This window comes from Heptranchias perlo, chromosome 17 (assembly GCF_035084215.1).
Source record: "Heptranchias perlo isolate sHepPer1 chromosome 17, sHepPer1.hap1, whole genome shotgun sequence".
NCBI classification, from domain to species: domain Eukaryota; kingdom Metazoa; phylum Chordata; class Chondrichthyes; order Hexanchiformes; family Hexanchidae; genus Heptranchias; species Heptranchias perlo.
The window spans coordinates 14853768-14916573 of record NC_090341.1 but is presented as its reverse complement, the minus strand read 5'-3'; the positions used below and the strand labels follow the sequence as shown (position 1 = coordinate 14916573).

The 62806-nt window shown below is 42.7% G+C and overlaps 1 protein-coding gene across 1 annotated transcript; it reads left to right on the top strand.

Moving 5' to 3' along the window:
- The first annotated feature begins 16577 nt into the window (after positions 1 to 16577).
- Positions 16578 to 58852, top strand: LOC137334357 (uncharacterized). Its single transcript, XM_067999065.1, has 13 exons — positions 16578 to 16581; positions 17975 to 18079; positions 19320 to 19432; positions 24887 to 25070; positions 26163 to 26221; positions 29094 to 29213; positions 36716 to 36830; positions 38397 to 38522; positions 41658 to 41847; positions 45641 to 45789; positions 46795 to 47038; positions 54160 to 54595; positions 56236 to 58852. Exons 1-13 carry the CDS (start codon positions 16578 to 16580, stop codon positions 58261 to 58263), a joined length of 3873 nt encoding a protein of 1290 aa, XP_067855166.1. The 3' UTR covers positions 58264 to 58852.
- The last annotated feature ends 3954 nt before the right edge of the window (positions 58853 to 62806 follow it).

Sequence of the window (62806 nt, the reverse complement as noted above, 5' to 3'; positions counted from 1 at the left end):
GTGTGATGGAATACTCTCCACTTGCTTGTATGAGTGCAGCTCCAACAACACTCAAGAAGCTCGACACCATCCAAGATGAAGCAGCCCGCTTGATTGGCACCCCATCCACCACACTAAACATTCACTCCCTTCACCACCGGCGCACTGTGGCTGCAGTGTGTACCATCCACAGGATGCACTGCAGCAACTCGCCAATGCTTCTTCGACAGCACCTCCCAAACCCGCGACCTCTACCACCTAGAAGGACAAGAGCAGCAGGCACATGGGAACAACACCACCTGCACGTTCCCCTCCAAGTCACACACCATCCCGACTTGGAAATATATCGCCGTTCCTTCATTGTCGCTGGGTCAAAATCCTGGAACTCCCTTCCTAACAGCACTCTGGGAGAACTGTCACCACACGGACTGCAGCGGTTCAAGAAGGCAGCTCACCACCACCTTCTCAAGGGCAATTACGGATGGGCAATAAATGCTGGCCTTGCCAGCGACGCCCACATCCCATGAACGAATAAAAAAAAAAGACAAACTTCTCCTGGATTCAACACACAAGATGGAACTGACTGAGGATCAACTGACTGTTGGGATCAGGGATTGAAGGGCATTTGTTCTAGTCAACATTTGTACTGATCACCTTCTGAATAAACATTCTGGGCCATTTCTGAATACAGGTAACATTTCTTCTTTCTATTCATGATAATGAGCCGGATTTCGCTCCGAGCGGCAAACAAACGGCGCCTGCTGTTTGGTAAACTTGCACTTGCCCGTAGACTTTTCATGGACTTTTGCACGGCAAGTTTCTTTCATGGGGCTCTCAATCCAGAGCACCACTCTCTCCTAGGCATCTGGGACCCGTGGAACGGGGCAAGCAACTGTCTATCCCCTTAACAATCAGATTGAAGCATGTTAAGAAGCCATGCAGAGTCAGAACCAGGAAGCGTAAGTTAGAATAGTAAATCCAATGTAAAATCAGGTACAGAAGGTGAAATAGAGGGTAAGAAATATTGAAATAAAAGACAGGAAGGAAAAAGTAAAAAAAAAATTAAATTTAGAACTTTAAAAAAAATTTACTTGGAAAGTAAATTTCCAGTGCCAGCGAGGTTGTTTGGCAGTCATTAATTCTTACCACACCATTTAAGAGTTTGCTTAGACTTAAAAAAAAACTTGACGTATCTCTTTTTGGCAAGATTACTTCATTTCTATCAGGGCAGTAGAGGAACTTCACCCAGTTGCATTCATTTTAATGGTGAGTCTGACAGCACGATGCAGTTCTCGCGAAGCTTACGGAGGAGCAGGGCATCTGGTAGAAGAACTTCCAGATTTCCGCGTTTAACTGTGCATGTGCGGTCGCCGGAAGTTACTGTACCAGATGTACTGAAATAACGGTGAGCCCTGTTAGCCTCGTCATTATTTTAAGAGCAAAATCTGGCCCATTGTCTTTGGTATTTCCTCTTTTTGTCCCTTCTGGGAGGGGAAAGACCAGTTCAGTCACAGACTAATATACCAGGACCACCACCAATTGACCAGCAGGGAGTTCACCTTTAGTTAGGTGGGTTAGTCAGTGCTGATACTGGTTTCCCTGACCTCATTTATGACACTCCACCAGTATGAAATGCACCTTCTATCTACACAACAAAGAACTGATGACACTGTAGCAGACAGACTGGATTGACAAACTGACAACAAAGGCACTGAAGAAACTCGTCCTGGTTGTATCAGTTGTGTGTTTCACGTCCTGTTTTTGTTTAAATTTTCCAGCAATATTACAGTTTTTTTAAAATTACACGCAAAAGAAAACAAAGAGGAATATTCAATATCACAAAACATTTTGCTCACTTTTATTCATTTTTGAATTTTTAAAACTGGTTTTATTCTTTAAATACTTTTTTCTAATTCTAATTAAATTATATAAATATTTTTATATTTTTAGATTGTATACCAGAGAGAAGATGAAAGGAAATGCTGCAACCAGGTTGGATGCTATCACCGTATGCAGCTGAAAAAGACACACAGAACCAACCGAAGCTCGTGAGAATCAAAAAAGTGAGATTTTTTGGAAATTGTGCATGTTGGCAAATTTGTCAGTTCTCAGGATGAAATCATTAAAATCTGATTATAGATAAATTCAGAGATTTTTAAATTATCTGTTCTTTAAAAAAAAAATCAGAACTGAAAACAATGAACCTTATGAGTCAGGCAGGTTGGAGTGACAGGGCCCTGGGAGGGAAGTGTAACTTTCTTGAAACTCAACTCATATAACCTATTGACCTTGCAGATCACACAGGGATTGTAGGTCACTCAGTTTATTTTGTATTTCGAAGGATGTTCCCTGATTGGCAGTAATTTCACTGCACACTTTGCTCTTTAGATTACATCAGGTTGCTGCTCCTAGATCAATGGCTGTGTATGATGTCTGTTTGACAATGAGAAGTCTCAGAAATTGATAGCCAAGTTCCGCACCCATGAGGACGGCCTCAACCGGGATCTTGGGTTCATGTCACGCTACACGTAACCCCACCTGCGAAAAAAAGTTATCTGTTTTTAACACAACGGGTCATTCTCTGTCTTTCTCTTCCTTTCGGATGTTTCTCTCCCTCTCTCTGTTTTGTGTTCTGGCCGTTTGTGTATTCGGTGGTCCTGTAGGTAACATCTCTCTGTCTGAACACTTTGATTGCCTTGACAACGGGCAGTTGGAAAGATTATTTGTAATCACCAGGTATTGTTCTCTGACTATAAATGCGGTAACCTTCCATGGAATCCCACACTCACCTGACGAAGGAGAAAGCCTCAGAAAGCTTGTGATTTTCAAATAAAACAGTTGGACTATAACCTGGTGTTGTAAGATTCCTTACACAAGTCTCAGAGTAAAAGAGGAGAGTAGTGGCGTAAACAGGCATGTTTCCATCATTTCATTGGAGTTGTGGTTGCCATTGTCATCAGTGTCATCACAGATAACTCAAAAGCCCATAAATGTAACCTTTACAAAACATGGGCCATACTTACAATCCAGCTCTCTTACAGTCAGGGAGGGTTAACACTTCAAGCCTACAGCACCACCTCATATCAGCAACACTCACTGTTTAATAAAGACAGACAGAACAAAGCTGTCGGATGTTAATCACAATTCTCTGATGACTGTAAAGGACTGCATGTGCGATTCTCCTGTTAACACATGCCGCTTGTGGTCACAGTGTGTGAAATAGCTTGGGCTGAAAACCTTGGTCAAACAGCAGATGTGTAACTGAGAGTTTTAAATGCAGGTTCAAGCACACCATGATAATGAAGCAGTCCGAGCCCGCATGCAGCAAGACCTGGACAACATCCAGGCTTGGGCTCATAAGTGGCAAGTAATATTCGCGCCAGATAAGTGCCAGGCAATGACCATCTCCAACAAGAGAGAGTCTAACCACCTCCCCTTGACATTCAACGGCATTACCATCGCCGAATCCCCCACCATCAACATCCTGGGGGTCACCATTGACCAGAAACTGAACTGGACCAGCCATATAAATACTGTGGCTACGAGAGCAGGTCAGAGGCTGGGTATTCTGCGGCGAGTGACTCACCTGACTCCCCAAAGCCTTTCCACCATCTACAAGGCACAAGTCAGGAGTGTGATGGAATACTCTCCACTTGCCTGGATGAGTGCAGCTCCAACAACACTCAAGAAGCTCGACACCATCCAAGATAAAGCAGCCCGCTTGATTGGCACCCCATCCACCACCCTAAACATTCTCTCCCTTCACCACCGGCGCACTGTGGCTGCAGTGTGTACCATCCACAGGATGCACTGCAGCAACTCGCCAAGGCTTCTTCGACAGCACCTCCCAAACCCGCGACCTCTACCACCTAGAAGGACAAGAGCAGCAGGCACATGGGAACAACACCACCTGCACGTTCCCCTCCAAGTCACACACCATCCCGACTTGGAAATATATCGCCGTTCCTTCATTGTCGCTGGGTCAAAATCCTGGAACTCCCTTCCTAACAGCACTGTGGGAGAACCGTCACCACACGGACTGCAGCGGTTCAAGAAGGCGGCTCACCACCACCTTCTCGAGGGCAATTAGGGATGGGCAATAAATGCTGGCCTCGCCAGCGACGCCCACATCCCGTGAACGAATAATTAAAAAAAAATGAGGTCAGCACAAAGACTCCTTTCAGAATATATGATAGATGTTGACAAATTACAAAACAAAAAGGAAGTGCATCCCATCTTGCTCGACCCATAGACTGAAATCTGATTGGCTGATGGGCTGTAACGTGTGAAAATAGTTCTCACTATTAATTGGTAAACTCCCAATTGGGGCAAATAAAGAACAGAACATGGCCCCTCAATACCACAACCCTCTTGGCATCTTCACAAACTGTGGGTCAAAAGTTTAGTCCTGTCACTGTCGCTTCACTTTTTTCCATTTTTAAGTTTTATTTTTTACTTCTTTCAGTAAAAGTTCCTTTTATGTTTAAGTTGGAGTCCCAAAAGAGTAGGGTTCAAATGGAAATCTGAGACTGGGGACCCCTGCTCTCCCCCATTTACCTGCACCCCACCGCCCCTCCCCACCACCCACAAGCCATTATTCCACCTCCAGAGCAATTTGGGAGTGAAGCAGACACTTGATGGCACCTCTCAGGACCCACAAAAATGCAGCTTTCTGTTGCTGTGGAGGCCACAGTAGTGTCCTGTTTTATATCAAAGCGGTACACCATAGAGCTACAAGTCTGTCCTTGACAGTGCTCCTCAGGCCATCCTGCCCCATATGCCACACCCTGTCCTGGGCCATAACAAAAGGCCTGCAGCTGTCCTGATTCCAGCCCTCTGCCAGTTTGACTCCCGAGCGGACAGGAAGTGCCCCAGTCCCAGCTCAGTGCATCCCTGTAGTCAGGAACTCACGGCACCAGTCATTAACCTGCATCCAACCATCCCACAATACCTCATTTTAAAACTTTTCTTTAAAATTCAAAGACCAAGATGAAGGGCCAAGGCTCCAAGTGTAGGGGACCACAGAGGTTGAAAAGGGTAGGAGATAAGGTGAAGTAAATTTAAAAAGTAATGATTAGGTAATGTCAAGGTTAAAGATTGTAGGCTGAACAGAAGACTAAAAGAAGTGAGGTGTTCCACAGCTTTTAGGTCTTGGAAAGATAGAGTCTTTAAAAAAAATTGTTCTCAGTTGTGGACAATTTTTTTTTTATTCGTTCATGGGATGTGGGCGTCGCTGGCAAGGCCAGCATTTATTGCCCATCCCCAATTGCCCTTGAGAAGGTGGTGGTGAGCCGCCGACTTGAACTGCTGCAGTCCGTGTGGTGAAGGTTCTCCTACAGTGCTGTTAGGAAGGGAGTTCCAGGATTTTGATCCAGTGACGATGAAGGAACGGTGATATATTTCCGACTCGGGATGGTGTGTGACTTGGAGGGGAATGTGCAGGTGGCGGTGTTCCCATGTGCCTGCTGCTCTTGGCCTTCTAGGTGATAGTGGTCGCGGGTTTGGGAGGTGCTGTCGAAGAAGCCTTGGCGAGTTGCTGCAATGCATCCTGTGGATGGTACACACTGCAGCCACAGTACGCCGGTGGTGAAGGGAGTGAATGTTTAGGGTGGTGGATGGGGTGCCAATCAAGTGGGCTCCTTTGTCCTGGATGATGTCGAGCTTCTTGAGTGTTGTTGGAGCTGCACTCATCCAGGCAAGTGGAGAGTATTCCATCACACTCCTGACTTGTGCCTTGTAGATGGTGGAAAGGCTTTGGGGAGTCAGGAGGTGAGTCACTTGCCGTGGAATACCCAGCCTCTGACCTGCTCTTGTAGCCACAGTATTTTATATGGCTGGTCCAGTTAAGTTTCTGGTCAATGGTGACCCCCAGGATGTTGATGGTGGGGGATTCGGTGATGGTAATGCCGTTGAATGTCAAGGGGAAGTGGTTAGACTCTCTCTTGTTGGAGATGGTCGTTGCCTGGCACATGTTTGGCGCGAATGTTACTTGCCACTTATCAGCCCAAGCCTGGATGTTGCTGCATGCAGGCACGGACTGCTTCATTATCTGAGGGGTTGCGAATGGAACTGAACACTGTGCAATCATCAGTGAACATCCCCATTTTTGACCTTATGATGGAGGGAAGGTCATTGATGAAGCAGCTGAAGGTGGTTGGGCCTAGGACACTGCCCTGAGGAACTCCTGCAGCAATGTCCTGGGGCTGAGATGATCGGCCTCCAACAACCACTGCCATCTTCCTTTGTGCTAGTTATGACTCCAGCCACTGGAGAGTTTTCCCTCTGATTCCCATTGACTTCAATTTTACTAGGGCTCCTTGGTGCCACACTCGGTCAAATGCTGCCTTGATGTCAAGGGCAGTCACTCTCACCTCACCTCTGGAATTCAGCTCTTTGGTCCATGTTTGGACCAAGGCTGTAATGTGGTCTGGAGCCGAGTGGTTCTGGCGGAACCCAAACTGAGCATCAGTGAGCAGGTTGGCAGGCCATGTTTATTGGCCCTAGTTGCCCTGAGAACATGACGATGGGCCTTCTCCTTGAACCACTGCAGTCCTGGTGGTGATGGTGCTCCCGCAATGGTGTTCGCTAGGGAATTCTAAGATACTGACCCAGCAAAAATGATGGAATAGTAAAATAGGCCCAGTTAGGATGGTGTGGGATGGGGAGGGGAACTCTGAGTTGATGGAGTTCCCACAACATTGTTGCTCTTGTCCTTCTCAGTGATAGCGGTCACAGGGCCATCGAATTAACTGATGAATTGCTGCAGTGTTTCTTGTAGATCATACATACTGCAGCCAAGTGCGCCACTGACTGAGGGGTGGGGATTGAATTCCAGTGGTGGCTAGAGTAGGAGATGGTGCAATGAGTCTTGGTTTCATTGTAGGATGTAAGAGGGGCTTGTATGATGGTAGTTTAGTAGTAATTGGAAAAAACCCAAATCGTGCATTGTGTTATATATCCAGAACAGTAAAATACAAATGTATAGAGATTGTGGAGGGATTTTATAATGCGCTGGAGCACTGCGTTCCAATTCTGATCACCAGGTCAAAATAATAATGGGGAAGATTTTAGTTGCTCCTGATGCAAAGCTTTGTCTGACAAGAATGCGCGTCGGGAATTCAGGCCCAGTGGTCAGTATGTCCCGCACAATATTTTAAAAGATGACAAATCATGCAGGGTGTGCTGACCTCAGCACCAGGATTCCCAATACGGGCTCCCATTGCACACAGGAGCATGAAACCATGAAATGTACACCCGTACACAAATACCGGAGAGGGTATAGAGGAGAACAACATGACTGATTGCATCACTAACAGGGGCAAGCTGTAAGGAAAGATTTATAGAAGAACAAGTTCTACAATGTAAGGAGAAGTTGAATAACTGGGGAACTCATTGAGGTATGTAAAATATTAAATGCTACAGATGGGGGAGGGGTGGAATCCAGGACATTATTTCAAAGTGAATCAGGAAAGCACAGTCAGATGACAGATGAATGAAAAGTAAATTTAAAACAGATACTGAAAGGACTTCTTCATTCTTTACCAATTAACTGGCCATTTACCTCATGACTGTTTTAGGGATGGCGCAGGTGTAGAAAGATCATGTGTTTGCCTACATAACAGTAGTTACTACACTGCAAAGTAAGTCACTGTATGATATACATGATAAGGTAATATATAAATGCAAGTTTTTATTTTACTGCTTGTTCAAAGAGTGATAAGCGTTTGTAATAATGTAGTGAGGTGAGATTTGATTGGACTTACTGCCTTTTCTCATCCTTGGCTTTTCAAGAAAAGAGGAGACTTTGAGGTAATCTAGTTGAAGTTTTCAAGATTATGAAGGAACAGACAAATTGCTCACTATGGTGAAGGTGACTCAAGTTAAATAATGAGGAAGTCAGGTGGAATTGTGTCAATTGAAGGGCAGTAATAGTGGAATATGTTACCAGGGAAGGACATTGAAGCAGACATTGCAAATGGGCTCAAGAGACAATTAGATGTGTTTCTGGAGAGATACAGGATTGCGGGATATGGTGAGAAGTGAGTAGGTTATATGTTGTTAAAAGTTACACTTGTGGATGAATTTATCAACAATCTAACAGTAAACGCCAACAGTAATTGAGTGTTAGGATTTATTTACTTATAGTGCAAATCCCCTCCCCCTCAACAATAGAATATTCCCAAATCATAACGCAGGTTCTCTTCCGAGGCTTGGGGTCCAATGTGATTCCTATTGAAAACTGTTGTGACGCCTCCCCAAACAACAATAGACTCTGTCATTGTCCTAAGGAGTGAACTTGATCATCGTGAGTAATCACCTTTTTGTATATTCCATCTCTGTATACGTTGAAACATCCACTTGTAGCTGATACCTTCTGTATTAGGTAGGTCCAGGTGTCATTTCAAAGTACAACTGAGCACAGCTGCCTGACCAAAAACTGCAAATAACCAAACAATTAAATAAAAAGAGGAACAGAGTTAGCTCAGTGGACCAGTGTTATTACCCCCCTCCCCCATCTCTCAATAAAGCACTCGCTTTAAAGATCAAGGTCTAGAAATTCGGGTGGGCCCGCGTTCTTTTAATGTGGGATCGGGAGGAGCGCTCCTGGCTCCACATTCAGGTAAGTATATTTTTAAAACTTAACCTTGTTGATTGAGGCCTAACAAGCAGTCCCTTTAAGGACCGCCTATTAGACTGCATGTATGCTTGGTTATAATTGAAAATACCATTTAGGAACAGGAGTAGGTCATTTAGCCCCTCGAGCCTGTTTCACCATTCATTGAGATCATGGCTAATCTGTGACCTAACTCCATATACCTGTCTGAGCCCCATATCCCTTAATATCTTTTGGTTAACAAAAATCTATCAATCTTAGATTTAAAATCAACAATTAAGTTAACATCAACTGCCATTTGTGGAAGAGTTCCAAATGTCTATCACCCTTTGTGTGTAGAAATGTTTCCTAACTTCACTCCTGAAAGTCCTGGCTCTAATTTTTAGGCTATGTCCCCTCGTCTTAGACTCCCCAACCAGTAGAAATAGGGTAGATAGAGAGAAACTATCAGTTCCCCTTAATATCTTGAAAACTTCAATCAAATCACCCCTCAATCTTTTAAATTCCAGGGACTACAACCCCAGTTTGTGTAATCTCTCTTCGTAATTTAACCCTTGGAGTCCAGGTATCAGTCTAGTAAATCTATGCTGCAATCCCTCCAAGGTGCAGTGCTCAGAATTGAACACAGAACTCCAGGTGCAGTCTAACCAGGACTTTGTATAGCTGTAGCATAACTTCTACCGCTTTTATTCTAGTCCTCTAGATATAAAGGCCAGCATTCCATTAGCCTTTTTGATTATTTTCTGTACCTGTCCATGACATTTTAACGATCTATGTACATGGACTCCTAAGTATGTTTGGACCTTCACTGTTTCGAGCTTTTCACCATTTAGAAAGTACTCTGACCTATCCTTTTTTAGGTCCAAAATGGATGACCTCACACTTGCCTACATTGAAATCCATTTGCCACAGTTTTGCCCATTCACTTAATCTATTAAAATATCTCTGTTATTTTATACTTCCATCTACACTGCTTACAATGCTGCCTATCTTTGTGTCATCGGCAAACTTGGATATGTGGCTCTCTATCCTGTCATCTAAGTCGTTCACAAATACAGTGAATAGTTGAGGCCCCAACACAGATCCCTGTGGGACACCACTAGTTACATCCTGCCCATTATCCCTACTCTCTGGGAGGAGAGTCTAAGCTTGATGTGCACCATCCTGCATGCTCTTCCTTCTCCTCACATCTCCAATGTGATGCAATCAAGTCATACTGTTTACCACTCTAACTCATCATTTTCAGGCCCTCGAAACTATGACATTTCTTTCCTTCCTCCTACACACTTCAGGTTTTTAAAGCTCAGGCTTTACATCTCTCTCAGTCAGCCATGGGACTGTGACCTGCAAAACATGAACACCAAAAAGCACCTTTTCCCCAGCTCCATCAAGACATTACATCATTAAAGAAAATGAAATTGCTTTCAGTGATATTTATAATGAATGTTCAAATGAAATTCCTCTGCACTATTCAAATACATTTGTTAACCCATTCAATAAGTTACAAACTCTTTATAGAGAGTTAAGAGTTGTTGAGTGGAAACAAAAGCCATGATTTTAGCATGGCAAGAGGAACTCAGCGGGTGGGTAAATAGTTGCATGGGAAACCTGGAAATAATCTGAGCGCGTTGGATTGAGTGATCGCAACTCAATTGAAGGCACTTAATTTTACTTCCGGGTTTTGCGTCTCCAAGCTGTGCAGTGGGCGTACTGTGCACCCACGTGACGTGATGCGAACTCCACTATTTAAAGGGCCAATGCAAAAATGGATTTTGAAGGAGGAAGGAGGAAACGTTGAGATGGAAGAGCATAGAGCAAAGGCAGCATCCAGGTTCATCAACACAACCCTTGAGGTTCTACTGGCTGGTGTGCAAAGCAGGAAGGAGGTGCTGTACCCAGCTGATAGGAGGAAGAAAGCTGCTTCTGCCACCAGAAAGCGTGACTGGAGGAGGCAGAAGAGGTGAGCAGCAGGAGCATGGTGTCCAGGTCTTGGATGCAGTGTAAGAAGTGTTTTCATTCCTTCTGAGGGTGCTCCGTCACAGCACATACAGCCATGCACCAGCGCAGATAATCGCACTTCAGTGGGCCATGTTAGACACTTAGTTGTGTTGTCACCTGGTGATTCACCACTCACAAGTGTGTACGAGCAGACACTGGTGGCAGGGACAGCTGTGGAGAGTCCGCATCGGGGGACGCGCTCCTCTCCAAGCTCTGCTCAGCTGGACACATGCTGAACCCCGGGGGCCATTGTTGAGAATAATAGAGGTACAGCTGCACCTCTGTGAGGTACTGGGAAAACGTGCCATGCACACACTCTACAATAGCGGAGAAGATGGAGGAGTCCAACTCCATTGCTAATGGATTGTTGGTGCAGGTAAGTGTGAGAGTGGCAGCCTCCATTGAACTTCAGGCACAGATCTCAACTGAGTCCATGCAAGCCATGACAACGGCTGTGCATACTCTGGATGCCAACATGTCTGACGCCTTAAACAGACTTATCCGTGGCCTTATAACGTGTCACTTCTGTCCAGCAGAGTGGTGGGAGTGATGTTGCGCTGGCCCAGGAGAGGGATGATGGCAAAAGGGGACATGGAAGTGAGGACTCCACTCAAAGTCTCCCACATCTCACCCGTTGTCCCCTCCTCAACCAGTACCCTCAATGCTGCCTCCTCTCCCGATGGCCTAGTCTGCCCCTGCACAGGTGCAGGTGGAGCAATCTTTGACGGGGCCCTCACGGGCTCCAGAGGTCGTAGGCCAAAAGCATCTCAGAAATCAGGGCAGGTATCTGAGCAACCTGCCACTACCTCTGCTGAAGCCACAGGGGATGTACCATGTAGAAGCGGTAGAAAGAGCAAAGCTATGCAATTGTAGTTCACCAAGAGTGTGTGACGAGATGTCGTGTTGTTCATTTATGTATTTTGTTTGTAATAGCACATTGAATTTAATCATTATCACCACTGCCACGTTTTGGCCATTATTGTGTCCCGTGTGTGAATTCGCCCTTTTGTTTGCTCCATCATGAATGCCCAGCTGCAATACCTCACCTTTATTGAGATGTGTCAATCACCGGTTTAAAGGGCTAAATGAGCTGCGGCTGCAACTCCTTTCTGTTTCAATGGCGTGTTTCAGAAGCCATTGGAGACACGTTCAAGAGAAGTTAAATCTGTTTCTGTTTCAGAATACACAAAGTTAAGTGCCTCAAGAGTTTTAAGTACCCTTTAACTATCGGCCTGCTGGCTTTAAGTGGGGACGAGACTTCTGGGTTTCTCTTGCATGCGCGCATCCTAACGCTCCTGGGTTAAACCTGGAAGTAGGCGCATTGGAGCCGGGATGTGGTCCCGCTCCAAAAAGGAACTATTTTTACTGCCCACCAACCCCCCCCAACCCATCCGCTCTTGGGGTTTAAAATTACTCCCAAAGTCTTTGACATTCAAATAATGCACAGAGGAATTTCATATGAACTTGATTGAATTTTTTGAGGAGCTAACAAGGAGGGTCGATGAGGATAGTGCGTTTGATGTAGTCTACATGGATTTTAGCAAGGCTTTTGACAAGTCCCACATGGCAGACTGGTCAAAAAAGTAAATGCTCATGGGATCCAAAGGAAAGTGGCAAATTGGATCCAAAATTGGCTCGGTGGCAGGAAGCAAAGGGTAATGGTCGATGGGTGTTTTTGTGACTGGAAGGCTGTTTCCAGTGGGGTTCCACAGGGCTCAGTACTAGGCCCCTTGCTTTTTGTGGTATATATTAATAATATAGGCTTAAATGTAGGGGGCGTGATTAAGAAGATTGCAGAAGGTACAAAAATTGTCCATGTGGTTGATTGTGAGGAGGAAAGCTGTAGACTGCAGGAAGATATCAATGGACTGGTCAGGTGGGCAGAAAAGTGGCAAATGGAATTCAATCCGGAGAAGTGTGAGGTAATTCTTTTGGGGAGGTCAAACAAGGTAAGGGACCACACAATAACTGGGAGGATACTGAGAGATGTAGAAGAAGAGAGGGACCTTGGAATGCATGTCCACAGATCCCTGATGGTAGCAGGACAGGTAGATAAGGTGGTTAAGAAAGCATATGGGATACTTTCCTTTATTAGCCAAGGCATAGAATATAAGAGCAGGGAGGTTATGCTAGAACTGTATAAAACTCTAGTTAGGCCCCAGCTTGAGTACTGTGTACAGTTCTGCTCACCACATTACAGGAAAGATATGATTGCACTAGAGAGGGTACAGAGAAAATTTAAAAGGATGTTGCCAGGACTGGAGAATTTTAGTTATGAGGAAAGATTGGATAGGCTGGGGTTGTTTTCTTTGGAACAGAGGAGGCTGAGGGGTGATTTAATTGAGGTGTATAAAATTGAGGGGCCTAGATAGAGTGGACAGGAAGGACCTATTTCCCTTAGCAGAGAGGTCAATAACCAGGGGGCATAGATTTAAAGTAATTAGTTGAAGGATTAGAGGGGAGCTGAGGAAAAATGCTTTCACCCAGAGCGTGGTGGGGGTCTGGAACTCACTACCTGAAAGGGTGGTAGAGGCAGAAACCCTCATCACATTTAAAAAGTACTTGGATATGCACTTGAAATGCCATAACCTACAAGGCTACGGACCAAGTGCTGGAGAGTGGGATTAAGCTGCGTAGCTCCATTTCGACCGGCACAGACATGATAGGCCGAATGGCCTCCTTCTGTGCCAGAAATTTTCTATGAATGTAGTAATTATAAATGTTGGTGAGAACAATTTCACCTTAATGACACAAAATGCTGCAAATGCATAGAAGATCAATCAGTAGAATGAGGAAGAAAGGTTAATGTTTGGGTGTGAGTCTGACTAGGCCTGGTTCCATCACTATTGGAGCCCATGTCAGTTCCTCCACCCCTCCCAAATTAATAATCAATCTCAGTATAAAAATGTAGTCAATTGTTTTTTGTTTCTTATAATATCATTTACACTATCAGTGTTTAAAAATCAATGGGAGTGTGAGTACTGCGACCAGTTCCGATCACTGAGCAACAAGGGAGACAGGCAAGCGCTGGAGGCAGTGAACGAAAGAGCCAGGAGCCTGATTCCTAGTATAAAAGATTTGTTAGAAGGAAATATTGGAGAACCTTGGGCTTTTCAGCCTGTAAAAGAGGCACCTGAGAGGTGATCTTATAGAATTATATGATAGGTAAGAGTATTAATAACTTAAATCCAGAATATTACATTAAATTGCAAGAGGAGGCCAAAGCATCTATCTGAGGAGCAGTACAGGAGAAAGCTGCACTTCTCCAGGCAGTCTGTCACAGACCTCTGCAACCTCCTGCAATAGGGCCTGCTGCCTGCTGGACCAGGGAGGCGTGCTTTGCCAGTGGCTCTCAAAGTCACCACAGCCCTCTTTTTCACCACTGAATCCTTTCAGGCTGCTACAGAGGACATCAGTCGTATATGACAGTCTGCGGTACACAGCTGTATTAAGCAGCTCACTGACACCCTGTTCTCCAGGCTGAAGCAGTACATGTCCTTGCCCATTGACCTCAATAGTCAACAGGTCAGAACTCAAGGATTTGCTGCAGTGGCTACCTTCCCTCGCGTGCAGGGCGTCATTAACTGTACACAGGGCAATGGAAGACCAGCCAGCAACATATGTAAATAGAAATGGATTCCACTTCATCAATGTCCAGCTCGTGGCCGATCACAGGAAGACCCATGCAGGTCTGTGCAAGGTACCCAGAGAGCTGCCACAATGCACGATGAGACAGTCTACCATCCCCCAATATTTGACCTTGTGAGGAACGTGAAAGAATGGCTGCTGGGGGAAAAGGGATGCCCCCAACAGACGTGGCTAATGACAGCCCTGTGCAACCGTACCGCATCCCAGCAACACAGACATAACCAAGGCCAGAGGACCATTAGGATCATTATAGAACATACCATAGGGATGCTGAAGCAGAGGTTCAGGTGTCTCGACTGATCGGGGGGTTCCCTACAATATGCCACAAATAGAGTCTCCCACATCACTGTGGTATGCTGCATAACCTTACATTACAGAGAGACCTGCATTTGGAGGCGTTATAGCAGCAGTAGGAGTCCTTATCGGAGGATCAAGAACAGGGGGAAGGAGAGGAACTGCTTGTGTGATGCCAGCAGTTTTCTTCTCATGGCTGGGCACATGAAGTCCTCATCTCTGTCGTCCTCAGCAGAGCTGGGAGAGCGCCTTGCCCTCTGGTGAGCTCTCTCCTGGGCTGTTACTGCCATCAGTACCTGCTGCTGCCTACTGGTGCTGCGCCAACATGTGCAGATCTGTCAAACACACTATCTACCCCACGCAGAGTGCCAATGACTGAGTTGATACCTGGGAGGATTGGAATGCGTGACGGTGCATCCTCAGGAGGATTATCTTTCATTTAGGTGTCGTCTTGTGCAGGAGCCTCCTGCTGCCGAGAAGGACCTAGAAGAAAGAGAAAAGGGACAAGAAGTAGAATGGCAGATAGAAGCTGGACATTTGCAGGCTACAGTCTTGCAGTTCCTTGCAAGTTTTTCTGTTTCACTGTGAACTGTTTTTTTGTTTGTTCTCACAGCACTTTACCACAATTGTGAAGTATTTTAGTATCATTCAATTTATTTACAGTAAACTCTGCAGGATGTCAGCAAACCACAGGTAAAGTTTAAACTTAATTTGCTGCCAAACATGGATATTAGGAGCTACTTAGTTACCTCCCCCAACTCAGCCACCTGAAACTAGTCTGAGCCAGAGTGTGTTCGTATTCTGTCTGACAAGTCACAACATTCTTTTCCTCTCACAAAATGAGTCTTGTTAAGCACTAATAAAAAGGGACATTCTTGCTATTGCATCAAGTAAGTCAAGATCTCTAACAACTAACAATGTGAATTTAAAGGAAGCAAATATTAATTCAGCTAACAATCTCATCTACAAGAAAGATCCCTCCGACCTGGCCAGCAGCCCAGTCTCTGCATAGGCCATCTACACTAACTAGAAGGGAGTGACAGTCTATTACACCAGCTAAATAAATCCTTTGACTATCAACACTGTCTTGAGGGAAAAAAGAGAAATAACTTATAGAACTCTCTATTCTTCAGATAGTGCCATGGGATCTTTACGACTACTAGACCCTCTGGAACAGGCAGATGGAACCTAGATTAACCTCTAATCCAAAAGACGGTACCTCTGAAAATGCAACACTTCCTCAGTACTGCACGGAAAGATCACCCTAGGTTATGTGCTCAGTTCCTGGAATGAAGCTTGTACCCCAGATCTTCTGACTTAGAAATGAGAGCGCTACCAACGGACACAAGCTGACACGTGGTTGTCTTTTCAGCTTGTCCAGATAATCAGTTTATTGTCTAAATTATCAAGAAACTTCAATTATCCTGGGTACACAGTCTCAAGGAGCTCAGCCAAATTAGGGCTCAAACCAAACAAGCTAGATTCTCCGATTGGATCTAACTAAAGGGAACAGTGAAGTGGCCACCTCGGACTTCCCTTAAATAAGTATGTTGATGGGGAAAGGTGGGTTGAAGAAAAATGAAAACCTTAGGTCGAGCCAAGGCATGGATTATAAAGATAGTCTGGAACTGGAGTTTAGCACTGTTAGAATAATTATGTTAGTGGGGAGGGATATATGCATAAGTGTTAAATAGGTTTGCATATATGATCATTCAATTGACCAAATATGTGTTTGGCTGACTATCCAAGTCTTTATATATGTGGAGCAGGAATTTATAGTATTTAGTCTATATTTTAAGATAACAATTACACTCAAGAAGCCTTTAGTTACCTTCAGTTTTTGGACAGAACCATTATTGCTGCAGCAATATTCCAAACCACACAATTTTTATACTATCTAACTGCTAGACACTAGGGGCAGTTCATAACTGTGACTAACAGTTATAACAGAACAAAAATATCTGCAGGATCAAGAACAAGATGGTTGGTGGCAGTTTCCCCAAGGAGAATGGCACGATGCAAAGCATTGTGGAACTATTGCAATATGGGTATAGCCACTCTCCAAATTTATTAAAACATTACTTTTTTCTTTGGCAGTGCTGTGCAGATTTCAAATTAGATTTTTTCTTAAGTTGTAAAATCAATAAACATATCATTATTTTGTCAAGAAATGTTATTTCAGGTGATGATTTGATGAACACAAGATTTCTATAGCTGACTGATGCAGAGTGGGACCGTGTCCTTACCGGTGTTGCAGGTTTTAAGCCAAGGAAAATGGTGCTTGTGTTATAGGTCTACACCATGCTTGAATAGAGCCTCTGTCTGGACCCATTTCATACTACCTACAATTATAATGACAGACCAACTAGATGCACTCCATTACTTCCTGAATGTAATTAGAGAACAATGACAAAGCCAAAGGACGCAGTTCAGTCCTAGCTACTGCTCAGCATTTGGTGCAGTCAGAGCAAAGATACATATAGAGCAGTCACCTCAACACCACCCCCCTCCGCCTCCATCCCCCTCCGCCTCCCCCCCCGCCATCCACCCAGCCCATTGCTAACTGTTCTTGAACCAGCCTACATGGAAATCAACATGGTTACCCCCATCATATACCAATTGCATCAGCATGCACACCATATCTGATAGGAAATGGGGTTTTGGGTGAGTTAGAACACTCCTTTCGAACAAGTGAGCCAGAGTAATATGCAGCTCTCGAACCGCATGGATAAAAGTCTCCTACCTAGGATAAATTTTAGAGGAACCATAAGAAGTAGCACAGATCAAAGAGTCAGAGGAATGATGATTTTCTTCACTCTGCCTGATTTAGATTTTACAACACCAAGTTATAGTCCAGCAATTTTATTTTAAATTCACAAGCTTTCGGAGGCTTCCCCCTTCGTCAGTGTGAGAATGATAGTTACATGGTTCAAATGGCAGATACAGAAGAAGAATAAGGTGTACTCTGTGAAAGCAACAGAGGTATGCATTATGAGAGTTACAGGCATACAAAATTAGAGTAAGTGTGAGCATATCTGAACCACACAAGATCAATGTGAATTACAATTATAGTGTAAGCAACATAAGTGTATATTGTGAAAGTTGATTGTATACAATGTAGAAGTTACAGGTGCAAGTGCGAGTGGCCGGAGTATACAGAGTGTACAATGTGAGTGTCGAGATTAATTGCGAGTTATAAGTACAGTGTGAGTAGCAGGTATGCAATGTGAATGACAGGCATGGTGTGACGAAGGGGGAAGCCTCCGAAAGCTTGTGAATTTAAAATAAAATTGCTGGACTATAACTTGGTGTTGTAAAATTGTTTACAATTGTCAACCCCAGTCCATCACCGGCATCTCCACATCATGATTTAGATTTCACAGACCTGAGAATCCACAGTGTACCCATGATTTAATTAGATTTTCTCTTTTGTTGACTTAGTTTCTGAGAAACAGGATGAATCAGTTCAGAGCATGGAGGGAATCAGATTGAAAGAGAATTGCAAATCCCAGAATACTGAAGCCAAAGGGACAAACAAGTCATGTGGTGAGAAAAAGATAGAGCTTCAGTATTGCTGTACCCATGTCACCTGCACTATGCATCTGTAGCTCATACTGTGCATCTAATTCCTAGTTTGTACATCTGTGATTCACACTGCACCTGTAATTCACACTGTACATGTCATCAACACTGTACCTATAACTCACAAAGGGTTTATGACATTCACATTTCTTTCTTTAACTCTCACACCATGCCTGTCATTCACATTGCATACCTGCTACTCACACTGTACTTATAACTCGCAATTAATCTCGACACTCACATTGTACACTCTGTATACTCCGGCCACTCGCACTTGCACCTGTAACTTCTACATTGTATACAATCAACTTTCACAATATACACTTATGTTGCTTACACTATAATTGTAATTCACATTGATCTTGTGTGGTTCAGATATGCTCACACTTACTCTAATTTTGTATGCCTGTAACTCTCATAATGCATACCTCTGTTGCTTTCACAGAGTACACCTTATTCTTCTTCTGTATCTGCCATTTGAACCATGTAACTATCATTCTCACACTGTACACCTGTATCATCTTCATACTACACATCATCTCACTGTAATTATGTCCTTCTCACACTATACACCTGTATTAGTCCCACACTGTACACTCTTGTATTAGTCTCATACAGTGTTCCTGCATCATTCTCACATTATATGTCTGTTACATTCACACTGTACCTGTGTCATTCACACTGGATCAGTTTTGCCTATTAGATCTGTATTCCTTAACTGAGGGATCTGCCACTGTTATCTAGTAACATTATTTGTGCAGTATATCTTCGCACTCCATACTCGCCTAGAAGCACTAGTGCAGTGACTCTTTCAATTGCAGGTGGTGGTTTATGTCTGGGCTAGCAATATTTTGATTTGAAATAGATTTGTAAGATCTTTTAAATCCAAAGACATGCGATACTTTATAATCTTGCAGTAATTACTGTGTTTCTTAAATGGCAAATAACCTTCACAATTCAATCAGACTTTAGGCATTCTTTGTTATATACCTCAGAGCTGTATTTTATCATTCTTTGAAACTTCGGGTAATATAGCTCTGAGTTGTCACAAGTTTACTGAGATTTTACAGTATATGTGAAAATTATTTGTGATCACTCACGCTCTAATAGATCATACAACTGGTTTTGATTCTTCAATTTGCCAGTGCATTTAGACCCAATACAAGTTGATGTGAGACTTAAGAATTTTATTTTAATTCCACAGGGTCTTTGGTTATGACAAGAGAGGTAAAATTCCATAGGCCTCATGTGATTGTGTCAGAGATAAAGCATGATCGGCTGAGAAACTGCAAACACCTCGTGGAGAAAGCTATCAAGGTAAAAAAATTTGGCAAAGTTTTAAAACTGCTATTTTGTTCAGAGCTGAATATTCATCAGGTCAAAAGGGAAGATTGTGGTCAGAGCCCCTTCAGTCTGCATTTCTTCAAGGGCACATTTATACTAGAACTTCAGTGTTGCTGCAAAGTGGGTTCTATTTTGCTGCGATTCTAAAATTGTAGAGTAAATCCAGAATTATGTTCCAACCTGACTTTGGACAGAAGTGGAGTTGGACCCCTTGGAAAGGGTTGTCTCACATCGCTTGGTTTGACACTGCATGGAGTGTAACTTACAGATAGTAAGGGATACAAAAAGAGAGTATGAAAAGAAACTCGCAAGGGATATCAAAACCAATACGAAGAACTTTTATAGTTATATTAGGAAAAAGAGGGTGGTCAGGAGCAGTGTTGGCCCCTTAAAAACTGAAAGTGGGGATATTGTCATTGACAAAGGGGAAATGGCGGACATGTTGAACAATTACTTTGCGTCAGTATTTACAGCAGAAAAAGAGGATAGCATGCCGGAAATCCCAAGAAAACTAATATTGAATCGGGGACAGGGACTCGATAAAATGAACATAAGTAAAGCAACAGTAATGAAGAAAATAATAGCACTAATGAGTGACAAATCCCCAGGACCAGATGGTTTCCATCCCAGGGTTTTAAAGGAAGTAGGTGAGCACATTGCGGATGCCCTAACTATAATCTTTCAAAGTTCTCTAGATTCAGGAACTGTCCCTCTGGATTGGAAAATTGCACGTCACTCCGCTTTTTAAGAAAGGAGAGAGAGGGAAACCAGGGAATTATAGACCAGTTAGCCTAACATCTGTTGTGGGGAAAAGCTGGAGTCTATAATTAAGGATAGGGGGACTGAACACCTCGAGAATTTTCAGTTAATCATGGATTTGTGAAAGGTAGGTCGTGCCTGACAAACCTGACTGAATTTTTTGAAGAGGTGACTAAAGTAGTGGACAGGGGAATGTCAATGGATGTTATTTATATGGACTTCCAGAAAGTATTTGATAAGGTCCCACATAAGAGACCGTTGGCTAAGATAGAAGCCCATGGAATCGAGGGAAAAGTACGGACTTGGTTAGGAAGTTGGCTGAGCGAAAGGCGACCGAGAGTAGGGATAATGGGAGGGTACTCACATTGGCAGGATGTCACTAGTGGAGTCCCGGAGGGATCTGTCTTGGGGCCTCAATTATTCACAATATTTATTAACGACTTAGATGAAGGCATAGAAAATCTCATATCTAAGTTTGCCGATGACATAAAGATTGGTGTGGAGATGCCGGTGATGGACTGGGGTTGACAATTGTAAACAATTTTACAACACCAAGTTATAGTCCAACAATTTTATTTGAAATTCACAAGCTTTCGGAGGCTTCCTCCTTCCTCAGGTGAATGTTGTAGAAATGAAATCCTCGAACCCTTCGCATTTATAAATCACAGAACAATACCTGGTGATTACAGATAGTCTTTCCAACTGCCCGTTGCCACGGCAATCACAGTGTGCAGACAGAGAGGTGTTACCTAAAAGGCCACCGAATATACAAACCACCAAAAAAAAACAGAGAGAGAGAGGCAGGAACATAGAAAAGACAGCAAATGACCCGTTATATTAAAAACAGATAACATTTGTTCGCTGGTGGGGTTACGTGTAGCATGACATGAACCCAAGATCCCGGTTGAGGCCGTCTTCATGGGTGCGGAACTTGGCTATCAATTTCTGCTCGACGATTTTGCGTTGTCGTGTGTCTCGAAGGCCGCCTTGGAGTATGCTTACCCGAAGGTCGGTGGCTGAATGTCCTTGACTGCTGAAGTGTTCCCCGACTGGGAGGGAACCCTCCTGTCTGGCGATTGTTGCGCGGTGTCCGTTCATCCGTTGTCGCAGCGTCTGCATGGTCTCGCCAATGTACCATGCTCCGGGGCATCCTTTCCTGCAACGTATGAGGTAGACAACGTTGGCCGAGTCACAGGAGTATGAACCATGCACCTGGTGGGTGGTGTCCTCTCGTGTGATGGTGGTATCTGTGTCGATGATCTGGCATGTCTTGCAGAGGTTACTATGGCAGGGTTGTGTGGTGTCGTGGACGCTGTTCTCCTGAAAGCTGGGTAATTTGCTGCGAACGATGGTCTGTTTGAGGTTGGGTGGCTGTTTAAAGGCGAGTACTGGAGGTGTGGGGATGGCCATAGCGAGGTGTTCGTCGTCATTGATGACATGTTGAAGGCTGCGGAGAACATGGCGTAGTTTCTCCGCTCCGGGGAAGTACTGGACGACGAAGGGTACTCTGTTGGTTGCGTCCCGTGTTAGTCTTCTGAGGAGGTCTATGCGATTTTTCGCTGTGGCCCATCGGAACTGTCGATCGATGAGTCGAGCGTCATATTCCGTTCTTACTAGAGCATCTTTCAGCGTCTGTAGGTGTCCATCGTGTTCCTCCTCGTCTGAGCAGACCCTGTGTATTCGCAGGGCCTGTCCATAGTGGATGGCCTCTTTGACGTGGTTAGGGTGGAAGCTGGAAAAGTGGAGCATTGTGAGGTTGTCCGTGGGCTTGCGGTAGAGTGAGGTGCTGAGGTTGCCCGTCTTTGATGGAGATTTGTGTGTCCAAAAAAGAAACTGATTCTGAGGAGTAGTCCATGGTGAGCTTGATGGTGGGATGGAACTTGTTGATGTTGTCGTGTAGTCTCTTTAGTGATTCCTCGCCGTGGGTCTATAGAAAGAAAATGTCGTCGATGTATCTGGTGTATAGTGTTGTAAGCAGTGTAGATTGGTGGCATTGTAAGCAGTGTAGATGAAAACATAAAATTACAAAGCGATATTGATAAATTAGGTGAATGGGCAAAACTGTGGCAAATGGAATTCAATGTAGACAAATGTGAGGTCATCCACTTTGGATCAAAAAAGGATAGAACAGGGTACTTTCTAAATGGTAAAAAGTTAAAAACAGTGGATGTCCAAAGGGACTTAGGGGTTCAGGTACATAGATCATTGAAGTGTCATGAACAGGTGCAGAAAATAATCAAGAAGGCTAATGGAATGCTGGCCTTCATATCTAGAGGACTAGAGTACAAGGGGGGCAGAAGTTATGCTGCAGCTATACAAAACCCTGGTTAGACCGCACCTGGAGTACTGTGAGCAGTTCTGGGCACCGCACCTTCGGAAGGACATATTGGCCTTGGAGGGAGTGCAGCGTAGGTTTACTAGAATGATACCCGGACTTCAAGGGTTAAGTTACGAGGCGAGATTACACAAATTGGGGTTGTATTCTCTAGAGTTTAGAAGGTTAAGGGGTGATCTGATCGAAGTTTATAAGATATTAAGGGGAACGGATAGGGTGGATAGAGAGAAACTATTTCCGCTGGTTAAGGATTTTAGGAGTAGGGGGCACAGTCTAAAAATTAGAGCCAGACCTTTCAGGAGCGAGATCAGAAAACATTTCTACACACAAAGGGTGGTAGAAGTTTGGAACTCTCTTCCGCAAACGGCAATTGATACTAGCTCAATTGCTAAATTTAAATCTGAGATAGATAGCTTTTTGGCAACCAAAGGTATTAAGGGATATGGGCCAAAGGCAGGTATATGGAGTTAGATCACAGATCAGCCATGATCTTATCAAATGGTGGAGCAGGCACGAGGGGCTGAATGGCCTACTCCTGTTCCTATATAACCAGACTTAAAATGAGCTAGAGGTCCGTTGCACCTCCTGGACATTTTTTAAACACACCTGCAGTTAATTTAAATGATTAAATAGCATGGATAGTGCTGCTTATGCTCTCTAAACATTTAAATTTTAACTGCTGGGAAAGGATCTCTGCACATAGGAGTAACCATGACAATTCCAGTCAGCTGGTGTAAACAGGGTACTAAACTGGCTGGAGCCCATCCTGCAGATATCAGTATCAGCACAATAGCTGCAGCATAAGAGCAGTCTCCATATACTGTTCTGGTCCTCTATCATCATTAAGAAAATGCTGCTCAGATTTATTCCCAGGGCTGAATTAAGTCATATTTGCATATCATAACATTTTAAGATTTCAAATTTGTTGAAAATTAGACCTGTGTAGTTAATGTTATTCCAATTAACTTATTTAAAATGAACTTTGTAAAATATCTAGTTAGGTTTGAAGTTTATGGAGTTGACTAAGGACATGGATGATTGAATTCTGTACAGAATACTATGGTTCCACTACTGTTGGATTGTGGAAATAGCATCTGTGAAATGCAGCCATTCAGAGTTAAATAATATAGATTTAAAGCTTGATTAATTTTCTAGTGTTTTCCTTGATTGCCTTTGGGAGTCACATCACAATGTAAATATAGACGAGGAAGGGCATTCAGTTCATCTTAGCTCATCCATGTGGTGGGGGGCAGCCCTCCCAACATGCCATCTAACTGGATCTTGAACAAGTGTAAGGGTTTTGCTTGTATTATCCTACCTGGAAGACCTTTCCAAATGTTGATCATTCTTTGCATGAAATTCTTTCTGACTGTGCCCTAAAATGAGCTTTTACCAGTGGTTATTTTTCCCTCAGGAAACTGAAACAATTAAGCAGTGTCCACAACTGTGTAAAGTGAATGTGGTTCATTGGACAGAGCAGGCTTGATGTGGTAAAATGGTCTTGATCCATAGTTTCCTTTTACTGAAAATTAGAAACTTTCCAATTGAAAGCTATAGGAGGGTAACAGGTCAGAGACCCCAGACTGGTGGGATGAAAAATGTATCTCTTTTTGCTGTAAAGGATTCTATATCAAATGTGTGTGGCAGTTTCAACCTAGTAAGTAAAAATTCCACAGTGCCACTCCTTGGTGTGCACCAACCACGATTTTCCATTTATTAACTCTAGACGTAAAATCACAGACAGGATGTGTCCAAAATTTCAATTTGCACTCTCGGTGCACACCAAGGAGCAGCCAGTGGAAATTTTGCCCCTATTTCCTAGAGGGCATGAACTCACAGTATAAAGCTGCCCCTAAATTTGGCACTTACTGGCACTGAAGTGGCAATCATACTCAGAGGCCATAAAGATTGTTAGTGGGGGAAGTGGAAATATTCACACTGGTTCAGTAGGGTGGGGGCAGGGGGGGGCATGCTTCTTGCTGTACTATAACTGATGTGATGTTGAAACTGTGAGACAAAAATAGAAAATATATTCCTCTCTCCAGCACTGGCACCCTTCTTCTTGATGAAGACAAATTTATCAAAGAAATTGAAGACAATCTAGTCAAAGAAATTAATGCTGTAATAAAATGCAACCATAGAACAAGATGAGAAACAAAAGTAGGAAAGGAGCTGCACTGTGCATAGGAGAAAAATGGCATCTGTCAGGACAAGCTATGCTTTGTATGAGGCATGTTGTGTGCTAACATTGCAGTTTTCCATTGTACAAAGTGAATACGTTAAATATAATTTCATTAAATAATAAATAATTGAACAACATTCTCATTGCTTAGCTAAAAAAGATCTTTACCATCTACGGTCCATATCCAGTGATCCGAGCAAGTCTGCGCAACAGAGGCTGGGTGGAGAAGAGGATGCCTAAACTCCCGAAAAGCCCTCAGAAAAAGGATAGGTTAATCAATACAGAATATGACCTAGATGATGGTATTGGTGATTCTGATGGTTGTGATTCTGATGGTAAGTAGGATTTTATCATAAAGCTGGAGGAATTTCCTCAGGGAGGGGACAGCACTCCACACAGATGTAACTTTCAGTGTAGTTCCTCCGATTTTGTATAAGTTTCACCATGGGTTTTCATACAGCATCCTGTACATAAAAACACAGTAACCACAAGAAGATCCACACACCATCCCATACAGTGGAACATTTAATGCACCATCTTGTACAAACAATGCACTGACCACATGGGTGTTTCACACCCAATCAATTACATACAGCTGAATGACCATGTGATGTTTCATAGACAATCTTGTACATACAATGCAGTAAGCACATAGCCTTACATACACCATCCTGTACACTGAATGCAGTTAGCTCATGACATTCTATATATCAAGTGTTGCTGTGGACTGATTTTTAAATACTTTTTCCCCCCTGTCTTCCTGCCAATTTGCTCCCCTCTTTTCCTCTTGAAGGTGTTATCTCTTTGCTGGGCTGTGGTTCCATGGGTGTTATCTAGTACCTCATTGAAGTGGCCATTATTTGTTTGCAAACCTTGACAGTGAGTGTTGGCAAGCTATTCAATTGTGGGGAACATCAGAGCTCAATCCTGCCCTCACTCAACTTTTGCATACACACACAATTCCAGCAGAAGTTGTAATCAGGAGCAGGAAACCTGACTAATCTTCCCCTCTTCAACCCAGGGACACTGAGGCAAACCCAGCTGAGATCAGATAACTCAGCACAGACCAGGAATCAAATCTGGAACCTTCCTGGACTGTGTGGTGCAGCTGCACACTGGACAAGCTCATTGAGCCATTACTGGAGCCTGTGACTTTTTTTATGCTAAGAAATTCTTGGAGTTGAGGAAAATCATCCTACTTTATGTGGTATGAAATGTGTTTCACATGAACAATCTTCAACTTCTTTGAAATAAGCAACGGATATTTAGTAACACCGTGTGTGTAAAATGTTCAAGTTCAGTTCAATAAATATTACCCATATTACTGTAAAGCCACAGTACTTGACTTGTTCCAAATCCTAGCCCGATGTAATTAGAGCTTAAATGGGATTGACATTTAGTTGTAATTGTTTTATTTTACATTGTAGATAAACAGAGCGATGAGAAAGACATCTCTGACGACCCAGATAACGTCTATAGTATCATGGTTAGTGTTGTATAGGTATTGATCTATGAAACTTTACTATCATCTTCAGTTTCAACAACAACAGGCTTTATGATGATGAAAAAGAGCATATGGATAAAGCATAGCAACATAATGGTCAATCTCTGGGTGAGTGGGTCACTTAATGTAACAGAGAGATCCATGTGGATAAAACCAATAGATGGACTCCGCATGACTGTATAGTGGTCTGCCTTGTTTGGAATGGGGCTACCAGAAGCATGTGTATCAGTGGAGCTATCCTTCTTAGTGAGGCTGGAGCTGCAAGATAGAACCTCAGTTAAATGGATAGGTGCAACAATGCATCAATCTATTTTTGGTTTGGGGGACAGCTGAATTTTTTTTTTCTTTTTTATTCGTTCACGGGATGTGGGCGTCGCTGGCAAGGCCGGCATTTATTGCCCATCCCTAATTGCCCTCGAGAAGGTGGTGGTGAGCCGCCTTCTTCAACCGCTGCAGTCCGTGTGGTGACGGTTCTCCCACAGTGCTGTTAGGAAGGGAGTTCCAGGATTTTGACCCAGCGACAATGAAGGAACGGCGATATATTTCCAAGTCGGGATGGTGTGTGACTTGGAGGGGAACGTGCAGGTGGTGTTGTTCCCATGCGCCTGCTGCCCTTGTCCTTCTAGGTGGTAGAGGTCGCGGGTTTGGGAGGTGCTGTCGAAGAAGCCTTGGCGAGTTGCTGCAGTGCATCCTGTGGATGGTGCACACTGCAGCCACAGTGCGCCGGTGGTGAAGGGAGTGAATGTTTAGGGTGGTGGATGGGGTGCCAATCAAGCGGACTGCTTTATCTTGGATGGTGTTGAGCTTCTTGAGTGTTGTTGGAGCTGCACTCATCCAGGCAAGTGGAGAGTATTCCATCACACTCCTGACTTGTGCCTTGTAGATGGTGGCAAGGCTTTGGGGAGTCAGGAGGTGAGTCACTCGCCGCAGAATACCCAGCCTCTGACCTGCTCTTGTAGCCACAGTATTTATGTGGCTGGTCCAGTTAAGTTTCTGGTCAATGGTGACCCCCAGGATGTTGATGGTGGGGGATTCGGCGATGGTAATGCCGTTGAATGTCAAGGGGAGGTGGTTAGACTCTCTCTTGTTGGAGATGGTCATTGCCTGGCACTTATCTGGCGCGAATGTTACTTGCCACTTATGAGCCCAAGCCTGGATGTTGTCAAGGTCTTGCTGCATGCAGACTCGGACTGCTTCATTATCTGAGGGGTTGCGAATGGAACTGAACACTGTGCAGTCATCAGCGAACATCCCCATTTCTGACCTTATGATGGAGGGAAGGTCATTGATGAAGCAGCTGAAGATGGTTGGGCCTAGGACACTGCCCTGAGGAACTCCTGCAGCAATGCCCTGGGGCTGAGATGATTGGCCTCCAACAACCACTACCATCTTCCTTTGTGCTAGGTATGACTCCAGCCACTGGAGAGTTTTCCCCCTGATTCCCATTGACTTCAATTTTACTAGGGCTCCTTGGTGCCACACTCGGTCAAATGCTGCCTTGATGTCAAGGGCAGTCACTCTCACCTCACCTCTGGAATTCAGCTCTTTTGTCCATGTTTGGACCAAGGCTGTAATGAGGTCTGGAGCCGAGTGGTCCTGGCGGAACCCAAACTGAGCATCGGTGAGCAGGTTATTGGTGAGTAAGTGCCGCTTGATAGCACTGTCGACGACACCTTCCATCACTTTGCTGATGATTGAGAGTAGACTGATGGGGCGGTAATTGGCCGGATTGGATTTGTCCTGCTTTTTGTGGACAGGACATACCTGGGCAATTTTCCACATTGTCGGGTGGATGCCAGTGTTGTAGCTGTACTGAAGCCTTTGTGACAGCACAGCCATCCATCTCAGTGATGTTGGGGGTAGTATTGGAGTGAGACAGTAGATGGAGCTTGGGACATCAAAATTCTGCATCTGGAGGTAAAGGGGGAAAACTGTCGGGGCAATTGCTTATTAACCAGTTAGATGGGCATTGATGGTGACCATACACAATTGCCCAGATTATCCCACTATCCTGGGAAAAATGCAGTAACCCAAGGCAGCAATGATGAAATAAAGGAATGAGATGGGGACAAATAAATTACATTTTGGGCACTTACGAACATACGAATTAAGAGCAGGAGTAGGCCATTCAGCCCCTCGAACCTGCTCTGCTAACTTCATTATAAGAAGGATATAAAAACATGGAAAAGGTGTAATGTAGATTCACTATGATGTTACCATGGTTGTAATCCTGATGGTAGACAAGATTTTGTCACTAAGTTGAGAGGTTGCAGTTATGAAGAGAGACTCAAGAAGTTAAGGTTTTTTCCCAATGAAACTGAGAAGATTAAGAGGTGACCTGATAGAGGCCTTCAAGATTATCAAAAGTTATGATAAGGTAAACAGTGATAATTACTTCCACAGGTTGACAAGATAATAAGGAAAGGACTCAAATATAAGATAATCACAAAAAGAATTAAAAAGAGAGGGTAGAAAAAAGTTCCTTACACAGACTATGGAAATCTCTGCCACAAAGTGCTGTTGAAACAAGGTCCATGAATTCTTTTAAAATTAGATTGTTGCTTGCAAAAAAAGAACAGCAAAGTGTGTAGGGTGCAAGCATAGGTGGCTTGTGAAGAAATCACAGACTTGATGGGCTGAATGGCCTGTTTCTGTACTGCAACATTCTATGCTTCTGCTTTTAATCAGAAAGAGACAATGGAAGGGAGAAATGCATTGTATTACCAACAGGTGATTTATATTGATACAATATTTATAAATATTGGTGTACCATGAAGCAATATATTAATACCTTATTTACACATGTATTCGTATTGTGTCTAAATATGTAAATACATTTAGTTTTATATTACAGTCCCGACTATTGAAGAATGAAACTCCAAGTCTTGTCTGGACAAATGGGATTGATGCTCAGAACCTGAATAAAGATCAGATTTTTAACCATTATGTTGGGGCTGGCTCCTTCACCACCAAGGTAGGCTCTGCATTATAGGACTGGTTCCTTCTTCACAAGGTGGGCTCTCCATTATATGGCTACTGGCTGCTTTATACCAAGGTAGGAGTTACATTATACAGCTGACTCCTTCATCACTAATGTAGGATCTCAATTATATAGCTGACTCTTTCACCAATGGCTCTCCATTATATGAAAGCTAGTCCCATCTCTTCCAAGGTAAGGCTCCCCATTATATCAGAGCTCACTACTTTATCAATAAAGTATGCTTCTATTATATTGGGGTTTGCTGCTTAACCACAAAGGTAGGTTTCCAATTGTATTGCAGCTTATTGCTTCACTACTAAGGTAAGACCTGCTCAGAAAGTTACATCTATGAGTCAGCATTCATGCCACATTCATTTGAGATTTTACAACTCAATAAGGTGAAAGTGGAACATTTGTGCAGGAGTTAGTGTTCATCATTTATATCATATTAGTACCAGACAGTAATGTATATTCTTTGCAGATTGATGAATCACCTAACAGCATTTAATTTTAACCCAGTGTGTACTGTGACCAGCAAAAAATATTGAATGAAAAATCCAACACTGACAAAAATGCTTCATTTTAGTCACAATTGTATTTCTTGAGTTTCAGAAATGTTTGATTAGGTCCCTCACAGGAGACATGGCTGATTGAAAACCTCTTGAGATCCAACATGAAGTTGTAACGTGCATTATTAATTGGAGAATTAACAGGAAGCAGGGAGGATCTATCAATAGTTGTTGTTCTAAACGTGCTACACTGGTCGTAGGAGTCCCCTCGGAATTGGACTGAGAAGCATTGCTGTTCACGACATTCATTCATTAATCCTAATGAGGGTGTTCTAAGTAGAAGTTAGTTGAATGATAAAAAGTATGTGGAAAAGTAGGATGTTTGTAGAAGGAGACTAACCAAAGAATTGCATAGTCAGTTATAAAATGGTATTTAATACTGAGAACTGTAAAGTAAGGTGTTGGAGTGTTAAAAATACCATGGGGAGAAAATTCTGTTTCTACACCCACCAGCCCACAATTCTCCCTTCATTAAAGTGAATAGGCAGAAAAACTGCAGGCCGGTGAGTACAGACGCTGAATTTCTATCCCTTAGTATGAGTAGACAGTAAGATGTATATAATATTAAGTCCAACAGGAATAACGGTTGGGTGTGCTCACTGACCAAACATCAAAATGTCATCACATAATAGAACATCAGTTGCCAGGGCAAATAAATGGGATGTTATGGTGTATATGTGGATCCAGAGTATAAGCTTTATGGTATGTTGATGAGACCACAGACTTATTGTGTCCAGTTTTAATTATTAGGAACATAGGAACAGGAGTAGGCCATTCAGCCCCTCGTGCCTGCTCCGCCATTTGATAAGATCATGGCTGATCTGTGATCTAACTCCACATACCTGCCTTTGGCCCATATCCCTTAATACCTTTGGTTGCCAAAAAGCTATCTATCTCAGATTTAAATTTAGCAATTGAGCTAGTATCAATTGCCGTTTGCGGAAGAGAGTTCCAAACTTCTACAACCCTTTGTGTGTAGAAATGTTTTCTAATCTCGCTCCTGAAAGGTCTGGCTCTCATTTTTAGACTGTGCCCCCTACTCCTAAAATCCTCAACCAGCAGAAATAGTTTCTCTCTATCCACCCTATCTGTTCCCCTTAATATCTTAAACCTCGATCAGATCACCCCTTAACCTTCGAAACTCTAAAGAATACAACCCCAATTTGTGTAATCTGTCCTCGTAACTTAACCCTTGAAGTCCGGGTATCATTCTAGTAAATCTACGCTGCACTCCCTCCAAGGCCAATATGTCCTTCCGAAGTTCCGGTGCCCAGAGCTGCTCACAGTACTCCAGGTGCGGTTTAACCAGGGTTTTGTATAGCTGCAGCATAACTTCTGCCCCCCTTGTACTCTAGTCCTCTAGACATGAAGGCCAGCATTCCATTTGCCTTATTGATTATTTTCTGCACCTGTTCATGACACTTCAATGATCTATGTACCTGAACCCCAAGGTCCCTTTGGACATCCACTGTTTTTAACTTTTTACCATTTAGAAAGTACCCTGTTCTATCATTTTTTAATCCAAAGTGGATGACCTCACATTTGTCTACATTGAATTCCATTTGCCACAGTTTTGCCCATTCACCTAATCTTTCAATATCACTTTGTAATTTTATGTTTTCATCTACACTGCTTACATAAGAACATAAGAACATAAGAAATTGGAGCAGGAGTAGGCCAATCGGCCCCTCGAGCCTGCTCCGCCATTCAATAAGATCATGGCTGATCTGATCCCAACCACAAATCTAAAGAACACAAGAAGTTGGAGCAGGACCCGGCCACATAGCCCCTGGGCCCTCTCCGCCACCCACAGGGCATTGACCGATCCGAACTCAGCTTCATGTCCAATTTCCTGCCCGCTCCCCATAACCCCTAATTCCCTTTACTTCTAGGAAACTGTCTATTTCTGTTTTAAATTTATCTAATGATGTAGCTTCCACAGCTTCCTGGGGCAGCAAATTCCACAGACCGACCACCCTCTGAGTGAAGAAGTTTCTCCTCATCTCAGTTTTGAAAGAGCAGCCCCTTATTCTAAGATTATGCCCCCTAGTTCTAGTTTCACCCATCTTTGGGAACATCCTTACTGCATCCACCCGATCAAGACCCTTCACAATCTTATATGTTTCAATAAGATCGCCTCTCATTCTTCTGAACTCCAATGAGTAGAGTCCCAATCTACTCAACCTCTCCTCATATGTCCGCCCCCTCATCCCCGGGATTAACCGAGTGAACCTTCTTTGTACTGCCTCGAGAGCAAGTATGTCTTTTCTTAAGTATGGAGACCAAAACTGTATGCAGTATTCCAGGTGCGGTCTCACCAATACCTTATATAACTGCAGCAATACCTCCCTGTTTTTATATTCTATCCCCCTAGCAATAAAAGCCAACATTCCGTTGGCTTTCTTGATCACCTGCTGCACCTGCATACCAACTTTTTGATTTTCTTGCACTAGGACCCCCAGATCCTTTTGTACTGCAGTACTTCCCAGTCCCTTTGTACTGCAGTACTTTCCAGTCTCTCGCCATTAAGAAAATAACTTGCTCTCTTTGTGTCATCTTTGTGTCATCGGCAAACTTAGATATGAGACTTTCTATGCCTTCATCTGAGTCGTTAATAAATATTGTGAATAATTGTGGCCCCAAGACAGATCCCTGTGGGACTCCACTAGTCACATCCTGCCAATGTGAGTACCTTCCCATTATCCCTACTCTCTGTCGCCTTTCGCTCAGCCAACTTCCTAACCAAGTCCGTACTTTTCCCTCGATTCCATGGGCTTCTATCTGAGCTAACAGTCTCTTATGTGGGACCTTATCAAATGCCTTCTGGAAGTCCATATAAATAACATCCATTGACATTCCTCTGTCCACTACTTTAGTCACCTCTTCAAAATATTCAATCAGGTTTGTCAGGCACGACCTACCTTTCACAAATCCATGCTGGCTTTCTCTGATTAACTGAAAATTCTCGAGGTATTCAGTCACCCTATCCTTAATTATAGACTCCAGCATTTTCCCCACAACAGATGTTAGGCTAACTGGTCTATAATTCCCCGGTTTCCCTCTCTCTCCTTTCTTAAAAAGTGGAGTGACATGTGCAATTTCCCAATCTAGAGGGACAGTTCCTGAATCTAGAGAACTTTGAAAGATTATAGTTAGGGCATCCGCAATGTGCTCACCTACTTCCTTTGAAACCCTGGGATGGAAACCATCTGGTCCTGGGGATTTGTCACTCTTTAGTGCTATTATTTTCTTCATTACTGTTGCTTTACTTATGGTAATTTTATCGAGTCGCTGTCCTCGATTCAATATTAGTTTTCTTGGGATTTCCGGCATGCTATCCTCTTTTTCTACTGTAAATACTGACGCAAAGTAATTGTTCAACATGTCCGCCATTTCCCCATTGTCAATGACAATATCCCCACTTTCAGTTTTTAAGGGGCCAACACTGCTCCTGACCACCCTCTTTTTCCTAATATAACTATAAAAGTTCTTCGTATTGGTTTTGATATCCCTTGCAAGTTTCTTTTCATACTCTCTTTTTGTAGCCCTTACTATCTGTTTTGTGACCCTTTGTTGATCTTTTATCTTTCCCATTCGTCAGGATCTGTGCCATTTTTTGCCTTTTTGTATGCCCTTTCCTTATATCTTATACTGTCCCTTACCTCTTTAGTTGTCCATGGCTGTTTTTTTTGGCAAGTAGAGTTCTTGCCCCTCAGGGGTATAAACCAATTCTGTATCACGTTAAATGTTTCTTTAAACATTTCCCACTGATCATCAGTCGTTTTACCCAGTTTACTGTGGACAGTCTCTGTCTCATCCCATTGAAGTCGGCCTTGCCCAAGTCTAGAATCTTAGCATGTGATTCACTTTTTTCCCTTTCAAACACTACATTGAACTCGATCATGTTATGATCACTATTGGATAGATGTTCACGCACAGTTAAGCCATTAACTAAATCTGGTTCATTACTCATTACTAAATCTAGTATGGCTCGCCCCCTTGTTGCCTCTAGGACATACTGCTGCGGAAAACTATCCCGGACACACTCAAGAAATTCACTACCTTTCTGACAGTTGTTAGTCTGCTTTTCCCAATCTATGTGAAGGTTAAAGTCCCCCATTAAGACCACTATGCCTTTCTTACACGCTTGTCTAATCTCTGCATTTATACAATCTAGCACTTCAGAGCTGCTGCCAGGGCTCCTATATACAACTCCCACTATAGTCTTAGATCCTTTCCTATTTCTCAATTCAACCCATAAGGTCTCTGTTGGCTGCTTGCCTCTCGTTATATCCCCCTTTATCATTGAAGTGATTTCATCTCTAGTCATTAAGGCTACTCCTCCCCCTCTTCCATTTTCCCTATCTCTCCTGTAGACCTTATAACCTGGTATATTTAGTTCCCAATCCTGACTATCCTGCAGCCAAGTCTCAGTAATAGCTATCATGTCATACCCTCCAATTTGAATTTGAACCTGTCGTTCATTTAATTTATTCCTTATACTCCGTGCATTTGTATATAGAACTCTTAGTCGGGCCATACACCCTAGCCTGACCTTCAGCTTTGATGCTGGGTTAATCGCCTTACACCTTCTAGTTTTTATTTTATCTGTCGTGCCTAAAGTACACTTTCTTTCCGCTGCTCTACGCTTTTCCCTTTCACTTGTTCTTGAACAACTGTTTGTATTATTTGTATTGTAAATTTCCCCGGGTCTTCCCCTCTCTTGCTGCTCTCAACTTTATTCCCTTCTGACTTCCCGCTCAGGTTCCCATCCCCCTGCCACTCTAGTTTAAACCTTCCCCAACAGCACTAGCAAACACGCCCACGAGGTCATTGGTCCCGGTCCTGCTCAGGTGTAACCTGTCCCGCTTGTACAGGTCCCACCTTCCCCAGAACCAGTCCCAATGTCCCAGGAATCTAAATCCCTCCCTCCTATACCATCCCTGCAGCCACGCATTCATCCTGTCTATTCTCCTGTTGCTATACTCACTAGCACGTGGCACTGGTAGTAATCCTGAGATCACTACCTTTGAAGTCCTGCTTTTTAATTTATCTCCTAACTCCTTAAATTCACCTTGCAGGACCTCATCCCTTTTTTTTTTACCTATGTCGTTGGTACCAATATGGATCACGACTACTGGCTGTTCAACCTCCCCCTCCAGAATGCCCTGCAGCCGCTCCGTGACATCCTTAATACAATTATTGTATTGCAAAAAGACATGGAAGTGTTGGAAAGAGTTGAGAGTAGGGCAAAAAGGATGATACCAGGTATATTTCTTAATGCTAAAGGGATCAAGGGATATGGGGAAAAAGCGGGAACAGGGTACTGAGTTAGACGATCAGCCGTGATCGTTTTGAATGGCGGAGCAGGCCGAAGGGCCGAATGGCCTACTCTTGCTCCTATTTTCTATGATTCTATGATTCTGTGAGGTCTTAGATGATCGAAGTGAAGCTAAATGAGCTAAATCTACACTTATTGCAAGAAGGAAGATTAAGGGGGGCATGTTTAAATGTTCAAAATCTTTACAGGCATTGAAGAGTTATTCTTTGTGATGAACCACGAGAGAACTAGGGACATGAAAAGTTAACACATTCTCAAGCTAAATGTAACTTAACACTGTTGACTTATGGAAATTCCTGTCACTTAACAAAGTGAATGTGGATTCAGCTGAAGCATTTAAACATGGAATGGATAAAATTCCTGAATAACAGGAAGCAGAAGAATGCAATCTTAGCATCAAACTGGAGGGTGATAAAATTAGTCTTGTGGTCCTGACAAGATGGACTGTTTGACCTTTAGGAATTCCAAACTTGCATTTTATAAAAGTATAGATTTTCTCCCATTTCCCATTTCTCTTGTCTTTCATTAACCTCTGCCTGGGCCTTTGCTTCTCTATAGCTGAATCATAGAAGAAGGACAAAGGCAGCTCATAATGATGCTCCTTGTGAATAAGCAACTGGCCTCCACTGAGTTGTTACAATGGCATAGTCAAGATGGGTAATTCATTGTGTGGAAGGTAGCAGGTCCAATTCTACATCATATCACTTGGTGGCACATCTTTGTTGAGCCTAAGGAACAATTTAGAGCCAGAGAAATGACTACCAGCTGGGTACTGCAGCCTATTCAGCCAATAAATAGCTTTCCAGGGACAGTTATCAGGTTGGTCTGCAGTGCTGGCTCCCATTTGGTTGAAGGATGCAAGCGGCCCATCAGCTTAAATTATTTTGTTTGGAGGGAAGCAGTGACTCAAAAGGCCAAGCTCTATGGGAGTAAAAATATCCTGGAATATTGGAGATATTTAACTTCAATTATTATATATGTTTGAGTTTTTTTAGGAGCATGAAATGAAAAAACATATATAATACTCAGAGCTAAATATCTCTACTACAAATTTAATGTCAGTTGGAAATGGTTTCTGATGCGAAATTTGTATGTAATTTCGGAATTAGTGCCCATCCAGATTCCAGAGCAATGTAGAGTGAGAAGCATTCCCCCAGGGAATTTCACTCCACTTTACTCCAGAGTCAGGTTGGGCCCTGACTCCAGATTTAGGCTGCATTAACACTGTAAGTGCAGCACTGGGGTGAAGCAAAACTGCTAGATACCGACACTACAGTTGGAATGGAAATGCTGCTAATAGTTCAGCTCTGAGAATGTGTAACTGTATAATTTCAGGATCTGTGAAAGTATGTAACACAATTTTTCACGGTATTTTAGACTCTCTAAGTGTGTAATAGTATTGTTTCAATCCTTATATAAAACATTTCCAGTCTGAAGGAGTGTACACTGATCACACCATCTCTGGCTGTGTGTACTTATTGCTTAGATCCTTTGTAAAGTAAAAATTTATATTGTCCCAGACTGTATATCATGTTCTTAGTATTTCAGATTCAGTGTCAGTGTGTAACACTCCTGTTTCTTTCCAGGCAGGGCTTTGTGTAAATCTCAGAAACTTCCAGTGGTTTAATGGGGTGAATCCTGACAGTTTTTTCCCACGATGTTACAGAATTGCAGTGGAAGAGGAAAAGCAATCATTCATTGGTATGTTATCTGGTCAATTGTCTCTCACTTCCCACATTCCAAAAATATCATATTGACACAAGGCTTTTTAGGAACACAAAGAGGCTGTTAGATTCAACAAGGCCATCCTTTTGGATAGATCAATTCCAACTAACTGCCTTCTCACCATATTCCTCAATCCCTTTCTAGAAACACATGAAATTTTTGCTTGAACAAATTTACACCTTCTACTTTAATGGTTATCCTTGGTAACTTGTTCCCTAAGACTCTTTAGATGAAAAAGTTCTCTTGCCATAATGAACAATTTGCCTGGATCAACTTTGTCAATTGCACTCTAATCTTGAAAACTACTATTAGAATTAGCAGGAAAGTATATTTCTGATTTTAATGTCTTGAAATAAACATACATAGTAGAACTGCAGTGGACAGCTTGAATGTGGGCAGCCTGAGACAGATGGCTTTGGGCAGGCAAGGATGTGGGTTGAGCAGACACACAACCCATGATTGATTAACAGCTAAGTTCCCTCTAGTGCTCGCATTCATAGAAAATACTGGATCTCTCTCAGTGAACTCCAGTTGAAGAGTTCAGGTAATGTTATATACAAGGAATATAAAGCTTGTCTAATTCATGTTCATTATCTGAAAGTACTCAACTGGATTACTATCTTCAGTTCATTAACAGTTTTCTCATATTATTAATTATATGTATATAGTTTTTCAGATAAATGTTTTGAATGATTCTGCAGTGCAGCATGACATAGGAACTCACAGAATATGACAAGCAAAATTTACTATCCAGTAAATATACTAGAATAATCTGTTACGCATCTCAGCACATAGTCTCACCCGCTTTAGAGTCTGCTCCCAGCATTTTCATTATAATATGGATTTTGTACAATTCTTGTAAATCAGGGCGCCACTCCCGTCCAATCAGAAGCAACTTAGAATCATGCCAGATTCAAATATCTAATCAAATTTCTGAGATCTGCATGGAACTCACTCTCAATGCAATACATTATGTTCCCTAGCAACCACATACATAGCTGAAAACTGGGCAGTAAGCAACAAACAATCTTTCAAAATGTGAACAGTAGAAACTTTGATTACTCCTTTTGATTTCCTGAGCCACAGAGCCATAAAATCCCTTGAACAGTAAAAACACCGATTGATCCCATGAATTCCTGAGCTGTATTGATGGAGGTCTGGCAGCAGGTTGCCTGTTTGCCTGCCCCTTTGGACACGAGGGATATGATCCGGGGAGATCACAAAGGAAGAAAAGCATAGGGAAAATTATCCTGTAGCATTTCCTAAAAAAAAAACCTCAAAAATAATAAATTAACATCATATGGGAAGGAAAGTGATTGATCATTAAGTTATAACAGCTGTAGGCAGGAGTTCTGTCTGTGTTGATTTTCTAATGCTTGACCATCAGACAATGCTTTAAGTGCATAGGAAACACCCAGTTATACATTATAGAGTTTCGCCAAGGAGAGCGTTATGACAAGGTTACTCTTTGTTTGCCCTTGTTTTTATTGTTCCCTACTCCACAAAGGGGCTGCCTTAATCATTATCCTTCATTATCTTCAGAGGATTTCAGAATGACAGCAGCCAGAAGTATTCTCAAGTGGGTTGTGGAACTGAAGAAGAGGAGTGACATTTCTCAAAAAGAGCATGATCAGACAAAGATGGCACCAAAATCTGCTGTGATGAAAGGTAGTAGAGAAAGGGACCCCCAAGATTCACTGTTACAAAACATTGAGGTTCATGATGACACAAGGTACAAGAGAAGTGAAATCCCTAAGCTCACTGTGATTTGAGGTAAATGAGAAAGGGAGCCCCGCCCCAGGTTCACTATGATACAAGGTAGTAGAGCACAGCTCTTTTATGAATCAATACTACTTTCAAAGACTTATTTTCACAGGAGAGAGACACATACAAAAAGATGAATGGTGTGTTGGAAGAAACAAGTTTGATGGCCTTCTTAGTTCCATACTTTCTTACATTCTCCACTCTGATAACTGTAATGGCCCTAAATAAAGTGCATTTGTGCAGCCTCAATCCAGTTCCTGAGTCCACAGTACAAAGACGACAAATAATTTAGCATAAATTTTCAGACTCATTCAAAGAGGCTAGGAGGGTGGTTGGTGTGGAAAACTAAAATGTTAGACCACTGCAGTAGGAGTTGCTGTTCTGAGGGTGGGGCTAAGGCACATTTTAGGCAGCAGTGTAGACAGAGTTTTACCTAGTATCTAACCTGTGCAATATGTAACTTAGAAGTGATTGATTCTGATATGGGGTGTAAAAAGTGTCAAAATCTTCCTTTTCCCAGCAATGATTTATTCATGCAGATGTAATTGGAGTCTGGGGACTGCCCATGAATTGTGACATCAGTATTCCATCAGTTGGATTATTTAAGGTGAAATAATTGAGCCTATGTCGCAGCTGTAAACACAACACATACCAAAGATAAATTATTTTAATTTTGTGCACTCTGACATGACTTTTAATTTCTGAAGGCTCAGGGATACAAGAAGCAGCAAGTCACTCAAGGGGCTCGATTTTGCAATGGTGGCGGGCTGGCAGCGGGGGGGTGAAGGTGCGTGTGGCAAACCCACATGAACAAAACTTACTGTTTCCAACGCAATCGCATGTTGATTGCTGATGATTAACGTCCTCTCCAGGTTTCGTGCCCGGGAGCCAGCTTGATTAACAGGCTGGCTGCCGTCAGGAGCTGCAATGTGAGGTGGGAGTGCGCGAGTTGTCATCCGGCGCTGGAATGGAAGACCGGGGTGGGGGGGGTGGGGGGAAGAGTGGAAGATCACAGGGTGAGTTGAAGAGCGGGAGGATATCGGAGAGGGAGACATCTGACATCCGAGCAGGGAGCAAAAGTAGGTTCATTTTGTGTTTTAACTTCCTTCTATGGTGTTTTATGTAATTTATTTAGTTTCTTTTTCCCTGATCCGGCTCTTCACCAGGCGTGAATCGGAAGCAGTGGGCAAGCTGCCCAGGTATGTTTTCATCTGTCACAGGTGAAGTGCCTTAAGTACCTTAATGAGGTACATTTGGCTCTTTAACTGTCATCCCGCTGGCTTTAATTGCCGGCAGGACTTCCGTTTTCGGGTCGCCCGCGCGCACACACAGATGAGTCCCAGGGAAACTTTGGAGCCGACTTCCGAATCCAAACAGGATTTCCGCAATTTTTGGAGCCCCCCACTCCCAACGCACCCGCAATTGCCCCCTAAAATTGAGCCCAAGGAGTCGAGATGAAGGTGAGATGTGGCACAAAAGGTCCCCAACGGCATTATGAGTACCACCAAACTCAATTTAGCAAATAGTAATATACATTGGAATTTCTGCACGCTAGAGACAGAATTGCAGACAGCTTATAAATCTTGAAACTACTGGGATTTGTTTGGGGAGGACCCTTATGCTCACCAAGGTGTGGGATACCCATGCTGAGCATGTTTTTCCCTTTTTGCCCTTTTACCTTCTATTTAGTTGCAAAGTTTTACAATATTACCTATAAACATCAATGTTGAGTGTTTAAATTAGATTTCCTAATGACTGGATGTGCTAAAAATATAATTTATGTCCCGTTAGGTGTGTTTATCTCGTATGTATATATCTTTCTTTTGGTGGTAATCCAGTCCAAAAATTAATTAAAGCATTTTATTGAAAATTGAAATGGCTGCTCAGACACACTTCATCTGTCTCACAACTAGAGGAATCTCTTTTAGATTTATGGAGATCTGTAACTGTCATCTCTACTGGTGTGATGGAGCAGGCAAAAATGTAACCCATCAAGGGTTAAACTAAGCAAGCTGTTATGTAGGAAAGGAAATACAATTGTTAGAAGATATTATCTTGTTTACTAAGACTGTTAACATTGCTTGAACTTCAAAGGGAAAAATATCCTTATAACCCTAAAATTCTAGTGTTCTATGGTTTCTGTTTATGATTGCCATTGTAGGTACAGAAGGTAGACAGAACACTGGTAAGCCGCACTTACCTATGTAGCATCAGAGGCTGCATCTATCCAAGGGGTGGCCAAAAACAGCTGGGCAAATAACGGATAGCTTAGCCTGTGGAAAATGGTCCAGCGGTGTGAACATTTTCCACCATTCAAGTTGACTGAAGATGAAGTGGGTATGCTGAATGTTCTCCATAGACAATTTATTGTAATCGAGGTTAATTGGATGACCTGGCCGATGCTAATCCAGTGGGGCAGAGAGTAAAAAGTAGGAGCTGTAATCATCTTGTGGAAACTGTTGTCAAGTGGTTCATATGAGAAAAAGGCAATAGAGAAAGCCTCAACTAAAACACTAGAAACTAGAGTTTTCTGAACATGAAAGTTGTCAGGATTTTCTCCTTAACTGGTTCATAGGTTAAGACAGACTTGAAATATCACAGGTTCAATTCCTGGTATGTGCTGGGTTAAATGATCTCATACAAGGCACTGCAACTGGTATCAGCTCCTCCAGGTTAGGAAGAAAAGTCAGCCAAGGGTTCCACTCTGATTGCTATCCACTGATCCCCTGTTGGAAGTTCACATATGAGGATGTTAGGTAAACAGAGGATCAGGCTCAGCTGTGATGCCTAACACAGCCTAATAGCCTGATGACACTCACTGTGTAGGTCACACAAGAAGAATGGCCACTTCAGTGAGGTATCACCAGGCCTTGGTGCCTATAGAATTGTTTCCCAGCAAGGTGTTAATGCCTTCATGAGAGAAATAAGCAGTAAAAAGGGGGGAAAACGGAACTACTTTTAGGTAGCTGTGGGTATAATTATCATACTGGTGGCTCACAGCCAATAGCACACAGAAGACATGTTTTGTCTTTCTCGCAGGTTTCCAAAAATATTCTCAAAAGAAGGGTGGTGTTGTTCCAATTCAGCTGGTCCAGACAGCACTACGTGCATGTGAGGAGTATTTAAACACCGTGGACCACAAGGATATTGATGTGAGTCTAGATACACCACCAGCAGTAACAGAATCATGCTGGGAAGAGACCATCCAGCAGTACTACGAGGTTATTCAGTAAGTACTACTGGTTCATCCAGCAGTATCATTGTGCTAGAAACATTCACTACCATATCTCATAAATGCATTCCTTAGTACTGATGCTATTTTCCAGTGATTGCATATTGGCTTTGCAAGTCACTGTTGCTTCTATTCGAATGGAGTTTGTAAAAACACATTGGCAAAACAGAATCTCAATATACCAATATTATCATACTAATATAGATGATTTGATCCTGTTACATATATCTTTTGATTCAAGCATGCCATCCCAATGTATCATTCCCATTAAATATGTTAGTTAGTCTAAGCATGAAATCCCAAGGTACCATTTCCATTCTATTATAGAAGATTTGATCTGAGAGCACAGAATCCAAATTATTACCTTCCATCATTCCTCTTGTATAGAAGGTTTGATCCAAGCATGACATCACAAGGTTCCACGTTACTTCTGTTACATAGAGGGTTTGGCCCAGGGCCACAGAATCCTAATGTGTCTTTCCTATCAGTCCTATTACAAAGGGGTTTGATCCACTTATATATTGATAATGTATTATTTTAATTTCTGTTTTTACTGATCACAAGTTAAAATTTATGCTGAAATATTTTCTAAATAGTTAAGTAATCTCAAACAATAATAAATGATTAATTATTGAAATAAGCTGCTCTATTGTACTTAACCCATTGTTTTGTAATTCACTTAAATTGGAAAACAAAACCAAATTAATTTTCTCTCTTTCCTCATCCCCTTGTTGAAGTCTCCTTATGGATGAGAGGACAGGCTTGAGACCTGCTTCCAGACTTCCACTAATGCCAGCTATTTCAGGCTTTAGAATATGTGTCAGAGCTGTTCAGGGAGACCCGCCTTCCAAATACCTGGTCTCCTGTCAGCCCTTCCTCATAACAATAAGATTGAGAATGAGAATTCACCCACAATGGCATGCTTGAGATTAGAAATTCACAGAATGCAGAACTGTAAACATTAGCCAAATAAATTCTGTTTTTAACTCTAATTAAAAATATATTCACTTGGGTTTCACCGCCCCTGCAAATAAAATGTAGTTCATCTTAGATATATTTCAGATTTCAGCTCCTTTAATGAGACCATTAACTTCCATTTGGAAAAGAGTCAGACTTAATTTTGCCAAATGATGTTCAACCCTGCAGTTGTTTATTAAATGTGTCACAAAAGATTTTAGTAAGGATCTCATTATAACCCCGGCCCAGTTTCCAGAGTTGCATATCATTAGGTATTCACAGCACATCCTGGCGAGATTCCTGCCAGCAAGCGGGAGCCTGCCAATGGATAATCAAGGCGGTGCTAAAGCATGACTGCTCTGCAGCACCTGATGAGGTGAAATCCACAATAAAGGGACCACAGGACCCCAAATAATGGTGCAGTTGACTGAAGGCCATAGCCAATAGCAAGGCCTTCACCAGGTAAGTGACCGGAGGAAGAAGAGGCCTCCAGATCACCCTCTCCCTCCATTTGATGCATGTGGAGCCATTCCCATTGCTGCCCATTGCTGTACCAGTGTACCTGGCAGGTCTGGGGAGCAGCAGAAATAAGGGTTGAACTAAGGGAAATGGGTTGGGATGTACATACACAAGTTTTTGAAGGTGGCAGGAAAAATTGAGAAGGCTGTTAAAAAGGCTTTCAGGATCCTAGGCTTTATAAATAGAGACATAGAGTACAAAAGCAAGGAAGTTATGCTAAGCCTTTATAAAACACTGGTTAGGCCCCAGCTGAAGTATTGTGGCCAATTCTAGGCACCATACTTTAGGAAGGATGGCAAGGCCTTAGAGAGGTTGCAGAGGAGATTTACTAGAATGGTACCAGGGATGAGGGACTTCAGGTATTTTTTTTAAATTCGTTCATGGGATGTGGGCATCGCTGGCGAGGCCGGCATTTATTGCCCATCCCTAATTGCCCTTGAGAAGGTGGTGGTGAGCCGCCTTCTTGAACCGCTACAGTCCGTGTGGTGACGGTTCTCCCACAGTGTTAGGAAGGGAGTTCCAGGATTTTGACCCAGCGACGATGAAGGAAAGGCAATATATTTCCAAGTCGGGATGGTGTGTGACTTGGAGGGGAATGTGCAGGTGGTGTTGTTCCCATGTGCCTGCTGCTCTCGTCCTTCTAGCTGGTAGAGGTCGCGGGTTTGGGAGATGCTGTCGAAGAAGCCTTGGCGAGTTGCTGCAGTGCATCCTGTGGATGGTACACGCTGTAGCCACTGTGCGCCGGTGGTGAAGGGAGTGAATGTTTAGGGTGGTGGATGGGGTGCCAATCAAGCGGGCTGCTTTATCTTGGATGGTGTCGAGCTTCTTGAGTGTTGTTGGAACTACACTCATCCAAGCAAGTGGAGAGTATTCCATCACACTCCTGACTTGTGCCTTGTAGATGATGGAAAGGCTTTGGGGAGTCAGGACGTGAGTCACCCGCCGCAGAATACCCAGCCTCTGACCTGCTCTCGTAGCCACAGTATTTATATGGCTGGTCCAGTTAAGTTTCTGGTCAATGGTGACCCTCAGGATGTTGATGGTGGGGGATTCGGCGATGGTAATGCCGTTGAATGTCAAGGGGAGGTGGTTAGACTGTCGCTTGTTTGAGATGATCATTGCCTGGCACTTATCTGGCGCGAATGTTACTTGCCACTTATGAGCCCAAGCCTGGATGTTGTCCAGGTCTTGCCGCATGCGGGCTCGGACTGCTTCATTATCTGAGGGGTTGCGAATGGAACTGAACACTGTGCAATCATCAGCGAACATCCCCATTTCTGACCTTATGATGGAGGGAAGGTCATTGATGAAGCAGCTGAAGATGGTTGGGCCTAGGACACTGCCCTGAGGAACTCCTGCAGCAATGTCCTGGAGCTGAAATGATTGGCCTCCAACAACCACTACCTTTGTGCTAGGTATGACTTCAGCCACTGGAGAGTTTTCCCCCTGATTCCCATTGACTTCAATTTTACTAGGGACTAGAGAAGCTGTGGTTGTTCCCCTTAGAGGAGAGATTTGATAGAGGTGTTCAAAATCACGAAGGATTTTGATAGAGTAAATAAGGAGAAACTGTTTCCAGTGACAGAAGGGTTGGTAACTGGAGGACATAGATTTAAGGTAATTGGTGAAAGAACCAGAGGCGTCATGAGGAAAAAAAATTTTAAGCAGCGAGTTTTAATGATCTGGAATGCGTTACCTGAAAGAGTGGTGGAAACAGATTCAATAATAACTTTCAAAAGGGAATTGGATAAACACTTGAAGGAGGAAAATTTACAGGGCTATGGGGAAAGAGGAGGGAGTGGGACTAATTGGATAACTCTTTCAAAGAGCCGACACAGGCACGATGGACTGAATGGCCTCCTGGAAAAGAATGAGTTTGTGTAGGAGATGATGTTGATGATCTTAACACATTGAGGCTTCAGGGAGGAGGAAGAGCATTAAGATGTCCTCTAACTCACCCCCACATATTAATAATTATAATTAATTATTTTCCCAACGTAACAGATATGTTGATCCAAGTTTGGAATGCCAATGTGCCAGTCCTATTACTAAAAATCAGACAATGGAGTTTTTCTGAAGGTTTGTAAACATTAAGTCATCAAAATACGCAATTAATAAAACATCACGTTTCATCATTATATATAAACTTTGATCCAGGAATAAGCTTCTGAAAAACAGTTCCTATTTGCTTCCAGGATATTCTCAATCTAAAAATATCAAATTCTCTAGTTCATCTTGTCATGGTAAAAGTCTGCCTGAGTTGGTTTGTGGGAGTTGTACTTTTGTAATGTATTGGCATGTGTCTTTGTCTCAGTGAGGGAGCAACAATTCAGAACTGGAATAATTACGCTGTGTTGTGCGAAAATATGCTGCAGCAGCTACAGGAGGCAAATACACAGCTAAAGATGGAAGGAATGCATAACATCTGGATTGTGAAACCGGGAGCCCAGTCTCGTGGTAGAGGTATGGGAACAGAGACAGAAATCCAAAGTTACCTGCACCTTGACTGCTTGAAACAAAGCTATAAAATCTAGTTGTGTGTCCCTTCTATTGTAAGGGGAGAGGGAGCATAAATTACTGACACACCTCATGTATTGGAAACGGTCTATATTACTAATATACCCTCAGTATGCTCTTTGTATGGGAGGGTCAACATTACTGATACACCCTTGGTGTTTCCCTTGTACAGGTGTCGGGGGTTTACATTACCAATACACCTTGTTACAGTTTGGGCTATTTCTTCAAGGCACAGCAAAGCAGGGAACCCAAGAGTCTGGGTTTTCAATGCTTCTTTTCTGATGCTGTAAAACCATGTGCTAATAATCTAGGAAATGAGCATCAGCCACCTTCCCAGTTTAATGACTCTTGGCACCCAATAATTGATTAAGTTACATTCCAGCTCTGCCCTATCGCCCTAGGAGGCATAAAAGTGACAGCTCCAATTAGAATAGATTGAGTTCCCTGGCAGTGAGTTAGACAGCGATGATTTACCATACAGCCACATAGCAATGGAATTTCTCATGCAGAGTCTAAGCCATTTTTAAAAATTTGGCTTTACCCTGACAATTTAAAATCATATCAAATGAAGACATTTTCTGTCATACACCCCTCAGGGTGCCCCTTATGGAAGGTTGAACATTACTGATACACCCTCTGTGTTTTCCTTGTATGCGGAGAGGTTTACATTACTTCAGTGTGTCCCTTGTACGGAGGAAGGATCTACATTACTGATCTATCCTTCAATGTGTCCCTGCTTTAGAGGATGGAATGTATATAAATTACTAATATGCCTCTCACTGTGTTCCTTGAATTGGAGGGTAGGGAATATATATTACTAGTACAGCCCTCAGTGTATCATTTTTACTTCATTACCCACACCTCACTGTGACACCGAAGGTTTGTGACTATTTGCCTGAATTGTGGTATTAGTGAGATGGAAAGAGAGGTTTTGTTTGTCTATCAATGTAGGAATCACCTGCATGAACCGATTGGAGCAGATTGTGAAGCTCGTTTACGGCCAGACAACTCTCATCACAGACGGCAAGTGGGTAGTGCAGAAATACATTGAACATCCGTTACTTATTTATGGGACGAAATTCGATGTGCGCCAGTGGTTCCTGGTGACAGACTGGAACCCTGTGACGATCTGGTTCTATAAGGACTGTTACCTGCGCTTCTCAACTCAAGTATTCTCATTGGAGAATCTGGACACGTATGTATCAGCCCTGACATCACACGCAATGCCTTTTGAATGGTAATCCACCTCAGAGTGACATCACATTAACAATAGGAGTTAGAAGTGGGGGACATGTGCGCTCTGAGTACCATTAAAGGAATGGGAATTTTGGTCTGTTAGGCAAGTTGAGATGCAAAGGATCTGGTATTCCTGATTTTCTGCCAAAGTTCACTGCAATAATCAGTAGTTAATCCAGATTTGAAAATGGTGGCAGACGTACAGGTCAGACAGGTTTTACAATAATTTCATTTCTGGACAATGCAAATCATTGCCCAAGAATAGCTTTCTCTGAGCATCATATCCCTAAAATTCTGGGCTTGATTTTAACTCCACCCCCCACCTCCCCCCGATCTGGCGGAAACTAGGCAGGAAGGGGCACTCCTTTCCCACCCCAATCTGACCAACTACAATTTTAAGTTGCAGACGGCAAGGACATCCACCCCAAGTCGCACTGTAAATATGCAGATAGGGTCCGATGACATCATCGGGGCCCAATCTGCTATTTTAACCTGAGCAAGGTAAGCTTTTTTAAAAAATTGTTTAATTTCCTTGTGGGCCAAAAAGAGCAGGAGTGCTCCTTCGGGCCTTACAAGGAAACCTTGGGGCTACTCTGCCCAGGGATTTCCACCCCACCCTCCCTCCCTCTTCCCACCCACCCCACCCTCCCTCCCTCTTCCCCCCCCCCACCGGCCCCCGACTGGGATTCTCCTGCTGAGCACTAACCTTGTTCTGGGAACTTTATCCCTGGGTCCCCGGCAGCGACCTCCCGATTTTTGATGGCTGGGCAGCCGCTTCCCGTCTGGTTTGGTCCGGAAGTCGGTAAATGGCATGCTAATGAGATCTGGCTGTTAAAATCGGCCAAGTCTGCCTACTGCACCTCTTGGATGGGGACGCTGCTCGCTTTGCAAGAGAATGGGGTTCCCAATCCTCCTGGTTATCCACCAACCTCTCATTAATATTGATGAACTATTTTTGTTGCCAAAGTATCCGAATAATGGATTATTTATTTGCAGAAAAAATTCTTGGCTGTTACAAGTGATAGAATCACCCAAACATTTTTTGTTCCAACAGAAAATTTCTAGTGCTCCCTCTAGTATCTGGATAAATATACAACATTGGGCATAAACTCAAGAAAATTAGTAAATGTTGTATCAGAAGATAATTACGGATAAGGAAGGCCATTCGGTCTATCTTAGTTCATCCATCCAGAAAGACCCTATTGCAGCATCCAATTGTTTCTTAAATAATTCCAGGGTTTTTCCTACACTACATTATCTGGAAGTCCATTCCATGTACTGATCACTCTTTGTGTGAAGAACTTTTTGACTAAATTTCCAAATTTGCCTTTTACTAGTTTCAACCTGCGTCCTTTTGATATACTTCGCAATTTAGCTTGAAGTAATTTTCTCAATTTACCTTTTTCATACCATTTACAATCTTATATACAATGAAACCTGTACAAACGGACACCCCTAAAAAAAGACACCTGCAAAAAAACGGACACATATTGACAGTCCCAAATAGCTTGCATTGTAATAGATACAAGCTGCTCCTTGAAACCGCGGACACTCGCAAATTATAAACTACAGATAGCTTTCAATGCACCAAGTCCATTTACAACTTAAAACGCCAGACACGCAGGTAAACGTGAGGCAGTAGCGGGTGAAAGAAATGGCTTTTGTGGAATGGAGGTCTCTTTACCCAGCATCCATAACGGCAGAGAAAACGCACTATCTCTAGGATTGAACGCTTGCACGCTCTATCCCAGGGATAGAGTGGTTTCTCTGCCGCTATGGATGCTGTAAGGAATCTTACAACACCAGGTTATAGTCCAACAATTTTATTTTAAAATCACAAGCTTTCGGAGATTATCCCCTTCGTCAGGTGAATGAGTGAAAGGTTCTCAAATCGCATATCTTATATTAGGCTGGGACAGCATCATACCAATCAAAAGGTGTCGTTGTTGTTCAAACAGGCCAGTCACGGAGAACAGCACGTCCCAGTACACTGGATATACATTGTGTCAATTACACAGACAGAAAGAAAGAGACCCAAATGGCAGAGAGAGAGAGAGAATATTAAAACACATAACTTTTGTTTCCCTTTTTGCTGGTGGGGTTACGTGTAGCGTGACATGAACCCAAGATCCCGGTTGAGGCTGTCCTCATGGGTGCGGAACTTGGCTATCAACTTCTGCTCAACTTTTGCATTGTCGTGTGTCTCGAAGGCCGCCTTGGAGAACGCTGACCCGAAGATCGGTGGCTGAAATTCCTTGACTGCTGAAGTGTTCCCCGACTGGGAGGGAACCCTCCTGTCTGGCAATTGTTGCGCGGTGTCCGTTCATCCGTTGTCGCAGTGTCTGCATGGTCTCGCCAATGTACCATGCTCCGGGGCATCCTTTCCTGCAACGTATGAGGTAGACAACGTTGGCCGAGTCACAGGAGTATGAGCCATGTACCTGGTGTGTGGTGTCCTCTCGTGTGATGGTGGTATCCGTGTCGATGATCTGGCATGTCTTGCAGAGGTTGCCGTGGCAGGGGTCTCTTTCTTTCTGTCTGTGTAATTGACACACTGTATATCCAGTGTACTGGGGCGTGCTGTTCTCCATGACTGGCCTGTTTGAACAACAACGACACCTTTTGATTGGTGTGATGCTGTCCCAGCCTAATATAAGATATGCGATTTGAGAACCTTTCACTCATTCACCTGACGAAGGGGATAATCTCCGAAAGCTTGTGATTTTAAAATAAAATTGTTGGACTATAACCTGGTGTTGTAAGACTCCTTACATTTGTCCACCCCAGTCCATCACCGGCATCTCCACATCATGGCTATGGATGCTGGGTAAAGAACTCCCCATTCCACAAAAGGTGGTATCTGCACCGGGCATCATCTCATCTCAGTCTACCAGTACATCAGATACTGATGAGCTGCTTACAGCCCCCTACCCACCCCCCAGCACTTCAAACATTAGTAGCTACAGCACACGATGGGAGTAGGGCTCCCAACCCTCATGGAATGACTGGGAGTTTCCCGGATTTAGCAATTTAAATTTCCTGCTGCAGTGCACCCCCTCCCCCCCACCGGCTCTGTGATACCACCCGCAGAGAGCCACAACCCCATGGAGTGCAGTCAGGAGGAGGCTGAAGAATTGGCAGTCGGGGGGGGGGTCTCTGAAATGGGAGGATTCCTCGGTTTCCCCTCTTCCCCCCCGCCCTCACTTTCCCCTCTTCCCCATGGGTGGACTCCTGGTTCTTGGAACTTGTTGCACAACAGCTGCTAGACAGATACCGTGAGCAAAAATACTCAACTACAGGGGACCCAACATTTATAAGGTAAATGCAATAACATTTATAGAAGTCGTGTGATCAAATGCCACTTGATTGATTGTCACATGATCAGATGATGTGGTCAGAATGTCACGTGATCAAACCTCCAGGAATGCCTCCAACCTGAGTTTGCAACCCTAGGAGGGAGGGGGTCCTGGGCAGGGGTCTGCAGGACATTAATCTCCCCCAATTTGACTGGGATCTCTGAGGCACTACGACCCTACAGCAGCCACCTGATCGTGTGCAGGCTGCCAGGATCCCAGGATCAGGACATCTCTCCCTCAATGGAAAAGGACCCTGGGATGGCAATGAACTGGGAAACCCAAACGTAGAGAAAATGAACTGAAATCACATCCCACTGGCAGGGCTCTAGAATTAGGCACGATCCTAGGTGAGGGCTGCAGGAGATACAGACAATCCCGGCATATTTGGCTCATCCACTTTACTGTATATATAATGACCATTTTGAAAATAAGGATACCTGCAAATAAAGGACAACTGATACAAGTCCCTTAGGTGTCCCTAATTTACAGGTTTCACTGTACTTCAATAAGATCACCTCTGAATTGTTTCCTTTCATGTTGAAAAGCCCAGGCTTCTCCAGTCTTTCCTAATAATACAGACCTCTGACACCAGGGATCAGGCTTGTTGCTCTTCTCCACTGCTTCCAGTTATTGAATATCTTCCTTATGTCTTGGTGACCAGAATTAGATACAATTCTCAAGGTGTGTTCTGATTAGAGCACACTATACAATTCTGAATCTCAAGTGAAGCTCCACCACACGTTAATTATTCGTCCAAATTTTAAAAATTTGTTCCTGGCATATGAGCGACACTGGCAAGGCTGCATTTATTGCTTATTCCTAGTTGTCCCTGGAAGATGGTGATGATCCCCATTGATTTCAGATTTTCTCAGGCTCCTTGGTGCCACACTCAGTCAAATGCTGCCTTGATATCAAGGGCAGCTACTCTCACCGCTCTTGGGTAGATGCCAGTGTAATAGTCAAACTGGAACAAGTCTTCAGCACTGCAGTCAACGTAGCCTTTGCTGTGTTCAGTGCACTCGGCCACTTCTTAGTGTCATGTAGAGTGAACCAAATTGGCTAGGCACTGGTACCTATGATGGTGAAGACCTGGGGAGGATGAGTAGGATCATCCATTCATCTCTTTTGGCTGAAGATACTTGCAAACACTTCAGCCTTATCTGTTGAACTCACATGCTGGCCTCCACCGTGGTTAAGGATGGGATGTTCACAGAGCATCTTCCTCCTATTAGTCGCCTTTTAGTCTGTCACCATTCTTGACTAGATGTGGTAGAGCTACAGAGCTACGCTCTGCTCTGTTGGTTTTGGGACTGCTTATCTCTGTCTGTAGTCTGCTGATTTTTGCATTTAGCATGCAGATAGTCCTGTGTAGTAGCTTCACTAGTTTCTACCTCATTCTAAGGTATGTCTGGTGCTGCTTCTGGTTTGCTCTTCTGCATTCCACATTGAACCAAGGTTGACCTCTTGGCTTGATGATGGAGGACTGAGGGCAGAATTTACGTCTGCCCCAAACATGGACCCTAATGTCAGAAGAGGGAGTGCTTTCCCACGTTAGAATTGTCATGCATCCATTCTGCAAAGCAATCTTGTCAGATGGAAGGACCATATGCAATATGGTCACTGTATGGGGGGAAGTGGCACCCAGTCCAGTTTTATGACATGACCAACCTGGAACTGATAATCCTGCTGACTACTTATCTTGACACCCAGATCCAGATGCTACTCCAGGTCATTATTTGGAGAGAGGAATTCATTAGTTTTTGCTCAATATTCTACACCCAAGGAAATCGCACTAGCTGATATCAAGCACACTCCACAGAGGCATCTTACACTGCAAGCAGTCATACAGTGTTTCCACACAAGTCAGTGAAACAAGTTGAAAACAAATGCCAGCAGCTATGGTTGGTTCGCCATGAGCTGTCTGTCGCTGAGGGTTGTATCATGCTGTGTAGCCAGCATATTGTCATCCTGACAGGGCTACAGGATCAACTGATATCTCTTCCTCACGTGACCATCAAAGGATAATCAAAGCCAAAACTCTTCTTGGAACTAAAGCATGCTTTCCAGGTATAGACAGTAAGTAGGAGAAGCCATTAAAAGGTGTCAGCTGTCAGGTGACAATTGTTGAATAGAAGATGGCACCATTCACCATGTCAGATCGATCTTAAAGGAAGAGTGGGGTATAATGTATTCATACAGACACTGGGCTGTACAGGGAGGACTCAGTTTTCCATTGAAACAAAGACCATATGGAAATTGTATCACTTATAACAATCGGACTTTTCCTGCAAATAATAATGTGTTTATACAGACTGTGAACACGACACCCAGGAAGCATATTCCACTCTTCATGGAAAGCCAGTTTCCTTTGTCTTTTAAGGTTCCGCGCAGGAAGCTTTTTTTTACTATCATGCCACACAGCAATTAAGTCTTGCTGCTGGAAGTAAGGGATCACGGTTTATGTCAGGTGGTGGTTCAATCTAGGAACTGTACATTTTGTAGTACTGACCACACCTGGTGGGTTTGTAGGACATAAAAACCTGGGAGTGGCTGCAACCTTTACACTTTATTTTAACATACATACAGACCTCTGTAAACCTTTTGGCTCAGAGGAGACGATGGCTGCCTAACTCAGGTTTTATCTGAGTGACCATAATAATAATTTACGTGCCTGTCAAAATTGTCCACTTTGAGACTGAATTAGAGATGCAGTCTGTCAAGGCCCCAGTAGGGTTGCCAACTCTCCCAGATTGTCTGAGAGTCTCCCGGAATTGAGGATTGATTTCCCGGGCACTGCTGCGACCAATTCGGGAGAAAAATCTGCAAAGTCAGCAAAGCTTGCTTGGTGACCTGTATCTGGAACTTTCACTCAAGTTAAACAGAGTCGGGATCAGCAACACTTCCCCTCGCAGTCCGCTTCCTTCCTGTTCCCAAATTCTCTCAAGGCCTATCACTTTCAGCATTATGCCTGAATGCGCATGTATGCCATTCAACCACAGGGATAGATCAGTTTCTCTGCCACTATGGATGCTGGGAAAAGAACTCCCTATTCCATAAAAGCCGCTTCTTTCACAAAACCCTCTGCCACTTGCATGCGCCAGCCTTGCAAACCAAGGAAAGTGTGTGCGGAGAACAAGAGGGCTGCCCTTTCCTGCCTCAGCACCAGGATGAAAGGGAAATAAGAGGACTTAAAATGTAAAATAATGTATATAATTCTATCCTTCAATTTTTTAATTAGTCAGTATCAAATCGGATCAGACCATTTTCTTTCAATAGTTTGTGACACTACAGTTTGACCAAATGCACGGAAACAAATTTATTTGACCTTCAAATGACTCTGGTTCAATGTTAGATCACTAGCGTTACTATCTTCTAAAATCAAATGTCCTTAAAGCCATTACGTCACTACTGCTAGCAACCCAGGAGAAAAGTAGAGCTCCGTGCCTGTGGTTTGTATCTGTTCACTTTCTTCACCTGCTCGTGGCGACCTTCCGGTTCTCAGAACTTCTCGCGTGACAACTGCTGGCACAAACCCATAAGCAATATACTCGATTACATGGGACCCAACATTTATAAGATAAATGTACTAACATTTGCAAACTGCCGGCAAGTGTCATATGATCAAATGTCACGAGATCAACCCTCCAGGAGAAAAGCATGCACACCTAAAAATAACTGCAATCCTTCTCATTGCAGATAACAAATTTCTCTTTGTGTCCTTTAGAGCGATTCACTTGTGCAATAACTCAATCCAAAAACACTTCATGACCTCCTCCAACCGTCACCCATCAGTTCCTAGAGACAACATGTGGTCCAGTAACCAGTTCAAAGAGTATCTGAACGAAAAGGGCTTTGGAAACACCTGGGAGGACATCATCTCCCCTGGCATGAAAGCAGCAATTGTGCATACTATGCAGATTATGCAGGATGTAGTGAAACCGCGTAAGAACAGTTTTGAGCTGTACGGAGCCGATTTCCTATTGGGGGAGGACTTCAAACCATGGCTGATTGAAATCAATTGTAGCCCCACAATGTCAGCCTCAACACCAGTGACAGCCGCATTGTGCAGCAGCGTTCAAGAGGACACTATTAAAGTTGTCATCGACCGAAGGAATGAGAAGACCTGTGAAATCGGACGATTTGAGCTTCTGTATAAACAGGTAATGTAAAAGATGCATCAAGTAAGGGAGAAAGTGACCCAGTTTAGGGAAATAAAGGAGGCAATTGCTCCCCACTCAGATTCCTAGACACCTATTACAGTGTATGAAGGGTATGTCCCATTATCTCATTACATTGAATTATAGTCCATTAGCTCACCTAAAATAAGTCGTAAGCAAAATGAAGTTGAGCAGTTCCAATAGCTGAGGTTGTGATGTCGTGACTTCCAGCATGCAAAAGTAATTCATTGGATTTTTCAAAATGACGAATTATTATATTCCTGCATTCCCAATTTTTCTCTTTCCTTTTGTGACTTTCTTTAATGAAAACTCTATTTCACGAAGTCAGTCATTACCAATCCAAATGGGACAGCAGTCAAACACTGAACTTGTAATAGTCAAGGTATAAACATATTGTTTGAAAATTCTTCAAAGAGGAAGATCTTACAGTGGTTTCCATATTGGTTGTTGTGCATTTTCTTAACACTGCACTTCCAGGAGGGTATATAGACAGCATAGTTGTGCATTTTTGTATAATCATTTGGACAGCTCGGGGGTGGGGGGGTGCAGATTACTCGGACATGGGAGCAGAGGGGCTGTCCTATATTTCCTAGGGCTGTTGTCAATTAGTCAGTCTTCTCATGCTCATGCAAGACAGTGTGGTATTCTTCCATTTTCTGTCTGGGATCAGCCTCTCCCTCCCTCTCTGTGCAAGGTGTTGGTGAGAGGGGACTTTTTTGGGCCTCCAGGAAGAGCTGTCCAGACTGTTTGATACTTTTTCAGTTCGAGGCAAAGACTATAAATCATGCATTTCAACTGGCATATACTCCACAGATACTTGTTTATGGTGCGAAGGCTACATATACTGAGGAGAGGGAATGCATATCCTTGCTGCTGACAGTGTGCTAATCTGAGTATTTCAGGTGCTCCTGACACTGAATTGACCAAGCAGACAGGGAGGTGGAACTTAAAAAAAAGACTCAGTGCTGGATTGTGGCCTTTGTGGTGTCCCTGATCACTGCTCAGTATGGTTAGAACTGGGATCAGGTCATGAGAATTCGCAAAAACAAACCAGATTGGCTGCATTCTCTACAGCATTCATCTGACATGGAGGGATGGAATCTACGAATCTTATGTGGTTGTGTTACAAACGAAACTTATGGAATATACGAAAACATTGGACAAGAAAAGACTAGCCAGACCGGCTCCACACAGTCATGATGCCTAAAGCATCATAACCCCTGACCCACCAGCTCATGTAATCTCCTGGGAGAAGCAAAACAAAACAGATAAATAAATCCAAGGCCAATTTAAAGAAAAAAAAATCTGGAAAATTCCTCTCTGACTCCCTTAGGTGATCAAAAACTAGTCAAGGAGACCACATTGACCATGATTTATATTACTTAGTATTCCACCTACCTTTTGTATGCCATGATCTCTGGCCCAACCAGGAACTGGTCCAGCTCTCTCTTGATGTATGCAGTGAATCCAATAATTCCAGCATTTTTCTGGAAAAGATCCAAAAGCTTGTTCCAATAATGCAAATGTTGAAATAATCTACAATAACCACGATGTTGATTGTACAATCTTGCTTTATTTTGTCCATTATAAGGATCAGTAATTTGATTTACTTTCTTTTACAGTGTACTACGAGTATTCCTCTGTACCTAGGAATAAATCTGCTGGTTGAAGGATCAAGCATCAAGAAACCACCTGGGTTAATTCAGAGGAACCACAGCAATGGAATGCGCAGCATCTCCCAGATCTCCGAAACTGTGCAAAAAATCTGTGGTATCACATCACAAAACCGCCAAACCATCCTGAATGATGATGTAAACACACCAGCTGATGCTGAAAATGTGAAGAATACAGACTGTTCAAAAATATTCATCAATCCAAGCAAATCAAAATATTCCTTAATTGACAGAAATCCCAAATTTGCAAACAATCCTCTCATTCCCAACAATTCCATTAATGCAAAATATTCCAATACCAGCATTGTAAAGAATTATTTTATTCCCATCAATTCTAGTAATGAAAACAATCCTTTAGTTCCCAATAATTCCAGCATTGCAAAGAATCCATTAAATCCCAATAATTGCTGCATTGCAAAGAATTCGTTAAATTCCAGCATTGTAAAGATTTTGCTAAATTCCTCTAATTTCAGCATTGTAAAGAATTCGCTAAATTCCAATAATTCCAGCATTGCAAAGAATCCTTTAAATTCCAATAATTCCAGTATTGCAACGAATCCTTTAAATCCCAATAATTCCAGTATTGCAAAGAATCCTTTAAATCCCAATAATTCCAGCACTGCAAACAATCTGTTAAATCCCAATAATTCCAGCACTGCAAACAAACTGTTAAATCCCAATAATTCCACCATTGCGAACAATCTGTTAAATCCCAATAATTCCAGCATTACAAACAGTTCTTTAATTTCCAATAATTCCAGCATTACAAACAATTCTTTAATTCCCAACAAGTCTAGCTCTGCAAACAGTTCTGTAATTCCCAACAAGTCTAGCTCTGCAAACAGTTCTGTAATTCCCAACAAGTCTAGCTCTGCAAACAGTTCTGTAATTCCCAACAAGTCTAGCTCTGCAAACAGTTCTGTAATTCCCAACAAGTCTAGCTCTGCAAACAGTTCTCTAATTCCCAACAAGTCCAGCTCTGCAAACAGTTCTGTAATTCCCAATAATTCCAGCATTACAAACAGTTCTGTAATTCCCAATAATTCCAGCATTACAAACAGTTCTGTAATTCCCAATAATTCCAGCATTACAAATAGTTCTTTAATTTCCAACAAGTCCAGTTCTGCAAACAGTTCTTTAATTTTGAATAATTCTAGTAATGTAAGTAATCCCAGCATTGCAAAGAATCACAATATTCCCAAAGATTCCAACCATGTAAAGAATCACAGCAGTCCCAACAATTGTAGCAAAGAGAAAACTCTTGACATTCCCAACAACTCCAGCAAGATAAAAATTTCCAGTGTTTCCAAACATTTCCACAAGCCAAGGAATCATAGTATTTACAACTGTAAAAAGGCAAGGAATTTAAGCAGTCCCAGAATTCTAGGCATAAATGCTGTAAAGGCATGGGATGAGATGGAGGAAATAAAAAATAATATTGCCGAAACAGCTCAGGCTGCTGTGACTGGAAACATTACCAAACTTGGCTTTGGTGACAAAGTGGAACAGCATTGTGAAGTGCCAAGGCTCAGCAAGACTGAAGGGAATAGAAAGACTGGCAAGCAGTGTTTACCACCTAAATCCAAAATCTCACAGATGAGCATGTCGGTGAAGCACCTGATCTTGCCCAATCGACAGATACTCAGAGACCCTCTTCACGTGAAGTTGAAATATTTGAGTCTTGACATGTTGGACTTAAAAGACATGCAGCACTCAAGATCCTCAACTACCACAGATGCAAACAGAGTTAGAGCTATCCATGAGAAGACCGTCCCATTACGTTATTCATACAATTCACCACGACTGCAATTAAATGATCTTAGTATTCCACAGCTTCACATTACTGGCTTGCAGCCTCAATTTAAACCTTCAACTGACATCAGCCACAAATACATAGAAACCCATCAGACTGCAACTACCAGCCTGTTCAACATCAAAAAGCATCTGCTCACGAGCTCTTTCCCGCTCTTTCAGTAACACAATTGCTGTGCTGGCAGGCCATTTCCAGCTCCTTCAATAACTTGAGGACTTTTCTGGTAGATCCTTTGCGCTGCCTCAGTAAAAGGAGGGCTCTGCTGATAGTGAAAGATTTGGAAAGGACCTAACACAAAGGCAAGCTTTCTGCACTTTCTCTTAGGGAGTTTGTGCCCTCAAAAATCAGCTTTATGTAAAAAGTAGCTTTTACTCTATAGACAGTTGGTACTATTAGACAGCAATTGTGTTTTGAAAAGCAAAAGTTTCATTCGAAAGATAATGTTTTGTGATAGTTTAAAGGGCAACTGTGTGCACACGTCAGGTGATATAGTTGTATCTGGGAAATTGAAAGTGATTTTAATAATGAATCGGACATTGTTCTTATCATTGATATATTATGAACTGTTGTTTCTGTCTCCTTATAATAAAAAAATCCAACCTCTGCTTTTGTCAATCTACCAGCTAAACTGAAAACATCAGAGGCAAACTGAAATACACAACAATTACTAAAGTAACAATGTGTGTAATGGATCAGACACAATAGATACTGAACGTATCAAACAAGTAAGATGCAATCAATCAAATACAATAAATGCTGAATGTAACAAAATGTGTACAGATCTGACACCATCTATAATATATTAATCTTATGTCTGTGTGCATTTCCTGTATACAAAACCTCACTTTCTATCGATGTGTTATGGTTACAGTTTTGTCTCAACTTCTTCCATTATAAATTATTGTGACTACATTTATAATGAAAACTGCCTATGTAAACTTGTCACTATCTAAATGTACTTCCCACCGGTGATGTTGCTGTAGCACTTCAGTTTTGGTTCTTTGAGCTCCTCAGTTGGTACTGCTAAGAACCTGCTGTGCTCCAACCAACTCTACCTCTTTGCTTCCCAAACTGCCATGTTTTGCTATTTTAATGATAAATAATATCAAATCAAAGTATTATATAAAAATAAGGACAATGTATGATTTTAAATTGAGGACTGAATTATATCTGCACACCCTGGTCAAATTATCCCCTTCTCCCTTACCCCATTTCACTTGAACACTGTACGTGGTCTTGACTCCCTGTGTATAAAGTTATGGGCAATCGACTAGTATATCCTGAATACCTCAGACTATTAGGGATCAGAGACAACAAGTACTGAATATAATGTGGGTGGTGCTGCTCATTTGAATTCCAACATTCCTCAGTATAGAGCAGGTAAGTCCATGACTCTCTAAATGCTCAGTTACCAGCCTTTCTTGCTCTGTCTCCCCATATCAACCATCAACCACAGCTGAGTTAGGAGGCTACCTATTCCGAGGCCTCTGCCATTATCACTGAACTGGCTGCTAAGAGACGTGTGAGAATAGACTGAAGATGACTCTTCCTATTATTTTCTTTCCCTGTGGGGTAGGGAGGGGAGGTAAGAAAAGATAGCAAGAAACTCTCTCATGAATTATAATTTCAGCACAGGATTCTGTATTTTTTATAAATAAAAAGAATAATTCTCCTTAAATGCATTAGCTAATAGAGGTTTTTCGCAATTTACCTAAGCCAATCAAAAAAGAAGCTGTAGACATATGCTCACTACACAGGAGAGTTGGTTTTTGCAGGGTTGATCTCAGTAAGTTCAAGTTAGCAGCTTAACAAGTGAAAATAATAATACAGCACCATTTATATTTAAACACTGCCTTTCACATCATAATGTTTCAAAGCATTTTTACACAACCAATTACTTTTTTTTAAGTGCAGTGCTTGTTTTTACATTGGCAGAGTCAGCTTCTGCTCCAACTACATCCCATAAACAACCATGAGCTATGAAACAACCAAAAATAAGTGACACAGCAATATTACTACATATGCATTCTGATTGGCACCTTAGTTGTCTATTGGTTGCAATATATCCAACCTCACTGAGAATGCAGTGCTAAAAAGGACAGTAAAAATAAACTTATTTAATGTAATCTCAGTGCACTAATTGGAAATTAACTCACTGAGAGGAACACTTATGTAGATATGTAGATTCAATAGCACTAGAGGCATTGCAGCCCACATGCACATGTAGCACTGTGGAGCAGAAATGGGGCATGCACAGAAATTGGACTGCACAAAGGTGCATTCCCAGAATCTTTAAAGTTAAAATATCTCATGCAATCAGCCTCACTCAGAATAAAAGGCAAGACTTTGGATCCTTATTGTGAGTATACCCACAAAAAATGTATATATCACATAAATTGTTTGAGTTTTCAAATCTGTCACTTTCTTTGCCAAACCTGGGAACAGTTAATTTCTTAGCATTGCTCCTTCAGTTATTTAATTACAGTATTTTATTTGAGATTACTTTGACCTGCAAATAAGACATTCAAATTGTCTGCAAATTACATCGAATTGTCAAAATTTTATCGAGCTATCTCCCAGTTTGATTTGGAGGTCAACCATTCCAACTATGAAGTAGGCATTACCATGTCATCAACAAGCAACAGAGCCCATCCAATGTGATTCAATCAGTTCACTTGGAACATAGGTTGTGGGAGGTCTTGGGATCTGTATCTTTGGAATTATCTCTAACATTTCCACCAACTTTTTCCATAAGGGAAACATATAATGGTACCTTGACAACAAGAATAAAAGCATATTCTTCATCCCTTGAATACAGCTGAAAAGTGTGTACTGTACCACTTATGTCCAAATGTTTATTTGGTGTAGTATTTAGGTGAGCTATTTTTAGCTCAGTTCCCCTTGCTTGTATTTAGGCAGTTTGAGTATATTTACACATTTGCATGCTTGAAGTGTCAAATGTTGGTGTGCTGTATTTTTATTAGATGTATATATTATTGTGCAGTTTCTTCAAAGCTAATCACCTTTAAATTGCATTATACTTCAATTTCTATCTGTCTACATGATAACTTCTTTCCATTGAATCCTTTCTTCTTGTTTAATTAATCTGATTCAAGTATTCTCCTTGTCTTTAATCTTCTCCTAACAAAATATTTCCATTCGTTATCTGAAAACTTGAGTGTTTAGAGCACACAGGATAGCCTGGACATAGAGCCTAAAGGAAAATTGAGCAGGTAGGATGACATGCCTGTAATGGAATTTCCATAGTGGGTGGAAAATAGTAGGCTCTCATGGGTGTGTGATCACCCCACCCAGTTTTTCTCTATGCACTCAACCCAGATGATCTTCTACATCCAACAGGAGGAAAATCTTTTTAAAAAATTCATTCTCGGGATGTGAGCGTCGCTGACAAGGCCATCTCTAGTTGCCTTACTTGCTAAGCCACTTAAGAGGGCGGTTAAATTGGTGTGGGAGTTAGGGTTGCCGACTCTGGTTGAATGTATTCCTGGAGGTTTCATCACATGCCTCCAACTGCCACCCACCCCCACGCTCCCGCCATTTGTCAGCCAACACATCCATCCTTACAGCGCACCACCTTCCCACACCAATTAGAAAGCGAAAAGACTCTTCATTACCCAATTGGATGATTCTTGACTGTCAGTCAAACAGCCTTTTTTTCCCCATCTCCAATATACTTATAAACTAATAAACAGAAGTGTTCAAAGAAAATGAAAAAAACCCAAAGATTTTTCTCCAGGAATAAAAACAGAAAATGCTGGAGAAGCTCAGCAAGTGAGGCAGCGTCTGTGGAGAAAGAAACAGAGTTAACGTTTCAGGTCGAAGACCGTCAGAACTGAACGATGTGGAGGGAGAGGAGGAAAGAACAAAAGGGAAGGTTTGTGATAGGGTAGAAGGCAAGAGTGATTAAATGACAAAAGGGATGATGGTGCAAGGCAAGGAGGATGGTAATGGGACAGGTAAAGAAACAAAAGATGTAGCTGTAAATGGCAGCAGCAGAACCATTACCAGCACTTGCTGTCTGAAAAAATGGGAGCAGTGGTTATGATCTGAAGTTATTGAAATCATTGTTGAGTCTGGATTTCCCTTTCGTCTGACGAAAGGTCTTTGACCGGAAATGTTAACTCTGTTTCTTTCTCCACAGATGCTGCCTGACTTGCAGAGCTTCTCCAGCATTTTCTGTTTTTATTTCAGATTTCCAGCATCCACAGTATTTTGCTTTGGATTTTTCTCCAGGGTTGCTCGCTGGAGGTAAATCTTCAATTCCTGGAGATGAATTCCTGGACAGTCCAGGCCAATCCTGGAGGGTTGACAACCCTGGTGGGAATGGAGTCACATATACCAGGTAAGGCTGGTAAGGACAATAATGAATCAGCTTTCTTATTTCCAGACTAAACTGAATTCAAATGCAAACTACCATGTTAGGATTAGCCCAGGCTCTGGATTACTACAACAACAACGTGCATTTATATAGCGCCTTTAACTTAGTAAAACGTCCCAAGGTGCTTCACAGGAGCGCTATCAAACAAAATTTAACACCAAGCCTCATAAGGACAGGAAGCTTGGTCAAAGATGTAGGTTTTAAGGAGAGTTTTAAAGGAGGAGAGAGAAGTAAAGAGGCATAGAGGTTTAGGGAGGGAATTGCAGAGCTTAGGACCTAGGCAACTGAAGACATGGCCGCCAATGGTG

Coding starts and splice junctions, on each gene's coding strand:
- LOC137334357 (XM_067999065.1), top strand. Junction 25,071..26,162: donor TGATGGTTGTGATTCTGATG/GTAAGTAGGATT, acceptor TTTACATTGTAG/ATAAACAGAGCGATGAGAAA. Junction 36,831..38,396: donor GGAAAAGCAATCATTCATTG/GTATGTTATCTG, acceptor CATTATCTTCAG/AGGATTTCAGAATGACAGCA.